This window comes from Triticum urartu, chromosome 1A, assembly GCF_056163025.1.
Source record: "Triticum urartu cultivar PI428250 chromosome 1A, HENAU_Tu73, whole genome shotgun sequence".
Lineage (NCBI taxonomy): Eukaryota > Viridiplantae > Streptophyta > Magnoliopsida > Poales > Poaceae > Triticum > Triticum urartu.
Genome location: NC_141873.1, coordinates 29,519,723 through 29,591,811, shown reverse-complemented (window position 1 = coordinate 29,591,811; position 72,089 = coordinate 29,519,723). Strand labels below are relative to the sequence as shown.

Here is a 72,089-nt window from a genome sequence, read left to right as displayed (position 1 = left end):
CATAGAGTCATAGGCCAGGTGCTATGGTTGCTGCTCTGCTCCCCAAAAGGATTAATGCCATATGCGCTTAGACCAAACCATACGTTCCTTGCATCATCTGCAAAGTCCTTCCCATACGTTCTCTCGATTTTTCTCCACTGTGACCCGTCAGCGGGTACTCTCAACTTTCCATCTTTCTTACGGTCTTCTCTGTGCCATCGCATCGCCTTGGCATGCTCTTTGTTTTGGAACAAACGTTTCAATCGTGGTATTATAGGAGCATACCACATCACCTTGGCAGGAATCTTCTTCCTGGGGCGCTCGCCCTCGACATCACCAGGGTCATCGCGGCTGATCTTATAGCGCAATGCACCGCATACTGGGCAAGCGTTCAAATCCTCATACTCACCGCGGTAGAGGATGCAATCATTAGGGCATGCATGTATCTTCTGCACCTCTAACCCTAGAGGGCAGACAACCTTCTTTGCTTCGTACGTACTCTCGGGCAATTCGTTGTCCTTTGGAAGCATATTCTTTATCATTACCAGCAACTTTCCAAATGCCTTGTCAGATACACCATTCTCAGCCTTCCATTGCAGCAATTCCAGTGTGGTGCCCAACTTTTTCTTGTCAGCTTCGCAATTCGGGTACAACAATTTCTTGTGATCCTCTAACATGCGCTGCAACTTCTTCTTCTCCAAATCACTTGCGCAGTTTCTCTTTGCATCGGCAATGGCCCGACCTAGATTATCAGCGGGCTCATCCAATGCCTCTTCTTCAGCTTCTTCCCGCATTGCCGGCTCAGCTTCTTCCCCCATTGTTGTATCATCGTATTCAGGGAACCCATGGCTAGGATAGCTGTCGTCGTCCTCTTCTTCTTCATTGTCTTCCATCATAACCCCTCTTTCTCCATGCTTGGTCCAAACATTAGAGTGGGGCATGAAACCAGACTTAAAAAGGTGGACGTGAATGGTTCTTCACGTAGAGTAATTGTGATCATTCTTACAGACAACACATGGACAAGGCATAAAACCATCCGCCCGCTTGTTTTCCTCAGCCGCAAGCAGAAAAGTATGCACGCCATTAATGAACTCGGAAGAGCATCGGTCATCATACATCCATTGTCGTTTCATCTTCATTACACAACACTGAAAAGACCAAATTAATACAAGTTCATACATATATATAGTTCATACAACACTTAAATGCAACAAACAAATTAATAACTCTCTAGCTAAAGCATTTAAATGCAACAACAATGCGATCAAGATCGCAACTAAGGTAACAATTGATCCAACGGCATAATGATACAAAGCCTCACCATCAATGGCATATTTTCTAATCTTTCTAATCTTCAAGCACATTTTCTCCATCTTCATCTCGTTATCATCGACGACATCGGCAACATGAAACTCCAATTCCATCTTCTCCCCCTCAATTCTTTTCAATTTTTCTTTCAAATACTCGTTTTCTCTTTCAACTAAATTTAACCTCTCGACAATAGGGTCGGTTGGAATTTCTGGTTCACATACCTCCTAGATAAAAATATCTATGTCAACTTGATGGGCATAATTTGTCATAAACACGAAATGCAACAACTAGTTTTAAAAGAGAATATACCACATCTGAATCATAACAAGGACGGGGGCCGACGGGGACGGATATCAAAACCATGGCACTATGTATAACAAACAACATATGGGTAAGATAATTATATGAGTAACTATATATCCAAATCACACAAACATCAATTTGGTAATGTAAAACATTCATGAACAAGAGGCTCACCGCAAGCTAGGTGGTGCCAGCGACGGGACGGTGCGGGAGATCGACAGAGATTTAGAAGGCACTAAGTAAACCACACCTACATATGCAAACTAAGTGTTATTTTTGATCTCAAATTGCATATAAATCAAATACTAGCACATATAATTCCTCCCAAATTACTAAACTCACAAATTAATCACTATACAAAGCATTGCAAGAGCTAATCTAGCAATGAGAGATGAAAGGACAAAGTTGCTAACCTTTGTGATCATTTGAATGGATGGGGGCCTTCAAATCTTAACAAATTTTGGGCAAAATGTGTGATGAGCTCGAGAGGAAGAGGGGAAGAACAAAGAGGAGAGGGGAAAGGGGAAGAACAGAGCGAGCTTGGGTGGACGAAGGGTTTATGTAGGGCGACCTTTAGCACCGGTTCGTGCCACGAACCGGTACTAAAGGTGCTGGAGGGGCCCCGGACTGACAACATCCTGCCACCACACTCATTAGTATCGGTTCGTGGCACGAACCAGTGCTAAAGGTTCACCACGAACCGGTACTAATGAGAGCGGCCGGCTAGTCGTTGGAACGGGCACTAATGGACACATTAGTGCCGGCTCAAAATCAAACCGGCACTAATGTGCTTCACATTTGACCCTTTTTCTACTAGTGCTCCCACTTTGGGTATAGTCTTACTATAGTATGAGACTACCCACAATGGGAGTAACATAGGTAGTAACATCACACATATCTAGATAAATTAAGTAGATAATATGGCAAGCAATAAATGAAGAAAGAGAGGAAAGTAGTAACATGGCTAGTTAGGCTAGCCACAATGGAGGGTAAAGTACACTAGTAACATACACGTATTCCTAGACTATGTTACTACGTTCATAGTGGGTAGTAATATAAGTGTGGTGTCATGCAAAGCTACATTTATCAGGTTATAGATTCATATTGTATTGGGACATGTGATGTTACAGTAACTAGCTAAGTTACTCAAACTACCTCTCTCCTCGTTAACTCATTGCCACATAAGCAAATTTGCTGAGGTGGACTCGATGTTACTGCTGAAGTTACTCCCACCGTGGCTAGTCTTACTAGTAGTATGGGTAACATCACATGTACATATCAAGGCAAGATGTGTCTATAGCCTAATAAATGAAGTGTTGCATGTTACCACACATATATGTTACTCCCCACTATAGAGGTAGTAACATAGACTAGTAACACATGGGCATGTTACTAGTCTATGTTACTACCCATTGTGGCTAGTCTGAGTAACATCACACATCTCAAGGGAAGATGAGTCTATAGCCTAATAAATGAAGTGTTGCATGTTACTACACATATGTTACTCCCCACTATAGAGGTAGTAACATAGACTAGTAATATTCTATGTTACTACCCATTGTCGCTAGTATTATGTCACTCTATTGTGTACTTACTTGCTCTAATGCATAGTATCATAGAGTAGCTAGTATCATATGTAGTACTTTACTTATATTGTCATGCATGACACATAGTAGCATAACATTTATTATGATATGGTTTCATGATATGATACTTAACCCTCTCTTTCTTCATTTAATTAATTCTATGACAACTCATCAAAATTGCCTAGTTGGCATGCATGATACTAGCTATGATACCCCCTTACTATCAGCCTAGCAAAGGTGTACAGATCATTTGTTCGTCGCTTTGTGAGTTTTCATCCGTTTGTTCGAGAAGCGGGGAGAAGTTTCAAACATTTTGGCCGCGAGGTGCGGCCACTGGCGTAGGCCTAGTTGGTATTTTAATTACAGAATATTCACATGGAGTTCGGACATCATCAAAATCGATGTGTGCCTGTGGCGTGCTCTCACGACCCCGTGGAAAAATTGGTAAAGTTTGGCACAAGTTTTCATAACCGCTCCTTCCAAACTGGAGCATCTCTCGTGAAGGATCATGGTTTTCCAAAAGGAGAGGTGTCAATTCAAACTCCTGTGGTCGGTGACTTCATCTTTTGGCCTCATAAAAATTTCCACGGTAGGCAATCACCATTATACCACGGGTTTGATTTTCTGGCGCATTTCAGGTATCGTTAGCTATATTTAAGACATTTTTAGATTAACGTGCATTTTGTGCATAAAAATAAAATTACAACCGGAACTACATGTGCTGTCAAAAGGGATGAGGATCGCCGTTCGATCTGGGAGCATCCGACGGTGCAGACGTACGATCTGTGGGGTTTGGGTTCTGGCCAATCAGAAAGCATGACTCAGATCGTGGGCGGGTTGGCAGGGTTTGGTTGGCACACGGCTTTCATCAACGAACCGTGTGCTATTCGCAAACCAGATTGCATATTTTTGTTCACACATACTGTAGTGAGATCGATTGAGTGTGCTACCTCTATGATATAATAATAGTAATAATAATAACAAAAAACAGTTCATATTCATTGCCTGAGCTGACATCATATCAAGGTCAACATATTAACGGTTCTTACATCAACAAAAAACTGGGCATAACTCACAAATTCAGTACACGCGACAGTTCTAAATTCAACGAATTAAGTTGCAGGGTAGGCATAAAGACTAGTCTTACGGCTTAATTCCCATGTACATGGGGGAACTGGGATCATTAAGTTGACCCCGAATGAACTTGGGTTTTTTTGATGATTTTACGCTTCTCTATTGCACTGGTGCGCCATCCCTTGGCTGGCAACTCATCGAATTCATCATACTCGTCCTGATCGGCAACATCGTTGACACCCAGTACCTTTCTCTTCCCATCCATCGCTAAATGGCCGTTCTTATGCAAGGGGTCTTCCACAAAGAAAATCTGGGTAGCATCGCTGGCAAGAATGAATGGTTCCGCGTGATATGCCATCGTTGTCCTGTTAACACAGGTCTTCCTGTACTCATCAATCCTTACCTGACCAAGAGGGATCCATGTGCACCTGAATAATGCCACCTTAACTTTCACATAGTCAAGCTCCCAAATCTCTTTGATGGTTCCATAGTATACCCTTTTATCAGCTTCATTTATAGTCATGCATTCTATTCAAACAGAGCTATTCTGATACGAGGTCTTCTTATCACGTTCCTCAGTGTAGAGCGTGTATCCATTTATGTCATATGCTTGGTACGTCAACACCGTAGGTGATGGCTTTTGTGCCAACCACGTAGCAATGTCATCGATGGATCCTTGTGCCAATCAATTCTTCAGCCATTCGGCGTACTTCTTACTGTGCTCCTTCATCTCCAATTCTGATGAAGGCACCATTGGTAAGAAGCTTTGGCGTATCTCCGCCAAGTGTTCTTCAGCATAAGCGATGAGAACTGGGCTGTTAAGCAGTACCGTCAAATGGGCTTTCTCTGCCAATTCTCCGGGTGCAACCATTTGCGTGCCAGCAAGGACCGGCTTACCTTTCAGCCTTCCCTCGTGGCGAGAGAGGGGCAAACCTATAGGTCTTCATTTGTTATTTTTCATGCATTTACTGATTTTTTTGAGCTAAATGACCATGAAATTGAAAAGCACTACAAATGAACTCATATTAGGCTTACATGTCAGCCGCCGAACTCACCTGATTTGAACATTCTTGACTTAGGGTTCTATGTGGCACTTCAGGCTCTTTTTGAGAAGATGTCCCCTGGTAATAACATTGCTGATGATACGTCTCCAACGTATATATAATTTTTGATTGCTCCATGCTATATTATCTATTGTTTTGGACTATATTGGGATTTATTATTCACTTTTATATTACTTTAGGGACTAACCTATTAACCGGAGACCCAGCCAGAATTGCTGTTTTTTGCCAATTTCAGTGTTTCAAAGAAACGGAATATCAAACGGAGTCCAAATGGAATGAAACCTTCGGAAACGTGATTTTCTCACCAAACGTGATCCAGGAGACTTGGACCCTACGCCAAGGAACAGGAGAGGCAGTCACGAGGGTGGGGGGCGCGCCCTCCCTAGGGCGCGCCCCCTGCCTCATGGGCCCCTTGAAGCTCCACCGACGTACTCCTTACTCCTACATATACCTACGTACCCCCAAACTATCAGAACAGGAGCCAAAAACCTAATTCCACCGCCGCAACTTTCTGTATCCGCGAGATCCCATCTTGGGGCCTGTTCCGGAGCTCCGCCGGAAGAGGGCCGTCATCACGGAGGTCTTCTACATCATCATAGCCCCTCCGATGAAGTGTCAGTAGTTTACCTCAGACCTTCAGGTCCATAGTTATTAGCTAGATGGCTTCTTCTCTCTTTTTGGATCTCAATACAATGCTCTCCCCCTCTCTCGTGGAGATCTATTCGATGTAATCTTCTTTTTGCGGTGTGTTTGTTGAGACGATGAATTGTGGGTTTATGATCAAGTCTATCTATGAATAATATTCGAATCTTCTCTGAATTCTTTTATGTATGATTGGTTATCTTTGCAAGTCTATTCTAATTATCTATTTTGTCTGGCCAACGAGATTAGTAGTTCTTGCAATGGGAGAAGTGCTTAGCTTTGGGTTCGATCTTGCGGTGTCCTTTCCCAGTGACAGAAGGGGCAGCAAGGCACGTATTGTATCATTGCCATCGAGGATAACAAGATGGGGCTTATATCATATTGATGAATTTATCTCTCTACATCATGACATCTTGCTTAAGGTGTTACTCTGTTTTTAACTTAATACTCTAGATGCATGCTGGATAGTGGTTGATGAGTGGAGTAATAGTAGTAGATGCAGGCAGGAGTCGGTCTACTTGTCTCGGACGTGATGCCTATATACATGATCATACCTAGATATTCTCATAACTATGCTCAATTCTGTCAATTGCTCAACAGTAATTTGTTCATCCACCTAGAAATACTTATGCTCTTGAGAGAAGCCACTAGTGAAACCTATGGCCCCGGGGTCTATTATCATCATATCAATCTCCATCACTTTATTATTGCTTTGTTTTTACTTTGCCTTTTACTTTTTACTTTACATCTTTATATCAAAAATACCAAAAATATTATCTATCCTATCTATCACATCTCACTTGTCGAGAAGGGATTGACAACCCCTAATCGCGTTGGTTGCGTTGAGCTATTGTTTTGTGTAGGTACGAGGGACTTGTGTGTAGGCTCCTACTGGATTGATTCCTTGGTTCTCAAAAACTGAGGGAAATAGTTACGCTACTCTGCTGCATCATCCTCTCCTCTTCGGGGAAATCCAACGCAAGCTCAAGAGGTAGCAAGAAGAATTTCTGGCGCCGTTGCCGGGGAGGTCTTCGCCAAAGTCAACATACCAAGTACCTATCATAATCCCTATCTCTCGCATTACATTATTTTCCATTTGCCTCTCGTTTTCCTCTCCCCCACTTCACCCTTGCTGTTTTCTTCGCCCTCTCTTTTTCGTTTGCCCTTTTTTTTGCTTGTCTTTTGTTTGCTCGTGTGTTGGATTGCTTGTTTGTCGCGATGGCTCAAGATACTACCAAATTGTGTGACTTTACCAATACCAACAATAATGATTTCCTTAGCACTCCGATTGCTCCTCTTGCCGATACTGAATCTTGTGAAATCAATGCTGCTTTGTTGAATCTTGTTATGAAAGATCAATTCGCCGGCCTTCCTAGTGAAGATGCCGCTACTCATCTAAATAGCTTCGTTGATTTATGTGATATGCAAAAGAAGAAAGATGTCGATAATGATGTCGTTAAATTGAAGCTATTTCCTTTTTCTCTTAGAGATCGTGCTAAAGCTTGGTATTCGTCTTTGCCTAAAAATACTTTTATCTCTAAGTATTTTCCTCCCGCTAAGATCATCTCTCTTAGAAACGACATTATGAATTTTAAGCAACTAGATCATGAACATGTTGCACAAGATTGGGAGAGAATGAAACTAACGATACGTAATTGCCCTACTCATGGTTTAAATTTGTGGATGATTATACAAAATTTTTATGCCGGATTGAATTTTGCTTCTAGAAATCTTTTAGATTCGGCCGCGGGAGGCACTTTTATGGAAATCACTTTAGGAGATGCTACTAAACTCCTAGACAATATTATGGTTAATTATTCTCAATGGCATACTGAAAGATCTACTAATAAAAAAGTGCATGCGATAGAAGAAATCAATGTTTTGAGTGGAAAGATGGATGAACTTATGAAATTATTTGCTACTAAGAGTGTTTCTTCTGATCCTAATGATATGCCTTTGTCTACTTTGATTTAGAATAATAATGAATCTATGGATGTGAATTTTGTTGGTAGGAATAATTTTGGTAACAACGCGTATAGAGGGAATTTTAATCCTAGGCCTTATCCTAGTAATCCTTCTAATAATTATGGAAATTCCTACAACAACTCTTATGGCAATTTTAATAATATGCCCTCTAAATTTGAAAATAGTGTTAAATAGTTTATGATTTCACAAAAGAATTTTAATGCCTTGCTTGAAGAGAAATTGCTTAAAGTTGATGATTTGGCTAGGACGTGGATAGAATTTCTCTTGAGGTTGATTCTTTAAAGCTTAGATCTATTCCTCCTAAGCATGATATCAATTAGTCTCTCAAAGCCATGAGAATTTCCATTTATGAGTGCAAGGAAAGAACCGCTAGGATGCGTGCTACAAAAGATGCCTTTATTAAAGCGTGTTCTTCCAATTCTTATGAAAATCAAGATGAAGATCTAAAAGTTATTGATGTGGCCCCTATTAAATCTTTGTTTTGCAATATGAATCTTGATGAAACTGAATATGATCTTCCTTTACCTAGAAGGCGTTCCAAAAATTCGGAGTATTTAGATCTTGATGATGAAATTGATGAAAGTGGGATTGAAAGAAATAAAACCCTAGATGTGGCTAAACCTACTATATTGGATTTCAAGGAATTTAATTATGAAAATTGCTCTTTAATTGATTGTATTTCCTTGTTGCAATCCGTGCTAAATTCTCCTCATGCTTATAGTCAAAACAAAGCCTTTACCGAACATATTGTTGATGCCTTGATGCAATCTTATGAAGAAAAACTTGAGATGAAAGTTTCTATCCCTAGAAAACTCTATGATGAGTGGGAACCAACTATTAAAATTAAAATTAAAGATCATGAGTTTTATGCTTTGTGTAATTTGGGTGCTAGTGTCTCCACTATTCCCAAAACTTTGTGTGATTTGCTAGATTTCCGTGATTTTGATGATTGCTCTCTAAACTTGCATCTTGCGGATTCCACTATTAAAAAACCTATGGGAAGAATTAATTATGTTCTTATTGTTGCAAATAGGAATTATGTGCCCGTAGATTTTATCGTTCTTGATATTGATTGCAATCCTTCTCGTCCTATTATTCTTGGTAGACCTTTCCTTAGAACGAATTGTGCGATTATTGATATGAAGGAAGGGAATATTAGATTCTAATTCCCATTAAAAAAGGGCATGGAGCACTGCCCTAGAAAGAAAATAAAATTACTATATGAATCTATCATGAGAGCCACTTATGGATTGCCTACCAAAGATGGCAATACCTGATCTATCCTTGCTTTTATGCCTAACTAGGGGCGTTAAACGATAGCGCTTGTTGGGAGGCAACCCAATTTTATTTTAGTTTTTTGCTTTTTTCTTCTGTTTAGGAATAAATATTTGTTCTAGCCTCTGGTTAGATTTGTTTTTGTGTTTTAATTAGTGTTTGTGCCAACTAAACCGGTAGGATAACCTACGGTAATAGTAATTTGATTCTGCTGCAGAAAACAGAAACTTTGCGTGCACGAGAATAATTATGATAAATCACAGGAACGTGATTTTTAGTTGATTCTTTTTGGTGTAGATCAATAAACAAATTATCTAGAACTTCCTATTTTGGTTGAATTTTTCACTTTCCATAAATTGGCATTAGTTACAGATTACTACAGACTGTTCTGTTTTTGACAGATTCTATTTTTCGTGTGTTGTTTGCTTATTTTGATGAATCTATGGTTAGTAAAATAGTTTATAATCCATAGAGAAGTTGGAATACAGTAGGTTTAACACCAATATGAATAAAGAATGAGTTCATTACAGTACCTTGAAGTGGTGTTTTGTTTTCTTTTGCTAACGGAGCTTACGAGATTTCTGTTGAGTTTTGTGTTGTGAAGTTTTCAAGTTTTGGGTGAAATCTTTTGATGGATTATGGAACAAGGAGTGGCAAGAGCCTAAGCTTGGGGATGCCCATGGCACCCCCAAGATAATCCAAGGACACCAAAAAGTCAAAGCTTGGGGATGCCCCGGAAGGCATCCCCTCTTTCTTCTACTTCCATTGGTAATTTTACTTGGAGCTATATTTTTATTCACCACATGATATGTGTTTTGCTTGGAGTGTCTTGTATTATTTGTGTCTTTGTTTGTTAGTGTGCCACAATCATCCTTGCTGTACACACCTTTTGAGAGAGCCATATATGAATTGAAATTTGTTAGAATACTCTATGTGGTTCACTTATATCTTTTGAGCTATGTAGTTTTGCTCTATGTGCTTCACTTATATCTTTCGAGCATTGTAGTTTTTGCTCTAGTGCTTCACTTAGATCTTTTAGAGCACGGTGGTGGATTTGTTTTAAAAAAACTATTGATCTCTCATGCTTCACTTAGATTATTTTGAGAGTTCCTAATAGCATGGTAATTTGTTTAATAATAATATGCTTGGTATTCATGATTTGTAAAATTTTCTTTTGAGTGCGTTGAATACTAAGAAAAGTTTGATGATTGATAATTGTTTTGAGATATGAAGATGGTGATATTAGAGTCATGCTAGTTGAGTAGTTGTGAATTTGAGAAATACTTGTGTTAAAGTTAGTGATTCCCGTAGCATGCACGTATGGTGAACCGTTATGTGATGAAGTCGGAGCATGATTTATTTATTGATTGTCTTCCTTATGAGTGGCGGTCGGGGACGAGCGATGGTATTTTCCTACCAATCTATCCCCCTAGGAGCATGCGCATAATACTTTTCTTTATGACTAATGTTGAGTCCATGGGTTATACACATTTTTTCTTCCTTCCACCATTGCTAGCCTCTCAAATACCGCGCACCTTTTCGCCGATATCTTACACCCGCCGTAAACCTCCCTCAAAACAGCCACCATACCTACCTATCATGGCATTTCCATAGCCATTCCGAGATATATTGCCATGAAACTTTCCACCGTTCCGTTTATTATGACACGCTCCATCATTGTCATATTGCTAGCATGATCATGTAGTTGACATCGTATTTGTGGCAAAGCCACCATTCATAATTCTTTCATACATGTCGCTCATGAATCATTGCATATCCAGGTACACCGTCGGAGGCATTCACATACAGTCATATTTTGTTCTAAGTATTGAGTTGTAATTGTTGAATTGTAAAGTAAATAGAAGTGTGATGATCATCATTTTTAGACCATTGTCCCAAGTGAGGAAAGGATGATGTAGACTATGATTCCCCACAAGTCGGGATGAGACTCCGGACGAAAAAAAAAGAGTCCATAAAAAAGGCCCAAATAAAAAAATAAAAAAATGAGAGAAAAAGAGAAAAGGGACAATGTTACTATCCTTTTACCACACTTGTGCTTCAAAGTAGCACCATGATCTTCATGATAGAGAGTCTCCCATTTTGTCACTTTCATATACTAGTGGGAATTTTTCATTATAGAACTTGGATTGTATATTCCAATGATGGGCTTCGTCAAATTGCCCTAGGTCTTCGTGAGCAAGCAAGTTGGATGCACACCCACCTAGTTTCTTTTGTTGAGCTTTCATATACTTATAGCTCTAGTGCATCCGTTGCATGGCAATCCCTAGTCACTCACATTGATATCTATTGATGGGCATCTCCATAGCCCGTTGATACGCCTAGTTGATGTGAGACTATCTTCCCCTCTTTTTGTCTTCTCCACAACCACCATTCTATTCCACATAGTGCTATATCCATGGCTCACGCTCATGTATTGCGTGAGGATCGAAAAAGTTTGGAAAATGTTAATGTATGAAACAATTGCTTGGCTTGTCATCGGGATTGTGCATGATTTAAATACTTTGTGTGGTGAAGATAGAGCATAGCCAGACTATATGATTTTGTAGGGATAACTTTGTTTGGCCATGTTATTTTGAGAAGACATAATTGCTTTGTTAGTATGCTTGAAGTATTATTGCTTTTATGTCAATATGAGCTTTTGTCTTGAATCTTTCTAATCTGAATATTCATACCATAATTAAGAAGATTTAAATTGAAATTATGCCAAGTAGCATTCCACATCAGAAATTATCTTTTTTATCATTTATCTACTCGAGGACGAGTAGGAATTGAGCTTGGGGATGCTTGATACGTCTCCAACGTATCTATAATTTTTGATTGCTCCATCCTGTAACGGTTGATATCAGATAAATGTAGCAGGAAAAAATGTGAATGACCGTCTACTCAAAAAGATATTTCCGTGTCATAATTTCCAAACTTGTCCATATACTAAAAAAATGCCACCTACACTATTCCAGCCATAGTTATTATAATCCTACACTTTTCTCTGTCATATGCACAATATCACTTCTTGAGTAAAGAGTACAATAATATCCTAGATAATGACAAATGCGAAAGAATAAAATTGCAGGCCTAACAGGGTACAAATTACGTGCTCAAAATCATTTGTAGTTTCAAATCTGCATAAGCAGTGAAGATAAGCATTTTTATATTAAAAATATGATCACAACTTATTTATTGCTGCTTGAAGAATACATACATATATGTTTTTGCAGCATTTAGATTTCAACTACCATTCTTCCATGGTGTTCAGCTCATCCATTTTATTATTATTAGACACATTTCTTGGACCTATCTCTACATCGATGTAACCCATAGAAATTAGGCATTACCTCAAACACATGGTGAGCAAATCTAACAGGTAGGTAGCCAGAGGACGTATGAATGGTATTACGCAAAGGAAAATGGCATGTGGAAAAGTTTATTCTGTTGAATGGGGAGGAGTAATGCTTGCAGCTGAGTATCAATTTCATACTCGTCATGTCGTTGACGACGAACTGAAGCTGGTGCCGCTTGTAAGGTAGACACATGGTGGGTGTCTTGTCGTGGTTGTAGCCATCCTAAGCTTTTGTCCCAATGTCTCGGTCCATCCATGCGAAAAATAGCCTGTATACTAACCATGAACGTACTCAGAAAATGCATGCATGGACCAAATATGGAAGTAGAAAATTGACGACCTTACGGTGACATGTTAACGTTAAATTAGTGCCAGCTAGGAAAACCTAAGAAGTTAAAATCCAACAGATAAATTGGAGACTGAGATTTTTTTTCGAGATTCACCTATAGAGATAAGGATTTGCACATAGCATCTTCTAAAACAATGCACACTCAACCACATCTACTGTAACTGTGAGTATAAAATAATCCATGTGATTCACTTGCAGAAATAAGAATGTGCACACAACATCCTGTAGAAAAAAATATACACACGATAATATTAGCTTTTGTTTTGTGAGAGTACAATATGGCATGCAATGTAACATAAATTCAGTACCTTTGGCATTCCTTCCAAGGATATGCTGTTAGCTCTCACATAGAATTATATCCCGTTTTAAACTTTTCTCCACAATAATCATCGGATAGGAAGTAGCCATTGCCTAGCTCTTTTCGGTAAGCATTACCAAATCTCCACATTCATCTGGAAAAAAAATCATTGGCATGTATACACGGGGAAGGGATGATTGAACTGGGCAGAGGGAAAAGGCATGTTGAGCAACGGAAGCAGCTCGGAATTGATGTCGTACTCCTCGTGTCATCAAGGTCGAAGTGAGGCTCCTGATGCTGCAGCTTGCCAGGCATATACATGTTGTCGTCTTGCCATGGTTGCAGCCACGCTGCTCTGCTCTTTCCTTCGCGACAGTCTCACAACGCCTTGATTAACCTCTATGCATGACACATCTTTGAGACAGCACCCATCCTCATCTGAAATTGGGTCCGTGTCTGCCTATAATCTTTTTCCTATGGATAGGAGAGGGGATGATGATAGATGACAGCAGGCGCACGTGACATGCGATGGAAAGAGGTCGTAAACAGGAGATATAAGCTACTTACATTATAAGGCTGGTGGGCGGTGGCTGCTCGGGAAGAAATCAGCGGCGGACGGAGGGAGCCAAAGTCTGTCCGTGAGATACAACGATGCATGAATTTTTACTGAGCTGGTGAACATTGCGGATCAGGCGTGCAGTCGGGATGCACCAAAAGTTTTGTAAGGCAGTCTGGGACTCACACGGAGGATATTTAGACTACTATATACGTGTGCATCATGTCAACAGAAAAGAGTCCCTCAACTGACCACGACGTGAATAGGAAACCTTATAGAATTCCTTACTTTTTTTACTGCACGTGGCCTCTTTTTATCACAGATTTATTTCTTAATGCACGTTGCCTCTTTCTTTTTAACTTTTTTCAGGCACGCACTTTCAACGTGTCAGTTCAATATACATAACTTTTTAACTTTTTCATGTAACATAATATCATTAAATCTCAGCCGTCAGTTTTGTTTATCAACGTTCTATATTATTTTTGATTATGTGGAAGAACGTGGTGTCTTATTTTACTTGTGTTTTAATTATATAATAGATGAAGGTCATCTTCAATTTCAGCATCCTCTTCAGCCATCTTTTCATCAGCATCCGCTTGATTTGCTGAATGTATTGCATCAAGCTCTTCCACGAGCCTCTTGAGAACATAGAATGATCTGTCATATTGCTGGTCACATCTCATCGCTTTCTTGTTAACCATCAAATTTAGCTGCAGCAAGATGTCTTACTTCGATAGTCTTGAGCAGCCATTCGATGTAGTTGTATTATAGTCCCTTGTATCAAATGTTGGTTGTGATTTTGCAGTCTTTGTGTACCTATTCAGTATATACTTGTTCGGAAATTTGTCAAGCTTCAGGTAGTCCAGTATATTCATGATGTGAAGGCAGAACAGGCTTACATTTTTGTGATGAATGCAGAATACATAGTTTGTAAGCCAGCAATGAGTTTCATATATTCGATATGATACAACTAGTTTAGGTATTTAATGAGTTTGTTTTTCCACTCACCTGTGTGTGTCCAAAGCTTGCATTCACACTCGTATATTTCATTGTCTACGTCGGCTACAACCTGAAATTCATGCTTTGACCAGGCAAATCTTTCTTCATCATCATGGCCAGCCTTGTTGTGGTAGTACACCAGGTACTTAGTGGGATCTGTTGTAGGCTTTGCGCGAAATAGCGTGGCTTTTCTCATCCTAGTCCTCATCTCGTTGTACACGGCTCTCGTGTACTTGATAGCCATGTCTTCCTCGTAGCCGTATGTTGTTTTTGTCAAAGGATTGGTCTGCACATGTCAAAAAATAAGATATTAGTCAAAGCAGAGTCGTGGGTTTCATTTTTTTTAAATACAGTGTGCACATGTTGAAGGAAGTCATAATATGATGCGGGTGTTTTTTTGTCTTAATATCATGCTGGTCATTGTTTGCTCGTTCTCCTTCTGCATCCGAGTTTGTATGCAAGCATTTACCCACCTAGCAAACTTGTGTAGGTTCTGGGTCCCGTTGACAAACCCTCTCTTGAGCACGTGATTCATACTCTTGCTTTGTTGTGTCGAAGTCAATCTAGCACAGGAAATGTTCTTGTAATATGCCGATATCCACATCTTCCTATCATTCCACAACTGCATCATCATCTGGTCGTTCTGCAGGTTGTACATTTGCACGAGGGCAGCCCAGGCAGCTTCAAACTCCGTTGGCATTAGCGGCTAGTTTAAGATTGTTGTGAACTCCTCTTTGAATGTTTCATACTTTTTGTACAACAACGCGAGGTATTCCTTGAACTTCTTCAGGATGTGCCAACGGCATAGCTTGTGGACGGTGTTTGAGAATGACTGTGGTATAGCTTTCGCCATCGACGGGCACTGGTCTGCTAAAATAAAACTTGCTTCTTTTCACTGTTGTTGGACTTATGTTGTACAAATGCTTGAACTTCACAGGTAGCAGTAAGACTAACTAATAATGTCACATATATTTTTCCTTACAGCAGTGTTGTTGAATTTCTGTGCTACAAGTGCTTGAACTTTACAGGTAGACTTATTACTAACTAATAATGTCACATATATTTATAGCAGTGTTGTTGAACTTCTGTGGTACCAGTGCTTGAACTTCACATACATAACTATATTTTTTCTAAACATGTTTCATATATTTTTTCTTACAGTATTGTCCCTGAACTTCTATGATTTCTATATTTGAACTTCACATCCATAACTATTTTTTTCTAAACATGTGACCTATATTTTTTTCTTTCTTGTACTGTTTGTTGGACTTCTGTGCTAACAGTGGTTCAACTGCTTGCTTTACATTATTTTTCAGATAAAACCAATGTACCCAGATACAGATCCCACTACTAGGAAAAAGGCTACTAGCAGCGCGGGTACACGCGCTACTAGTATCGCGCCATAGCTAATAGTTAGTAGTAGCGTGGGTGAAACCCATGCTACTACTAACATTTTAGTAGTAGCGCGGGTGCAATCCACGCTTCTAGTAATGAAATAGTAGTAGCGCCTCAGGTTTTTTCCCATGCTAGTACTAAAAAGTAGTAGTAGCCTGGATGCATACCCACGCTACTACTAGCGAAGTAGTAGTAGCGCGTCTGGTGTTTTCCCACGCTACTACTAACTAATTAGGAAGTAAAAAAATAAAATCCAACAACATTACACATCATTACTAATCCAAGATTTATAATAAACCAGCGGCATTAGAGCACATCCTGTAAGAGCATACATATTGTCATGGCTTTTCATGCCTTCAATTAAAACACCTACACTTCTTGAAGTCACTTACTCCCTGCTAGTGCAAACATAGTTACAAGCAAACAAAAATGCATAAAAACACCAAAAGTGGCATCCTATCTCTCCAAATGATCCGCTCCCTCTGCATCCTTGCAAGCATCTTCACGATAAGCAAATCCACAGGAAAAAAGTCAACTTAGCATGTACTCCCTCTGTCAACTATCCAGAGTAGATTTTATCAATTGCCCTTGCCATGTTCAAGAAACACTAAATTAAGAATATTTCTACTCTAAATACAGGAGGCATCAGACAGAAAACAAAAGATGAGCAATATCATATGAGCAGAATAAAAAGGAGTTTGGACCATAGCATGGTTAACAATAAAATATAGTGCTCTAACAAAAGCAAGAGTGCAACACGTTGCCCTGTTCCCCTTTCAAATATCAACACACTAAAAAAGGCAATAAACACAAACATATAATTTTGGACTACAGCAAAAATCAGTTGCAGAAAGTCACGAAGATTATATTGTTAAAGTATTCCATTTTCAGATGTTAGAACAGGATATTGCAAAAGCAAAATATATGAAGATCAAATACTGAAGCAGCTACAATGCCCGAATTGGTCTTTTACAGCAGGTGAGAAGCACACACTAAAACATTAAAAGCCAAGCACATCATATCTGTTGAAACTACCTAAATGGCACGGCAACAACACTTCCTTTTAAATAGTTTGAGAAGCCATGCATTTAATGGCAGCCACAACAGTATGCATCTAGATGCCCCTTTAACATAACATAATTCTAGATATAGTGCATGCACAAGAAGAGTACGCACCAGTACGACCGCTCCAAACGAGCTGCTGATGATGAAAAGGAGACCACCAAAGGCTTTAAGAAACATGGTATAGGCAATGACAGACTTTGATCTGTAAACAAACAGAACAAAAGCCATAAAAAACAGGAACTAGGTGAATGGATCCTTAAAAAGGAAACAATGATGTACAACGGGGCAAGCGACCAGAAAGTATCCATACATCAATGTGTGGCACTGCCATCCCAAATTCCCAATGCTGGCGGAGACCTGCTTGACAAAGAAGTCCCAACATGATAAATGCATAATCATTTTAACAGGGATTAAATATAATTGGTTCCGTATAATAAGACAGAATATATATTTGGTTTCTTTATATCTAAGAATAAACCGATATGCCCAGTTATCATGGATTGATGCCTCAAAGAACTTGGTGCTGCAATGGTGCTGCAATGGCAACAATACTTCCTTTTTATTAGTTTGAGAACGGGGCAAGCAACTAGAAAATATCCATACATCAATGTGTGGCTCTGCCATCCCAATGCTGGCGGACACCTGCTTGACAAAGAGGTTGAACTTCGGCTTCAGAGACTCGTTAACTATTCCGTGGAGTGAATATGTGTTACTATAATTTGATCAATGTACTATAATTTGAACAGAAGCAGCAACAACACTAATGTAGCAAAATATATAACAGTATATATTCATGGCGCATACAAGAATTAAGATAGCAAAAAATATGATGATTAGAGCATGTTCTCAAGAATTTAGTGCCGCACCCATAAGTGATGTCACTATAATAATTAGAGGCAGATAGCGATTGAGTACTGTAGAGGAATTATAACAAGGGATACACCTCCTTAAGTTACTTTCTCAAACTAAATTATATAGATAGGGAAATATAATGTACAGTAGAACATATTGTACTGTCAAAGCAACCAGAACCTTGTAAAAGTTTCTGTTCAAAAGCTAAATCACTTACACTACCGTGAATATATTTCAAGGAAAACCCTTGATTTGGAAGTTTCAAATAAAAGAAAGGTCCCATTCAATTTGGATACTATTGATTACAGCTTACAGAATGATATATTGGTGGCTAAGAGATCAATCCATTGTTTAAATCCAAGAAAATAAACAGGGACAGAAGTGGGGATAATAATTTGTGTTTTGGATATGATTGATTACAGCTTATGGAATGATATCTTAGTGACTAGTAGGAGACCACTGCATCGCCAACAATCTTAGCCCACTCCATTGCAGCTCCCGGCATCATCTAGACTAATCAGCTGGCATCCACATAAAAATAATCAACTATGCAATCCAACCAAAAAAAGTTCCTTGCAAAAACATCAGCAGTACATACTCTCCCTCAAACTAATCAAACCGGCCAAAGCAGTCCTGAATCAAATACTAATGCTTCATGAACAAATTCAGCAACAGGGAACCCCATAGCTCACTGCCAAGATTTTGTGTGCCTGGGAACCTAACAAATATGGAAATAAACTGCTTCACTGCTACATCCGAATATACTATGACTCGTTCATGAACCCCAACAACAAGATATACCACGCAGGCCCCAATCAACACGTTTCTGTGACTAAGAATGTAAATTTGGTCCAGATATGAGATTGCAGAACAATAGACAAAAAGAAAATAGAGGTTATTGATTTTTACTGACCTGCGCGTCCAGCTGCTGGTGGCTTCAGAGCACACCTCGCCCACCACTGCATCCACAGGCAGCCGTGCACAGCCGGCGGCACAGACCGCGGCATTTGGGACGCTCATGAATCCTGTGACTCCGCTGGGAAGAAGGAACTGCTCCTCGCCCCGGGCGCAACACACATCCTATGAATCGACGGAGCCGGCAAATCAGTCAGAAATCCCTAAAATCTGTGCCAGTTTCTACCAATGGCTGTTTGCCGGAGAGGGGAACAAAACATACCCGTTAATCTCGATGCCATTGGTAGACATCTCGCCGGCGACGGAACAGCACGGCCGTCGCTGTTCGACGAACTGATGCAGATTTGGGACAGCGGCCGCGGGCTCCTCCCCCTCCTCGCGCTCGCGCTTCCGCGCGGGGGACTGGTGCTCCTCCTCGTCCGCGCCCATCGCCGGCCGCTGGGAGGAAGGAGGAGAGAGAAGGGGCGAGCGGAGGAGGAAGGGGAAGGGAGGGGGAGGAGGAGGAGGTGGGGTGTTGCGCGCGGCTGGCGTGGGTGGGGGCGGCGGCGAGGAGATCGTGGGGAGAGGAGCCGGGGTGGGGTGGACCGAGGAGATCGTGTGGAGTTCGTGCGAGAGTTTTTTTGGGATGTGAGAGAGTTTTTTTAGTGGTGGGGTGGGAGTGGATCGGGCCGGGGTAGATGGTGCAGTAGTGGACACGGTTAGTAATAGCGTGGGGGTCTTACCTACACTATAGCTACCTACTTAGTAGTAGCGCGGGTTTTCTACCCCTCGCTACTACTATGCCCTGTTTCAGGGGTATGATGAAGATCATTTAGTAGTAGCGCGGGTTTATACCCTTCGCTGCTACTATCAACTTAGTAGTAGCGCGGTTTTTATACCCCACGCTGCTACTAATTAGCAGTAGAGCCCGTTTTTCGACCGCGCTACTGATAAACTTCTGTGTATAAGGTTTTCCCTAATAGTGCCCATAGACCGAAAAATTGATGAAACTTGTAGAGTTCTTTTTTTGAACTTACCTGTTAGAATGCAAGTTGGGTGTTTGTTGTTCATGCACAGCCGCTTGAATGACTTTGCATCTTCGTCTCTGATCAGGGCAACAGCAAATATCGTTGACTGTAAGTGATGGTTTGTTCCAACAAACACTCGCAAAGGCATATGAAATCTGTTGGTCTTGTAAGTTGTGTCAAATGTTACGCAATCGCCAAACTCTTGATACACTCCTCGGCAACTTGCATTGGACCAGAAAATATTTTTAGCTGATTTGTCATTGTCTACTTGTATGTCATAGAAAAACACATCATTGATTGCATTCATGTCTTTAAAGAAAGATACAAGTTTCAATACATCGTCCAAATCATCTTTCCTTGAATTCATGGCTTTCCTCCAAATTAAATGCAAACATGCATTTGTTATTTTTGCTAGCAAAGGGTTGTGACTTAGGATGCTATGTACATTGCAGTATGTGCATTTTTGAATACTTGCTGGTTAGTAGGTCTCGTCTGGTCATGCTTAGGAAGTAGCTTCCATCTTCATTTTCAGATAGCATAGACATGATTGTTGTGTGCTTGACATCATGGTACTACAGAAGCTTTACATACTCCAAAATAGTGGGGTCATAATTCTTGTGTGAGTGCATGCAAAACCTGACAAAACAAACACATGCTACATCCAAACGAATCACGGAGATTGGATGGAGAGCATCCAGTTGACAATGTCAGCGGTCCATAGCTCAACTATCAGCTAAAGCATGAATCATATGGAGGAAAATATCTATCTCAGCTCTGAGGGAAAAGCCATGCTGCTGGCGTTTTGAGGTCCTTGCATGATCCTGTCGGAAGTGGTATGAAGAAACACTCCCCATCCCTCATGTCATATACCGCACAAGAACTTGGCGCATCCTTCCAGAACCAGTCACAGCTGCCATCATCCATGAAGTAGATGCAATCCCCCTTCAGCTTGTACTGAGACACGTCAACAGATTGGGATGAACTTTGGCTGAGGAACAATGCCTGGTCATCCCCAACACTGCTCACCTTCACCCAACTTCGAGACTCGAAGTCTGACTGACACACATCAAATTCGATCCCTACTGGCTTGATACCACCAATCGTGTCATTATCACATATACCAAGTATTGTTCTCTTTACCAGCGGTAGTGCACCATGAGATTCAACTAGATACGACTCAAAGTAAGAGATGCCACCTTGGATCAACTTAAAGACATAGGGGCAGCATCAAGTAGACGCTCGATCCGAGAAACCCTTAACTTGCCATTATCATTGTCCTGTCTGACATTGATTGCCAAAAGGTCGTTGAACTCGTCAATGACATACAACATACCTTCATAGAACATCATGTCTATGACCGACCCTTTGCTGCCAAGTCCACTCACCAGCCATGTGGTTGAACCCGGTTGGCAGTACGCAACAGTGCAAAGAGGCCCAATGTCAATGATGGCAGCAATAAGGAGTTCCGAGCACCTGATTACCTTGCGCAGAGATATCACAGTATCCATCTGTAGTAGAGGACCAGCCATATCTTCATCCAGGACATTGCCACCATTAATAATTCCAACAGGCTCATCCACAAGACAGAAAGAAGATAGGTTAGGAAGCGTTAAGGTGATCTCGGAGAAGGGGTCCATTAGGAAACAGGTGCCATTGTGTGCGAAGGCAAGCCAGTCACCATAGGAGATGCATTAGTTGGCACTGCTGGGGAGCTTGAAGGATTCTTTTTCCCCTTCTCCATGGGGAAAAACGAAGAAGGTACCATCAGGAAATGCAAGCCATGGCAAAGGTGGGGTCAGGCAATGCTCTTGTCTGGAGAAACGCCAATGGTGACATACAGCAGCGAAGCGCACACGGTCGGCGTGGGAAGGGAGGCGACGAAGGACCTGACCAGCAAGCTCAGATGGCAGCGCGGACCATGATTGTGGATGGTCTGTCTGCAGCTTCTTGGCAAACGACATCTGCTTCACAGAAGAAAAGATCACTTGTCAGGCTTGTATCACAAGATTACCACAACGAGATGAGAGGCAGAGATTTTTTGAAAAGATCAGAGGCTGAGATGGTACGCAATATGTCAATACCACAAATCTGATGTGATCCATATGCTTCTACAATTTCACAGTTTAAGAGGTAATCAACAATAGGATTCTCTTTGTTCATCTCAAGTTTCTTGCCTGATGCGTCCTCCGAAAGTCAAATCTTTTTCACACAATTAGGAATTTCATAACAGCTAATCACAGTGCATAACGTGTTTCCACTCATGAATAGAAAATCAAATCTAGAAATGTTTCAGTTTGTACTGTAAGTGGAAGTAACCCTCCGTTCTGGAAAAACAAAAGATAGCCTCTTCTGAATTAACCTACGGGCGACACTAATCCTTCAGTGAAAATCGAGCAAACCACCTCTAATCAATTCCCAATTTATCACTTCTCAGAAAAAAAATCCCCAATTTATCATCACAAGGTCAGCACGCCACCTCGTACCGATGAATCATGCCGTCACTCGGGGAGGTGAATCAAGAACCCTAACTACATCGGGTCGGAACAAGTAGAGCACAAGGCATCTCCACTCCTAAAGCATGGGCAGTTGGCGTGTGCGGAATCAAGAACACGGCGGCTACGGGGACCAAAACCCTAACCAAAGAAAACATCAAAACCTGGAATCAGGCGAGAGCACAAGCCCCCAGCTCCGCCAAATTAATGCTACTAGAAATCTCGAAGTTTTACCAGGTTTTGAGTTGGCCCCGCGGCGTCGCCGTCGCCGTCGCCGCCAGAGTCGTGGGGATGGGATTGAGCGAAGTCGGAGAACTGTGGAAGGCTTAGGGCACTCTATATGGGCCGCAAATGTCGGTGTCACACGTGGGCTGGCTCCCTTCTACTACTGCTTTACAACGTTTTGTTTTTGTTCTCTCCAGTTTTCCGACGGAAACATATTATTGCACGACCAAAAAATATTCATGAACGAAAATTAATATTTTTAAAAATGTGCACGGATTTCAAAAATCATGAATTAAAAATTTTCTCATGGGGTTTTTTAATTATTGATAAATAATAAAAAATGTTTACAAATTTATTTTTATTTTTGCGTATGAAAAAACACATCTTTTTTAAAATATGTTTACAAATTTTAAAACGTTCATAATTTTTAAAAGTTTTCATGTTTTTATAAATGTTTGTGAATTTTAAAATTCTATGGATCTTAAAAAATTCGGCTGCAAGGAAGAGACGAAGTCAAGTCCTTGTGCTCCAATACACGATGGGTCGGGGGTAGATCACCATGGCAGGGGTGAAGCGGAAGTCCCCGGATACCAAGAGCATGATTGCAATTTTCAAGGTATTATTCACCCGGAGCGATGTTTCGCGGAGGAGTAGTGCCTCTCGAAACCTATAGCCCATCAGCACGCTTGTTCACTACGGAGACCTTGCCTTGAACACTCCCCGATGCCCTCTCTTGCTCGGGATGCACATGTGTCCTCCTCTGCAGCCCACGTGGGGTTCTGCTATGGTGAGAGGGCTTGCTCTTGCTGGAACATCTGATGCCTCTCCTCCTTAATGGTCCTCGCCATGATTCGTGTGACCATCTTCAGCCTTGCTTTCTCAGTTGCATGCTCTGCGGAATCCAGTAACACCTTTAGGTATTAGCCGGGAATCCATCATCGAGGGGAGCGGATCACAGAGTGGGTGTGGAGGATGCCGGAGATCGAAAATCTCCTAGATCTTGGTGAGGTTGCTCTTAGAACTACCCCTAGACTCACTCCTGAGTGAGTTGGGGAGTGACCTCTCGAATGCAGGAATGAGCATGTATGAGTAGGAGTGGAGTGGTAGTGGAGCTCGCCGGTTGGAGGAGAAATGCGGGGAGTGGGTCGGGTGGTCGATGGAGTCACGAGAGTGATATTTTTTTCGTGTATATGAAGGTGGTTAGTTTCCGAGACACTATCTGGTAGACTTGGTATATATCTATTCCCATGGGGTATAACCATCCGATAATATACAATAACTCACAAACAAGTCTCATGTCAGTACATAAAATGATGTTATGATTGTTCAAAAAAAAAGTTTGGTCAATTATGTAGCTTCAGTGATTGGGCATGCGGTTGTGCAGCCTAACGATCCGAGTTCAATTCCTAGAATTGACAGGTGATGCACAGGGGTTTTTCCCCATTTATTGAGGATTAAGTATGATGTGTGGTGACACCACTCATCAAAAAATATCTTGATACTCATTTAAAAATTTCTGAGGACCATGTTTATCTTGGTACTCATACTAAAATGGCCATATGCATCCCTAGTTGGTGCAGAGGCCGGGGAAGTGAAATTTCTCCCCCAATTTTTAGGATCAATCAGTTCCAAGCCCCCTGGCCCTGGTGCCCCCGCGTAACCCCCGCGTCGCTCTCCTAGAAGCGGCTCAGGCGGATCTCCAAGCCGCCGCGGCCGGCTCCCTCCCGCCTCTTCCCTCACCTTGCCGCCGCCATAGGGCGCCGCAGGCAAAGCCCGCACGGCCTCGGCGGTGGCGGGTTTGTCTTCTCTCGCGCGCCTCGACGGATCTCAAGCGGTGGCAACTGATGCGTGTATGTCGGCGGTGCAGGCCTAGGTGCAGGGCGCGGTCCTGTGCCTTACCTCGCGTGCCGGGGTCGCCTTCAACGCTGCTGGAGGCTGGCAGCTCCGGCTAGGGGCGGCGGCCGGTTCTCGCGGTGACCGGATGCTGGGGCGGTGGCCCCAGAGCTTGGCGGTGGTGGCGGGCACTGGGCTTGCGGCTGCGCTCCGACGTGTGTAGGCGGCAGCGGCCCCTATGCGCGGTCGACGGTTCTTCGACCTGGACGGCGCGGGGGGTGGCGGCGGCCCGGCGTGGCCGACGATCTGGATTTGGTTGGGCCGGGGCTCGCTAGTTAGCCGGAGATCTAGGGGCATCATCGTCTCCGACTCGATCTGCTTCGCTTCGTGCTAGTTCCGGTACAGGGAGATAGTCGTCATCTCCCGGTGCTGGCTACATGGATCTAGCGGCGACGGCTGGACCCTTGGTCTAGGCTTCGACAGAGAAGGCGGCGGTCCGTGCACAAGAAGTGGATGGAGTTCTTCGAACAGATTTGGGTGAAAACCTGCTCTTGGCTAGATGCCTAAGCCGGCGATGGCGGTGCTGTACGGTGTCGTTCCCTTCTTGAAGGCATCGCCGTGGAGAAGTTCTAGACTACGATCTGCTGCCTCAGGGGGAAACCCTAGATCGATAGATCAGAACACGGCGGCGCGTTTGTGTCGTTTCCCCTTGGGGGCGTCTTTCTTGGAGGTGTACGCGGGTTCGAGGGACCAGTGCACGATGTGTTTGGTGGAGCGGTGCTGAAGGAAATATGCCCTAGAGGCAATAATAAAGTTATTATTTATTCCCTTATTTCATGATAAATGTTTATTATTCATGCTAGAATTGTATTAACCGGAAACATAATACATGTGTGAATACATAGACAAATAGAGTGTCACTAGTATGCCTCTACTTGACTAGCTCGTTGATCAAAGATGGTTATGTTTCCTAGCCATGGACAAAGAGTTGTCATTTGATTAACGGGATCACATCATTAGGAGAATGATGTAATTGACTTGACCCATTCCGTTAGCTTAGCACACGATCGTTTAGTATGTTACTATTGCTTTCTTCATGACTTATACATGTTCCTATGACTATGAGATTATGCAACTCCCGTTTACCGGAGGAACACTTTATGTGCTACCAAACGTCACAACGTAACTGGGTGATTATAAAGGAGCTCTACAGGTGTCACCAAAGGTACATGTTGGGTTGGCGTATTTCGAGATTAGGATTTGTCACTCCGATTGTCGGAGAGATATCTCTGGGCCCTCTCGGTAATGCACATCACTTAAGCCTTGCAAGCATTGCAACTAAAGAGTTAGTTGCGAGATGATGTATTACAGAACGAGTAAAGAGACTTGCCGGTAACAAGATTGAACTAGGTATTGAGATACCGACGATCGAATCTCGGGCAAGTAACATACCGATGACAAAGGGAACAACGTATGTTGTTATGCGGTCTGACCGATAAAGATCTTCGTAGAATATGTGGGAGCCAATATGAGCATCCAGGTTCCACTATTGGTTATTGACCGGAGACGTGTCTCGGTCATGTCTACATTGTTCTCGAACCCGTAGGGTCCGCACGCTTAAGGTTTCGATGACAGTTATATTATGAGTTTATGAGTTTTGATGTACCGAAGGTTGTTCGGAGTCCCGGATGAGATCAGGGACATGACGAGGAGTCTCGAAATGGTCGAGACGTAAAGATCGATATATTGGACGACTATATTCGGACATCGGAAAGGTTCCGAGTGATTCGGGTATTTTTGAAGGAAATATGCCCTAGAGGCAATAATAAAGTTATTATTTATTTCCTTATAATCATGATAAATGTTTATTATTCATGCTAGAATTGTATTAACCGGAAACATAATACATGTGTTAATACATAGACAAACAAAGTGTCACTAGTATGCCTCTACTTGACTAGCTCGTTAATCAAAGATGGTTATGTTTCCTAACCATGAACAATGAGTTGTTATTTGATTAACGAGGTCACATCATTAGTTGAATGATCTGATTGACATGACCCATTCCATTAGCTTAGCACCCGATCGTTTAGTATGTTGCTATTGCTTTCTTCATGGCTTATACATGTTCCTATAACTATGAGATTATGCAACTCCCGTTTGCCGGAGGAACACTTTGGGTGCTACCAAACATCACAACGTAACTGGGTGATTATAAAGGAGCATTACAGGTGTCTCCAAAGGTAGATGTTGGGTTGGCGTATTTCGAGATTAGGATTTGTCACTCCGATTGTCGGAGAGGTATCTCTGGGCCCTCTCGGTAATGCACATCACATAAGCCTTGCAAGCATTGCAACTAATGAGTTAGTTGCGAGATGATGTATTACAGAACGAGTAAAGAGACTTGCCGGTAACGATATTGCACTAGGTATTGGATACCGACGATCGAATCTCGGGCAAGTAACATACCGATGACAAAGGGAACAACGTATGTTGTTATGCGGTATGACTGATAAAGATCTTCGTAGAATATGTAGGAGCCAATATGGGCATCCAGGTCCCGCTATTGGTTATTGACCGGAGACGTGTCTCGGTCATGTCTACATTGTTCTCGAACCCGTAGGGTCCGCACGCTTAAGGTTACGATGACAGTTATATTATGAGTTTATGCATTTTGATGTACCGAAGGTTGTTCGGAGTCCCGGATGTGATCACGGACATGACGAGGAGTCTTGAAATGGTCGAGACGTAAAGATTGATATATTGGAAGCCTATGTTTGGATATCGGAAGTGTTCCGGGTGAAATCGGGATTTTACCGGAGTACCGGGAGGTTACCGGAACCCCCCGGGAACCATATGGGCCTAGATGGGCTTTAGTGGAAAGGAGAAAGGGGCAGCCCAAGGTGGCCGCGCGCCTCCCCCCTCCCCCTAGTCCTATTAGGACTAGGAGAGGTGGCCGGCCCCCCTTCTCTCTCTTTCCCCCTCGGGGAATCCTAGTCCAACTAGGATTGGGGGGGGGGAGTCCTACTCCCGGAAGGAGAAGGACTCCTCCTGCGCCCTCCTCCTGGCCGGCGCCCCCCTCCCCCTTGGCTCCTTTATATACTGAGGTAGAGGCACCCCAGAAACACACAAGTTGATCCACGTGATCTATTCCTTAGCCGTGTGCGGTGCCCCCAGCCACCATATTCCTCGATAATACTGTAGCGGAGTTTAGGCGAAGCCCTGCTGCTGTAGTGCATCAAGATCGTCACCACGCCGTCGTGCTGAAGGAACTCTTCCCCGACACTTTGCTGGATCGGAGTCCGGGGATCGTCATCGAGCTGAACGTGTGCTCGAACTCGGAGGTGCCGTAGTTTCGGTGCTTGATCGGTCGGATCGGGAAGACGTACGACTACTTCCTCTACGTTGCGTCAATGCTTCCGCAGTCAGTCTGCGTGGGTACGTAGACAACACTCTCTCCTCTCGTTGCTATGCATCACATGATCTTGCGTGTGCGTAGGAATTTTTTTGAAATTACTACGAAACCCAACAATTTTCGGGGGTACCGGGGAGTTACGGGAATACGAGGAAGAAGCAATGGGCCTCATGGGCCAAGTGGTGGAAGAGAGGAGGCAGGGCGCGCGGCCCCCCTAGCCCAAACCGAATTGGACTAGGAGGCCGGCCCCCCTTTCCTCCTTTTCCTCCCTCTCCTTCCTTCTCCTTCTCCTTCCCTTCCTTCCCCTCTCCTACTTGGACTAGGAAAGAAGGGGGAATCCTACTTGGAGTAGGATTGCCCCCCCTTGGGCGCGCCTCCTCCCCTTGGCCGCCTCTCCCCCCTTGCTCCTTTATATACGGGGGCAGGGGGCACCCCATAGACACACAAGTTGATCTTCGTGATCGTTCCTTAGCCGTGTGCGGTGCCCCCCTCCACCATATTCTACCTCGGTCATATCATAGAGGTGCTTAGGCGAAGCCCTGCGATGGTAGAACATCAAGATCGTCACCACGCCGTCGTGCTGACGGAACTCATCCCCGACACTTTGCTGGATCGGAGTCCGGGGGTCGTCATCGAGATGAACGTGTGCAAGAACTCGGAGGTGCCGTAGTTTCGGTGCTTGATCGGTCGGGCCGTGAAGACGTACGACTACATCAACCGCGTTATCATAACGCTTCCGCTGTCGGTCTACGAGGGTACGTAGACAATACTCTCCCCTCTCGTTGCTATACATCACCATGATCTTGCGTGTGTGTAGGAAATTTTTTGAAATTACTACGTTCCCCAACAGTGGCATCCGAGCCAGGTTTTATGCGTTGATGTTATGCATGAGTAGAACACAAGTGAGTTGTGGGCGATATAAGTCATACTGCTTACTAGCATGTCATACTTTGGTTCAGCGGTATTGTTGGATGAAGCGGCCCGGACTGACATTACGCGTACGCTTACGCGAGACTGGTTCTACCGACGTGCTTAGCACACAGGTGGCTGGCGGGTGTCAGTTTCTCCAACTTTAGTTGACCCGAGTGTGGCTACGCCCGGTCCTTGCGAAGGTTAAAACAGCACCAACTTGACAAACTATCATTGTGGTTTTGATGCGTAGGTAAGAACGGTTCTTGCTTAAGCCCGTAGCAGCCACGTAAAACTTGTAACAACAAAGTAGAGGACGTCTAACTTGTTTTTGCCGGGCATGTTGTGATGTGATATGGTCAAGACGTGATGAGATATAAGAGATGATCATGTTTTGTTAAAGCTATCGGCAACTGGCAAAAGCCTTATGGTTGTCTCTTGCATAAGATGCAAGCGCCAAATAATTGCTTTACATTATCGCTATGCGATAGCAATAGTTGCAAGAGCAATAGTTGGCGAGACGACCACGGGACGACACATTGATATAGATCAAGATGATGGAGATCATGGTGTCATGCCGGTGACGATAGAGATCATGACGGTACTTTGGAGATGGAGATCAAAGGCACAAGATGATCATGGCCATATCATATCACATATTTTGATTGCATGTGATGTTTATCTTGTATGCATCTTATCTTGCTTTGTTTGACGGTAGCATTGTAAGATGATCTCTCACTAAATTTCAAGGTATAAGTGTTCTCCCTGAGTATGCACCGTTGCCAAAGTTCGTCGTGCCCAGACACCACGTGATGATCGGGTGTGATAAGCTCTACGTCCATCTACAACGGGTGCAAGCCAGTTTTGCACACGCAGAATACTCAGGTTAAACTTGACGAGCCTAGCATATGCAGATATGGCCTCGGAACACTGAGACCGAAAGGTCGAGCGTGAATCATATAGTAGATATGATCAACATAATGATGTTCACCATTGAAAGCTACTCCATTTCACGTGATGATCGGTTATGGTTTAGTTGATTTGGATCACGTGATCACTTAGAAGATTAGAGGGATGTCTATCTAAGTGGGAGTTCTTAAGTAATATGATTAATTAAACTTTAATTTATCATGCACTTAGTCCTGGTAGTATTAGCATATCTATGTTGTAGATCAATAGCTCGCGTTGTTGCTTCCCTATGTTTTATATGTGTTCCTAGAGAAAACTAAGTTGAAAAATGTTAGTAGCAATGATGCGGATTGGATCCATGATCTGAGGTTTATCCTCATTGCTGCACAGAAGAATTATGTCCTTGATGCACCGCTAGGTGACAGACCTATTGCAGGAGCAGATGCAAACGTTATGAACGTTTGGCTAGCTCAATATGATGACTACTTGATAGTTTAGTGCACCATGCTTAACGGCTTAGAATCGGGACTTCAAAGACGTTTTGAACGTCATGGACCATATGAGATGTTTCAGGAGTTGAAGTTAATATTTCAAGCAAATACCCGAGTTGAGAGACATAAAGTCTCCAACAAGTTCTATAGCTAAAAGATGGAGGAGAATCGCTCAAACAGTGAGCATGTGCTCAGATTGTCTGGGTACTACAATCGCTTGAATCAAGTGGGAGTTAATCTTCCAGATAAAATAGTGATTGATAGAATTCTCTAGTCACCATCACCAAGTTAGTTGAACTTCGTGATGAACTATAATATGCAAGGGATAACGGAAACGATTCCCAAGCTCTTCGTGATGCTGAAATCGACGAAGGTAGAAATCAAGAAAAACATCAAGTGTTGATGGTTAACAAGACCACTAGTTTCAAGAAAAGGGCAAAGGGAAGAAAGGGGAACTTCAAGAAGAACAGCAAGCAAGTTGCTGCTCAAGTGAAGAAGCCCAAGTCTGGACCTAAGCCTGAGACTAAGTGCTTCTACTGCAAAGGGACTGGTCGCTAGAAGCGGAACTACCCCAAGTATTTGGTGAGCAGAAGGATGGCAAAGTATTTGATATATACAGGTTATTGATGTGTACCTTACTAGTGTTTATAGTAGCCCCTGGGTATTTCATACTTGTTCGGTTGCTAAAGAGTAGTAACTCGAAACGGGAGTTGCAAAATAAACAAAAACTAGTTAAGGGTGAAGTGACGATGTGTGTTGGAAGTGGTTCCAAGATTGATATGATCATCGTCGCACACTCCCTATACTTTCGGGATTAATGTTAAAACTAGATAAATGTTATTTGGTGTTTGCGTTGAGCATGAATATGATTTGATCATGTTTATTGCAATATGGTTATTCATTTAAGTTAGAGAACAATTGTTGTTCTGTTTAGATGAATAAAACCTTCTATGGTCATACACACCAACGAAAATGGTTTGTTGGATCTCGATCGTTGTGATACACATATTCATAATATTGAAGCCAAAAGATGCAAAGTTAATAATGATAGTGCAACTTATTTGTGGCACTGCCGTTTAAAGTCATATTGGTGTAAAGCGCATGAAGAAACTCCATGCTGATGGGATTTTGGAATCACTTGATTATGAATCACTTGATGCTTGTGAACCATGCCTCATGGGCAAGATGACTAAAACGCCGTTCTCCGGGACAATGGAGCAAGCAACTGATTTATTGGAAATGATACATACTGATGTATGAGGTCCGATAAGTGTTAAGGCTTGCGGCAAGTATCGTTATTTTCTGACCTTCACAGATGATTTGAGCAGATATGGGTATATCTTCTTAATGGAACATAAGTCTGAAACGTTTGAAAAGTTCAAAGAATTTCAGAGTGAAGTGAAAAAACATCGTGACAAGAAAATAATGTTTCTACGATCTGATCGCGGAGACAAATATTTGAGTTACGAGTTTGGTCTTCAATTAAAACAATGTGGAATAGTTTCACAAACTCATGCCACCTGGAACACCACAGCGTAATGGTGTGTCCGAATGTCATAACTGTACTTTATTGGATATAGTACAATCTATGATGTCTCTTACCGATTTACCACTATCGTTTTGGGGTTATGCATTAGAGACAGCTGCATTCACGTTAAAAAGGGAACCATCTAAATTCGTTGAGACGACACCATATGAACTGTGGTTTGGCAAGAAACCAAAGTTGTTGTTTCTTAAAATTTGGGGTTGCGATGCTTATGTGAAAAAACTTCAACCTGATAAGCTCGAACCCAAATCGGAGAAATATGTCTTCATAGGATACCCAAAGGAGACTATTGGGTACACCTTCTATCACAGATCCGAAGGCAAGGCTTTTGTTGCAAAGTTCGGAAACTTTCTAGAGAAGGAGTTTCTCTCGAAAGAAGTGAGTGGGAGGAAAGTAGAACTTGATGAGGTAACTGTACCTCCTCCCTTATTGGAAAGTAGTTCATCACAGAAATCTGTTCCTGTGACTACTACACCAATTAGTGAGGAAGCTAATGATGATGATCATGTAACTTCAGATCAAGTTACTACCGAACCTCGTAGGTAAACTAGAGTGAGATCCGCACCAGAGTGGTACGGTAATCCTGTTCTGGAGGTCATGTTACTTGACCATGACGAACCTGCGAACTATGAGGAAGCGATGATGAGCCCAGATTCCGCAAAATGGCTTGAGGCCATGAAATCTGAGATGAGATCCATGTATGAGAACAAAGTATGGACTTTGATTGACTTGCCCGATGATCGGCGAGCCATTGAGATTAAATGGATCTTCAAGAGGAAGACGGACGCTGATAGTAGTGTTACTATCTACAAAGCTAGAATTGTCGCAAAAAGGTTTTTGACAAGTTCAAAGTGTTGACTACGATGAGAGTTTCTCACTCGTATCTATGCTTAAGTCTATCCGAATCATGTTAGCAATTGCCGCATTTTATGAAATCTGTCAAATGGATAGACAAAACTGCATTCCCTAATGGATTTATTAAAGAAGAGTTGTATATGATGCAACTAGAAGGTTTTGTCAATCCTAAAGGCGCTAACAAAATACACAAGCTCCAGCGATCCATCTATGGACTGGTGCAAGCATCTCGGAGTTGGAATATACGCTTTGATAAGTTGATCAAAGCATATAGTTTTATACAGACTTGCCGTGAAGCATGTATTTACAAGAAAGTGAGTGGGAGCACTACAGCATTTCTGATAAGTATATGTGAATGACATATTGTTGATCGGAAATAATGTAGAATTATTCTGCAAAGCATAAAGGAGTATTTGAAAGGAGTTTTTCAAAGAAAGACCTCAGTGAAGCTGCTTACATATTGAGCATCAAGATCTATAGAGATAGATCAAGACGCTTGATAAGTTTTCAATGAGTACATACCTTGACAAGATTTTGAAGTAGTTCAAAATGGAACAGTCAAAGAAAGAGTTTTTGCCTGTGTTACAAGGTTTGAAATTGAGTAAGACTCAAAGCCCGACCACGGCAGAAGATAGAAAGAGAATGAAAGTCATTCCCTATGCCTCAGCCATAGGTTCTATAAAGTATGCCATGCTGTATACCAGATCTATTGCATACCCTATCACTGAGTTTGGCAAGGGAGTACAATAGTGATCTGGGAGTAGATCACTGGACAGCGGTCAAAATTATCCTTAGTAGAATAAGGATATGTTTCTCGATTATGGAGGTGACAAAAGGTTCGTCGTAAAAGGGTTACGTCGATACAAGTTTTAGCACTGATCCAGATAACTCTAAGTCTCAAACTGGATACATATTGAAAGTGGGAGCTATTAGCTAGAGTAGCTCCGTACAGAGCATTGTAGACATAGAATTTGCAAAATACTTACGGATCTGAATGTGACAGACCCGTTGACTGAAATTATCTCACAAGCAAAACATGATCACACCTTAGTACTCTTTGGGTGTTAATCACATAGCGATGTGAACTATTACTGACTCTAGTAAACCCTTTGGGTGTTGGTCACATGATAATGTGAACTATGGGTGTTAATCATATGATGATGTGAACTATTAATGTTAAATCACATGGCGATGTGATCTAGATTATTGACTCTAGTGCAAGTGGGAGACTGAAGGAAATATGCCCTAGAGGCAATAATAAAGTTATTATTTATTTCCTTATTTCATGATAAATGTTTATTATTCATGCTAGAATTGTATTAACCGGAAACATAATACATGTGTGAATACATAGACAAATAGAGTGTCACTAGTATGCCTCTACTTGACTAGCTCGTTGATCAAAGATGGCTATGTTTCCTAGCCATGGACAAAGAGTTGTCATTTGATTAACGGGATCACATCATTAGGAGAATGATGTGATTGACTTGACCCATTCCGTTAGCTTAGCACACGATCGTTTAGTATGTTGCTATTGCTTTCTTCATGACTTATACATGTTCCTATGACTATGATATTATGCAACTCCCGTTTACCGGAGGAACACTTTATGTGCTACCAAATGTCACAACGTAACTGGGTGATTACAAAGGAGCTCTACAGGTGTCACCAAAGGTACATGTTGGGTTGGCATATTTCGAGATTAGGATTTGTCACTCCGATTGTCGGAGAGGTATCTCTGGGCCCTCTCGGTAATGCACATCACTTAAGCCTTGCAAGCATTGCAACTAATGAGTTAGTTGCGAGATGATGTATTACAGAACGAGTAAAGAGACTTGCCGGTAACGAGATTGAACTAGGTATTGAGATACCGACGAGCGAATCTCGGGCAAGTAATATACCGATGACAAAGGGAACAACGTATGTTGTTATGCGGTCTGACCGATAAAGATCTTCATAGAATATGTGGGAGCCAATATGAGCATCCAGGTTCCGCTATTGGTTATTGACCGGAGACATGTCTCGGTCATGTCTACATTGTTCTCGAACCCGTAGGGTCCGCACGCTTAAGGTTTCGATGACAGTTATATTATGAGTTTATGAGTTTTGATGTACCGAAGGAGTTCGGAGTCCCGGATGAGATCAGGGACATGACGAGGAGTCTCGAAATGGTCGAGACTTAAAGATCGATATATTGGACGACTATATTCGGACATCGGAAAGGTTCCGAGTGATTCGGGTATTTTCGGAGATACCGGGGAGTTACGGGAATACGAGGAAGGAGCAATGGGCCTCATGGGCCAAGTGGTGGAAGAGAGGAGGCAGGGCGCGCGCCCCCCTAGCCCAAACCGAATTGGACTAGGAGGCCGGCCCCCCTTTCCTCCTTTTCCTCCCTCTCCTTCCTTCTCCTTCTCCTTCCCTTCCTTCCCCTCTCCTACTTGGACTAGGAAAGAAGGGGGAATCCTACTTGGAGTAGGATTGCCCCCCCTTGGGCGCGCCTCCTCCCCTTGGCCACCTCACGCCCCTTGCTCCTTTATATACGGGGGAAGGGGGGCACCCCATAGACACACAAGTTGATCTTCGTGATCGTTCCTTAGCCGTGTGCGGTGCCCCCCTCCACCATATTCCACCTCAGTCATATCGTAGCGGTGCTTAGGCGAAGCCCTGCGACGGTAGAACATCAAGATCGTCACCACGCCGTCGTGCTGACGGAACTCATCCCCGACACTTTGCTGGATCGGAGTCCGGGGGTCGTCATCGAGCTGAACGTGTGCAAGAACTCGGAGGTGCCGTAGTTTTGGTGCTTGATCGGTCGGGCCGTGAAGACGTACGACTACATCAACCGCGTTATCATAACGCTTCCGCTGTCGGTCTATGAGGGTACGTAGACAACACTCTCCCCTCTCGTTGCTATACATCACCATGATCTTGCGTGTGCGTAGGAAATTTTTTGAAATTACTACGTTCTCCAACAGGTGCTTCATCATGCACATTGATGGTGACAGATCTAGATGGCTTGGCGCTCTGGAGATTAGGCGTCTGATGTGCAACGATGGACTCGCGCGGGAGGGTGACGCTGTCTGGCGTCGTGGTGGCGTTGATGGCAGCTAGACCGGGCAAGGTAGATGCAGCAGTACATCACTGAAAATGGATTGGTGGCAGGTGGCTGTAGCGGCCTCATACCCGGCAGGCGTCCTGGTTGAGGAGTGCGCCGGACTGGTGGGTGTCCCATACCCGGCAGGCGTCCTGGTTGGGACCTCAGGTCTTAGATATTAGGTTTGGCTGCGAGGTCTGTTTGGTATTAGGCCCAGACTATCGGCATCCCTTCATCAACTGGATAGGAGTAGCGACAGATGTTGCCTAGTAGGTGGCTTTAGTATTATTGTTGTATGAATTTGTAAGGTCTTGTGTGATTAATTAATAAAGTGGATGCATGCATCATCTAGATGCAGAGGCCGGGGATCTCCCTCCATTTTTTTTAAAAAAATTATGTAGCTTCAGCCGTATCTTCTTTCAAACCTTTCGAGCTATCGTACGATGGATGGAAGCGTCAACTCAACTTAGGGTATTTCCCTCGGTGACATGAGACATGCCCCAAGTCACTTTGTGATAATGCTCGCTTTGGTAACATGCCCAGAGGGAGATGTCCGAAGTCAAAAATTTGAATCATCACCGTTCCTTTCGTGAGGAAGATATAAGCAGCCCACAATCTTTTTGCGGCGACCGTGTACTCTGGGTGGAGGCGTAGTTTTAGATGTAGGCCGTGGCCACCACAGACGCCTCATGAAAATAAGGACATTACACTTCATGAAAATACTATGACTGACCGCACAGAAATGTGGGTGCATGCTAAAACAATGTTAATAGAGTGTAAATTTTTGTTAATGTAATTTGAAAAAAAAAACTGGTAGCATTTAAAATGTTGGTGATATTCAAAAATATTCACATGTTTCAAAAAATGTATGCATCATTTAAAAAAATATACAATGTAAAAAATTGTGGGTGACATTTCATAAAAATAGTTCATATCATTAAAAAATTAATCATACAATTTAAAAAATGCTCACGCATTTCAAAAATATTTTTGTGACATTTTTAGAAAATATCTATACAACATAAGAAAATGTTCACATAGTTTTCAAACATGTTTAATATCATTCAAAAAAATCCACATGTAAATGAAAAATGTTTAATACATATTGAAAAAATGTTAAGCATGTATTTGACATTTTTGAAACATGTGTAAAAATGTTTAATATGTATACAAAGGTACACAATGTGTATATAAAGCAGACACCAAAACAGTTATTTAAAAAATATGAATCAAATATTTGAAAAATCTTAAATGTGTATAAAAAATATTATGATGTATACAGAAAATGAATGTACAATGTTTATTAAAAATATAGACATATGTCGGAGAGAAATAAAGGACCGGTACATACTGAGAAAAAAATAAAAAAAATAAAAACGGGAAAAAGAGAAGAAAAACTGAAGAAACCAGGAGAAAATCAAAGAAAATCGCTGCAAAGAGTGAAAACCCAATTAAAACCCACACAGAAAAAAAAAACTTGCGACACTGTAGAGTAATGGAACGGCCCAGTAACGCGCTTTCACGCTTTTTTTTTTAATACTGAATCTACGTATGCGTGGTCCGTTCGAGCGCACACGCATGGCGCGTCTTTGTCTTGCCTTAAGCGCACACAGACATACATACATCAGCCACACACACTACGCATTCCTTTTCTTGCTTATATTTTGAAATATTCAAAATACATATACTTCAAAACAAATAATTCACTTACATTTATCGGCATACCTGATCGCTGCCCTAATTGTAGCGGCCAGTCGGTGTCGCCGGTGACTCGTCCCCTGCTGCACTTCTGCAATTCCTCCCACATGTACCTTCCTCACATTAGCGCTGCCCAAGGTGTTGTGCTGCCTGCCCATCACATGTCGGGTTTGCTTCCGATCGTCATCACCACGAGGTCGAGCAGGTCGTGATTGGAAGCAATGAAAGGAAGAAGGGCGATGCAATCTTCTGCGTTTTTTTAGGGGAAAGCCACTTGGCGCACTTTATTAACTCAAATCAAAGTTACATCATTCACAATGTCCGAAAATAAAAACCCGGGGGGATCACCATCCCAAACAAAAGTAGAGTTCGAATCAAAACTATGTCTAGCTAGATTATGCGCCAATCTATTAGCCTTCCTAGGACAATGTATGAAAGAAACATCACCTATACGGAGAGCCTTTTGAAAGCAATCCGCCAAAATAGCAGAGTAAGGGCTCCATATTTCAATCACACCATTGCAAGCTTGAATAATTTCCAGTGAATCTGATTCAACAATCACCGGTTGACAGCCAAGGTCTTCCAACAGTTCCAGCCCTCGCTGAAGTGCGATCGCCTCCGCCATTGTTGCATCATGGAGATGAGTTAGCAGCCACGAAGCCTCCGCCACAGCCCACAGCCTCACCATGACTGTTTCGGAGAACAGCAGCTGCGGCACCCGTACCATTCTCAAAGTAAGTTGCATCGACGTTTAGCTTGTACGAGTTACCTGGAGGTTTCATCCACAACACCTTCTCTGGTTCCTTCAGATTAGTGGCTCGACTGAAATTACTTGTGATTGCTAGGATAGCGAATGCAGTACTTGTAGGATTAAGAACTTTTTCTCCCTTCACAAACTCCTTCGCTGCCACCAAATATACCATGCGCCAACAATCAAAGACTCCTGAGGTTGTATCGCTAGTTTTTTTTTTCCTTTTTTGAGAAGAGGTTGTATCGCTAGATGGACAACGGGCACATGTGGGAGTTAAATTGGGCCTCTACGGGAGAGTCAAAGAGGCCTGCTGAGGTTGGCTCGGGCTGTAGAAGGCATATGCATGGCGAATCTATACCTAAAATAATTGGCTGTTGACTAGATAAATCACAACCGTAATAACTCGGTCCCACGGAATTAACGACTCCTAATTACTCATTAACGTGGAAATTTATAGGGAGTCTGTAATTAGTATAGGTATAGATAGATAGATATAGATAGATAGATAGATAGATAGATAGACAGATAGATAGATAAGATACTAGTCGTCAATCCGTGTGAACGCATGGGCTAGCCCTTGTTGGATAGATGTATGTAAGTTGCACTGCTATTAATACGAATGGAGGAATAGCCGGAAATTAGGAGTTGATTGTTAGTAATAACATGTGACAACATATATTGGTTACAGTGTGGCCGAAAGGATCTATTTGTTCCTTATATTCATGATAAGATAGTTTAGATTTGTGCATACTGTGTAAATTACGTTAGACTAATACTCTATTGTCTTGTTATTTTTTTTTGGGACTGGTTTTGTAGGTCTATACTCGCAATATCAAATAAAGGAAATGTTAGTACATAACTACATGAATGATATTTTCATGTTCCTTTGTCTATTTACTAACCAAGTCTCCAAGATCTCCAATTTATTAAAGGAAAGAATAATTAGGTAACATAATTTGAGCTCTTAATAATACTATCTATACCTTTAAATAATAGTGTGATTAAATCGTGTGTGCTTGCTAAATCCACTATCCAATACCTAGTGACCGTACTATTTTATGATAATATGTAGAAAACGTCTTCCCAAGGTCTGTGCTGTTTGGGAACTAAGCAAGGCTCTTACAACCTTCTTGACTATATTCACTAGTGCAGAACTGGGCTGTATCACCGGTTCGTAAGGGCCTTTAGTGCCGGTTCTGCAACCGGCACTAAAGGGTGGGGACTAAAGCCCCCCCCTTTAGTACCGGTTCGGCACGAACCACCACTAAAGTGCCACCACTTGGCACGAGCCAGGCCCGGTGCGGGGAAACCATTAGTACCGGTTGGTAACACCAATCGGTACTAAATGTTGGGGGGGGGGAGGGGGTTGGTTTTATTTGAAATTTTTCCTTTAGTTTTGTGTTTTCAATTTAATCTAGAGATTGTTTTTATATTATAATAAGTTGTTAAATCATTAGGCGAAAGGACCGCAGATTCGTTTCGACTGGATGCATGGATCCTAGCTAAGTGATCAAGTATATGCTATATCCATATTACTTGAAACTAATCTGTGGTTTCTTTCATAAATGATATAATAACTGATCATCATCATCATCATATTAATATAAAAACTCTTGCATCATATCATCACCAACAACAGTATACTAGCTAGCTAAAAATCATCATAGTCATCATTACCACTATTTAATCATCATATAGTCATTACCGCTATCTAATCACCACCAACACTAGCTTAAAGAAGAAACATTCACTTATACCAGAAGCAAAGATATCATCGAGTTCAACATGGTCATGAGATTATAAGCATTCATAAGACCACAAAAGCCAAACCACTCTTTGAGATTAAGTTCAGGACGAAGAACACAGACATGAGAGGACAAGTACTAATTAATTAAGAGCATGAACTAGCTTATAATCATTCCTGCTGCTCTCTCTCAGGTAAAATAGCATAGAACATGTATAGCTCTCCTGACTCATCATATTGGAGCATGCAGATGAACCTGTCTCCTAATCGTGGGTTGCTCTTCTGTTTGCTGCCCCCTAGTACTTCTCTACGATCGTTAACAATTTTGCTCCAATCTTACACTATTAAGCATTCCTCGCTTTTAGAAATCCTGTATGCACTCATGTGCATTGTAGGATGTCTTGGCCGTAAGCTAACCATTGACATGCGACCTTTAGTACCGATCCACTGAGGCACAACTGTGACCCGGAATCCCTGTTTAAGAACATCGTATAGTAACATTACTTAGCAATGAAGTTTAGCTTGAAAAATAATGTATGCAAAAGATGCACTGAGGATAAATAGTAAAAATCTTACCATCTTTCCTAAATACATGTGACTGTAGTTCAATACGATCACTATTGGTCGCACGTTTTGAGTACTAAGATTTTCAAATTCAGGAAAATAATTTGTCTTGACAGCATCAAGATCCTCAAGCCATGAAACATACACTAGTGCAGAACCGGGCAATAGCATCGGTTCGTAAGGCCCTTTAGTGCCGGTTCGGTAACCGGCACTAAAGTGTGGGCACTAAAGCCCCCCCCCCCTTTAGTACCGGTTTAGCACCAACCGGTGCTAAAGGGCAACCATGTGGCACGAGCCAGACCACGGGTGCGGTAGATTATTAGTACCGGTTGGTAACACCAACCGGTACTAAATGTTTGTGGGTTTTGGTTTTATTTTTTATTTTTCCTTTAAATTTGTGTTATCAATTTAATTTAGGATTATTTTACGTTATAATGAGCTGTTATACTTGATATGGATATGGATATGGCATATATATATACTTGATCACTTAGCTAGGATCCATCTAGTTCAAACTAATTTGCAGTTTCTTTCATAAATGATATATATATATATATATATATAATAACTCATCATCATCATCATCATCATCATCATTACATATTAATATAGAAATAGACTCTTGCATCATATCATAACCAACAACAGTATATATATACTAGCTAGCTAAAAATCATCATAGTCGTCATTACCACTGTTTATCATCATAGTTATTACCGCTATCTAATCACCACCAACACTAGCTTAAAAAAGAAACATTCACTTGTAACAGAAGCAAAGATATCATCGAGTTCAACATGGTCATGATATTATAAGCGTTCACAAGCAAATCACTATTTGAGATTAATTAAGTTCAGGACGAGAATACGAACATGAGAGGACAAGTATTAAGAGCATGAACTAAATAGCATAGAACATGTATAGCTCTCCTGATTCATCATACTGGAGCATGCAGATGAATTTGTCTCCTAATCGTGGGTTGCGCTTCTCCTTGCTGCCCCTAGTACTTCTCTGCGATCGTTAATAATTTTGCTCCAATCTTTCACTATTAAGCATTCATCGCTTTCAGAAATTCTGAATGCACTCATGTGCAATGTAGGATATCTTGGTCGTAAGCTAACCATTGGCATGCGACCTTTTGTCTCGATCCACTGAGGCACAACTGTCATCGGGAGTCCCTATTGAAGAACATCATATAATAATTAATATACTTAGCAATGAAAGTTTAGCTTCAAAAATAATGTATGCAAAAGATGCACTGAGGACAAATAGTAAAAATCTTACCATCTATCCATTATAGATGTGACCGTAGTTCAATACGATCACTATTGGTCGCACGTTTTGAGTACTAACATTTCTAAGCGCATGAAGAAAATTTGTCTTGACAGTATGAAGATTCTCAAGCCATGAAATATAATGACTTATCTCCTCGCAGTTTAGTTCAGCCCCGGGACAGTAGTAGGTCCTGTCTACCAAGCACCGGACATGTTTGCTTGAACCGAAGTAAGCTGACAATAGAAATTAGTTGTCAACTATTTTTGAATAAACAATATCAAAGACATAAACATGGTTGAGAAAAACTCACATAATGGTAGAACTGGAGGCATCTGCACATCGACCCATATGTCTCTATTACCTTCAGTATCATCTTCCGGACGAATATCAAAGGTGATAACCATATCAGGCTCAAATTCATAAGTCTTGCATAGTGCTTGCTAAGTTTTGCATTCAAAATGGGTGTATGTGTCTGCATTGTATAATTTGACGTTGAAAGTATACCCATGCTCGGTCTTCAAGTAAACTCTCTTTACCTCCATATCATTCATCGCACTGAAACCTATCTTATCCAAGACAAAAATTCGAGCATGGCAGGGGATGCGCTAGTAGAATAGTGAAAATTTAAAATTATAAGTTCAAGCAAATGAAGCATAAGTCATGCTTTATTACGAAAAAATACTTGCCGTTGTGACTTACTGTATCCACTTCGAATGTCTCATCCAGCTTGATGCCGAAGCGCCTATTATCAATAAGGAAATTTCTGTCGCACAGGCCGCGTTGGTCTTCATAGTGTTCGCACATAATGAAATCTTTTTCATCGTCAGACGACATTTCCTATGTTAATATAGGTGAAACATTAAACACTTACTATCTAACATTAATTAATATCTAACTAATTCTAATATTCATCTAACATTTGACATTAATATCTAACATATATTTCTATCTAATTCATCTAACATTTGACATTAATCTAACATTTATATAAACTAAAAATATATATAAAAAATTAAAAAAACAGAAAAAATAAACTAGTTAAGTTCTATATATAGGTGAAACATTACTAGTTCTATTATTTCAACTAATTCAACTAGTTCTATTAATTCAACAAGTTCTATTAATTAATTCAACTAATTAATTCAACTAAGCATTTACTAAAAATAAATTAGTTATATTAATTCAACTAGTTCAAATCTCATATACCTAATTAATATTTAACTTTTCTATCTAATTCATATCTAACATTTGACATTCATCTAATTAACAATTTGACATGCATTAATCTAAAAAACAGAAAATAGAAAATAAGTAAAAAAAATTGTGTGTGTGTATGTGTGTGTGTGTGTACGTACGAGCGGGGGCGGCGGCGTACGGGCGGCCGGCGTACGGGCGGCGGCGCGACGGGGGTGACGACGGGGACGGTGCAACGGGGGCGGGGACGGCCGGGGCGCCGCGCGCGACGACGGGGACAGGGACGGCCGGGCGCGCGCGACGACGGGGGCGGGGACGGCCGGGGCGCGCGCGACGTCGGGGACGGCCGGGGCGCGACGACGGCGATGGGGACGGGGGGCGCGGCGACGAAGACGGAACAAGAACTAACTGAAATTTTTAAGTGTTGTATATATAGAAGAGGCCTTTAGTACCGGTTGGAGCCACCAACCGGTACTAAAGGTGGTGCCCTGCCGGCACAAAGTTTAGTCCTACCTCGCCGGGCGAAGGGCAGCCGCACTGGTTTATAAACCCAGCCGCGGCTGCCCTTTCGAACTCCTCTATAAGCAGGCTTCTGGGCCTAACTACGGCGCGCTGCCCTGTGAGTCTGTTGGCCTCGTGGGCCTGAAATTGCACGCCCGTGTTCTAGCAGGCCCACAGGGCAGCGCCCCAAATTTTTTGATATAGTTTTTTTCTTTTCTGCTTTATTTTTTCTTCTATTTATTTTTGAGTAGTTTTTTCTTTTCTGCTATATTTATTTTCTTTTATTTATTTCTGAGTAGTTTTTTATATAGTTTTTTTCTTTTCTACTATAGTTTTTTTTCTTTTCTGTTATTTTTTCTTTTCTGCTTTATTTATTTTCTTCTATTCATTTATTTTTATATACCATGCCTTTCGGTGTAACAGATGAGTTTTCGTCTGAAACCGGCCCTGATACTTTGAAAGAGATTGTCCAGTTTGTACACGAAGTGCATCTGGTTTTTGCCATAACAGAAGAAGTCCGGAGTTGTAATAAGTTATTAAAAATAAAAAATAGGTGCAATGCTCGTTAATTAGCTTCAAGCCTTTCGGAATAGTGTAAACTGCACTGCACATAGCTTCATGCAGTCTACCATATTCCTCAAGGCTTGAAGCTAAGCAACGTGAGCATTGAGCCTCTTCTTCATCGTCTCTGCACTCAGGGCTTATAAACCGCTCCTAGTCCCTCTCTCTTGGCGAGGTGGGACTAAAAAATAGCTTACTAAGAAACTGTAGTACTGGTCACCCTTTAGTACCGGTTGGAGTCACCAACCGGTACTAAAGGTGGTGCGCTGCCTGCACAAAGTTTAGTGTCATTTAGCTCAAAATAAATCATTAGATGCATGAAAAATATCAAATGAAGGCATAAATGGTTGAAAATTGATGGCGTCGCTTTGAATGGTGCATACTGAATGCACAAAAAGTCTGGAGTTGTAATAAGTTTAAAAAAATGAAATGACTTTGTAACAGATGAGTTTAATTTCGTCAGAAACCCGAATACTTCGAAAGAGATTGTCCAGTTTATAAACGAAGTATATCCAGTTTTTGCCGTAACTCTCTCTACTTTTTTGAACAATCTATGTGGGTGAAATGATGATACCATGCCAAGTTTCAACTTTTTCAGAGTTCATTTCTAGTGCTTTTCAATTTCCAGGTCATTTAGTTCTCAAAACAAATCATTAAATGCACGAAAAATAGCAAATGAAGGCAAAAATGGTTGAAAGTTGATGGCGTCGCTTTGAATGGTGCATATTGAACGCAAAAAATATAAGATCATTTAGATCATGATCTTATATTTCTTTACAGTTTGAATTGTCAATATTATCTTATACATCAAAAATACTTTGATCATCAATGATCTTTTTGTGTACAATCTGAATTGTCAATATGAGTCCTCAACGATTTATAAACCGGTGAAGACTCATATTGCGGCCACAAATTCTACACATAGAGTTCAATGAAGACCAAGTGCTTGTGATAGTTTGAGAATAAACATATTTAAGGTGGTAAAAGCCTTGTTAGGGGAGCGAGGTGGGACTAAAAACAGCTTGCTATAACCTCATTAGTACCGGTTCGTGGTACGAACCGGCACTAAATGGTGATGGTGGGGCCATAGCCTGACCGCAGGCTGCCACAGCCTCTTTAGTACCAGTTTGTGGCATGAACCGGTACTAAAGGTTCGCCACGAACCGGTAATATTGATCGCCGCCATGAACCGGTACTATTGATCGCATTAGTGCTGGTTTTTTTACAAACCGGCACTAATGTGCTTCACATTTGACCCTTTTTCTGCTAGTGATAATGACTTATCTCCTCGCAATTAAGTTCAGCCCCGGGACAGTGGACGGTCATGTCTACCAAGCGCCGGACATGTTTGCCTGAATGGAAATAAGCTGTCAATAGAAATTAGTTGTCAACTATTTTTGAATAAACAATATCAAATACATAAATATGGTTGAGAAACTCACATAGTGGTAGAACTGGAGGCGTCTGCACATCGATCCAAATGTCTCTATTACCTTCAATATCATCTTCGGGACGAATATCAAACGTGATAAACATATCAGGCTCAAATGCATAAGTCTTGCATAATGCTTGCGAAGTTTTGCATTCAAAATAGGTGTAGGTGTCTGCATTGTATAATTTGACGTTGAAGGTATAGTCATGCTCGGTCTTCAAGTAAACTCTCCTTACCTCCATAGTTTTTTTAGGACTGAAACCTATCTTATCTAAGACAAAAATTCTTGCATGGCAGGGGATACGCTAGTAGAATAGTGAAAATTTAAAATTATAAGTTGAAGCAAATGAAGCATAAGTCATGCTTAATTACAAAAGAAGACTTGTCGTTGTGACTTACTGTATCCACTTTAAGGGTCTCATCCAGCTTGATGCTGAAGCGCCTATCATCAACTAGGAAATTTCTGTCGCACATGCCGCGCTCGTCTTCGCAGTATTCGCACATACCAAAATCCTTTTCGTCGTCAGACGACATTTCCTATGTTCATAGTTGAAACATTAATTGATAAACACTTATATTAGTAGCTAGCTAGTTCTATATTAATTCAACTAGCTAGTTCTATTAATTCAACTAGTTCAATTCAACTAATTCAACTAAGCACTTACTAAAAATAAACTAGTTCAATTCAATTAAGCACTTACTAAAAATAAACTAGTTCAATTCTATTAATTCAACTAGTTCGATTCAACTAATTCAACTAAGCACTTACTAATTATAAACTAGTTCAGTTCTATTAATCCAACTAGTTCCATTCAACTAATTCAACTAAGCACTTACTAAAAATAAACTAGTTCAATTCTATTAATTCAACTAGTTCAATTCAACTAATTCACCTAAGCACTTACTAAAAATAAACTAGTTCAATTAATTTTCTTACTAAAAATAAAGTAGCTATTTTTATATATAGTAAATTTAATATATCTAACATTTGACATTAATATATCTAATTCATCTATAACTATAAAAGTATTAAAAACTAACTCATCTAACATTAATATCTAGCTAATTCTAATATTCATCTAACATTTGACATTAATATCTGACATATATCTCTATCTAATTCATATAACATTTGAAATTAATCTAACATTTATATAAACTAAAAGTATATATAAAAAAGTAAAAAACTAAAAATAGAAAAAATCATTGACAAAAAATAGAAAAAATCGTGTGTGTGTGTGTGTGAGGCCGCCGACGCGCGACAGTGCCAGGGCGCGGTCGATCTCTTACAGCGGGGCGACTACGGGGACGGGCTGGGGCGCGACGACGGGGGCGGCAACGTCGGCGGAGGCCGGTGACGACGGCGGAGGGCGCGCGGCGACGACGGTGGAGGCGGCGACAAGGGCGGGGGCGGCGACGTCGATGGAGGGCGGCGACGACGGCGGAGGCGGCGACAAGGGCGGGGGCGGCGACGTCGGCGGAGGACGGCGATGACGGCGCGGCGGGGCGGGGCGTCTGCTGACGATGGCGGAGGGCGCGCGGCGACGGGGGCGGGCTGGTGCAGCGATGGGGCGGCGACGACGGTGACGGGGACGGGCTGGGGCACGACGCGGGCGGCGACGGGCTCGGCGACGGGGCGTGCGCGACGGGGGCGAGAAGAACAGATGAACTGAAACCAACCGAAATTTTCGTAAGTGCAGTATATATAGGAGAGGCCATTAGTACCGGTTGGAGCCACCAACCGGTACTAAAAGCCTATTTTGGCCAGGCCTAGCGGCGGGAAGAGCAGACCTTTAGTACCGGGTCTTGGCAGCAACCGGTACTAAAGACAGATCTTTAGTACCGGTTGGTGCCACGAACCGGTACTAAAGTGTGTCGCTCCGATCCCACGGTGCAGAAAGTTTAGTCCCACCTCGTCGGGCGAAGGGCGGCTGCACTGGTTTATAAACTCAGCCACAGCTGCTCCTTCAAACTACTCTGTAAAGCAGGCTTCTGGGCCTAACTATGGCGCGCTGCCCTGTGAGCCTGCTGGCCCTTGTGGGCCTGAATTTCCACGCCCGAGGCCTAGCAGGCCCACAGGGCAGTGCCTCGACAATTTTTTATATAGTTTTTTTCTTTTCTGCATTATTTATTTTCTTGTATTTATTTGTGAGTAGTTTTTATATAGTATTTTTCTTTTCTGCATTATTTATTTTCTTCTATTTATTTCTGAGTAGTTCTTTTATATAGTTTTTTTTCTTTTCTGCTTTATTTATTTTCTTCTATTTATTTCTGAGTAGTTTTTTTATATAGTTTTTTCTTTTCTGCTTTATTTATTTTCCTCTATTTATTTCTGAGTAGTTTTTTAATATAGTTCTTTCCTTTATTTATTTTCTTCTGCTTTAAAATTTTGAATTGCCGGTGTAACAGATGAGTTTTCGTCCGAAACCCTGATACTTCGAAAGAGATTGTCCAGTTTGTACACGAAGTGCATCCAGTTTTTGCCGTGACCCTCTCTACATTTTTGCACATGCTATGTGGGTGAAATGATGATACCATGCCAAGTTTCAACATTTTCAGAGTTCATTTGTAGTGCTTTTCAATTTCAGGGCCATTTAGCTCAAAACAAATCAGTAAATGCATTAAAAATAGCAAATTATGTCAGAAATGGTTGAAAGTTGATGACGTGGCTTTGAATGGCGCCTGCTGAACGTAAAAAAAGTCCGGAGTTGTAATAAGTTATTAAAATTTTGAATTGCCGGTGTAACAGATGAGTTCTCGTCTGAAACCCTGATACTTCGAAAGAGATTGTCCAGTTTGTACACGAAGTGCATCCAGTTTTTGCCGTGACCCTTTCTACTTTTTTGCACATGCTATGCAGGTGAAATGATGATACCCTGCCAAGTTTCAACATTTTCAGAGTTCAGTTGTAGTGTTTTTCAATTTCAGGGTCCACTAGTAGAAAACCGGCCTTTTGTCCCGGTTCATAAGGGCCTTTAGTCCCGGTTCCTGAACCGGGACTAAAGGGTTGTTACTAATACCCTCACCCTTTAGTCCCGGTTCAAACCAGAACTGGGACAGATGGGCCTCCACGTGGCCTGTGCGCCGAGCCCAGGCAGGAGGGCCTTTGGTCCCGGTTGGTGGCACCAACCGGGACCAATAGACCTCCACGCGTCAGCATTTCTGTGGCTGGGGTTTTTGGTTTTTTTTGAAAGGGGGGGGGTTTGGGGGGTTAATTTAGGTATTTCATATATTGTGTTAGATAGCTAATTAATAGAGAGAAGTGTCCTCTCTTATGTCCGTGCTTGGTCGATGCTACGTACTATACATACGTATAGAGAGGACTAGGCACGCTTACTAGCTAGTAAGCAAACGAAGGAAACAGAAGATCGTCATGAACATATATGCATACAGAGAGAAGTGATATCGACCACCTCTCCTTCTCCGAGAGATTGGTCGAACAACAAGTTCTCGTATATCTATCGTCCGACACTACCGGCTACATATATACAATAATTATCTTTTACAAATATAATCTCTTAAATTATGGACGCATGGTCCACATAGTATTCTCCGTCTTCAGCGATCACGTGGTCAAGAAAGAATGCCGCCAATTCCTCTTGAATTGCTCGCATGCGATCTGGTTCTAGGAGTTCATCCCGCTGCCGAAACATCTAATTTGAAGAAGGGGGTCAATACATATATATATATATATATATATATATATATGAATGAATGAAACTCAACACAAATGATGGTAATAAACGAAAATTGTGAATATTATTTCTTACGCACTTCATATTGTTTGTTAGAGTAGCCCCGCTCACAGGTCGTGTGGCGGATGGACTCGCAGACGTAGTATCCACAGAAATCATTCCCTTGTTCCTGCCACAACCACTTTACAAGAAACAGAGGTCAATCAAACAGATAAGCAAGAATGCCAAATGGTATTGATGAAACTAGCGCTTGAATCAATAGCTAGGAGACGCGCGGAACATGGTACTATAGTACTTACTTTCGGGTATCTAAATTCTAGCTCCTCCGGGAGTCCCGGGGATTTTGTGCTGAATTTTGTCCAAACCCTGCCAGACAAAAGAAAACAATTACTTGATATCAGGAAATGAACAAATTTGATGATATGGTGGATAATGATCGATTTAACTTACTTCTTGAGGATTTCAGTCATGTCCGCATACTCCTGGGGATCTTTTCGTCTCGAGTCCAAGACAGTTACTACTCCCTGCTCAAGCCTAATCTCCAGGAGAATATAGTGGAAACTGCGCACGCATGCATAACTCATCAATTACATCACTATAACCTGGACTAATATATAAGGGAAACCGAATATGCACAAGACAACACTCACTTGAAGTTGTAAGGAAAGAGTATTATATCTTTGTGTTCATTTATTTTGAATGATCGTAGCAAGTTGGCCTCGATTTCTGCGGCATGATCTTTAACCTGAACTGCATCTATGAGATTTGTGTTAATGAACCCAGTATCACCGATTTGTCTTTTCTTCAATTCGGCGATCTTCAATCTGCATTATATAGTGAGGATAATTATAAATACATGCAATGAAAGAGATGAGCTATATAGAGAGACTTAATGATAGAAGTAGTAGTACTTACAGACAGTAGCAGGTGACCGTTGCTTTATCGAGGACCAATTGATTGAAAAACTGAAAGAACTCCTCAAATGGAACATGCAACAGTTCAATTCCAACGAGGTCATGCTCCTTTTTAACTCTCATATACAAAGTATTCCTCCCCCCAGACTCTCTGCAGGTTTTCATGTATCAATCATGCAATCTTCGCATCATCGTTGATAGAGATCTTTCATCTTTGACGAGAGGCTTCCTGTACTCGTATCTGTGTATCTGCACATCCAGGAAATCATAATGTACATCGTCGGGCAGGTAATCGTCAAGATTGTTATAACCGGGTACCATCCTCGGATCGACGCTAGGCACCTTGAGCGGGGGGCACGATTGCTTTGCTTGTTCACCGAGCTGGGCAATTTGTTTCCCAACTCGTCGTTCTTTCATCCTTTGATCACTGACAGTACTACCCAACCGCTCCGCTTCGGCAAATGCCTTTCCAATAATGCGCTCATAGTTGCCTTTCGGCGGAGACTTGGGTGGTTTTGCCAGGGCAGCCAGAGTGCGCTTCACTTTCACCGGATCTACCTTCTCCTTCGGAGGTGGATGTCTCTGTGCTTTCAACCCTTGAAACCAGTCATCCTTCTCGGTTCGCGCGATCCTCGCATTCTCCTCCGGGGTCCTCTCGTATGGTAACTTCTCTGGAGTCTTCAGAGAAGGACCGAATCTGTATTTCCTCCCGCCTCTGGCTGTACTGCTAGACACCGGCAGAGCAGACGGAGCGGCAGTCTTCTTGACTTGCTTATGAGGCGGAGGAGAAGGACTACGACGCGGTGGAGCAGCTGCTGGAGCGGCGGCGGGTCTCTTCCGCCCTTGCTGACGAGGCGGAGAAGGAGTAGGCTGGCTGCTCGGGCGCGCCGGCGCAGGCGGAGAAGGAGGCGGAGTGCCGCCACGCGCCGAAGAAGGAGCCGGCCGAGGGCCCTGATCGTCACTCGCCGGAGGAGGAGGCGGTGGAGGAGGCGGAGTGTCCTGACTCGTCGGAGGAGGAGGAGGCGGAGGCGTCCAGTTTGGAAGGTTGATGAGCTCCTTCCGCCATAGGCATGGAGTCTTCAGAGCAAAACCCAGCCGAGTTTCCCCTTCTCCGGTAGGGTGGTCAAGCGGGAGGTCCTCAAATCCCTCCGTTATTTCATCCACCATCACCTTAGCATATCCTTCTGGAATCGGCTCGCAGTGAAAAGTTGCATCGGGTTCATTAGGAAAAACAGAGCCAACAGCCGCCTTGACCTTCATATTCATCCATTGCGTCATAAGGTGGCAAATTTGAGCCTCCGTGATAGCATCCACGGGATAGCTGGCAGGAGCCGTCAAGACAAGCTCCGACTGAAGCAGCTCGGTGGAAGCCACGCTGCTTCTCTACTGAGATGGCGGGGTAGCTTCAGGGGAAGCTTCGGCAGTTCGTTTGTTGCGATTTGCTTCTCGTTCCTCTATCCCGAGTACCCTTGCTTTAAGCGCCTGCAGTTCGGACTGCTGCACTTTCTTCCTCCTCTCCTGGCTTTTGTAACCGCCTGCGTCCGGAAACCCAGCCCTCCACAGAATGGAGCCTGGCGTGCCTCGTGTCGGTCCAGGGTGCTCAGGATTCCCGAGGGCCGATGTGAGCTTGTCGTTCTCTCTGTCTGGAAGGAACGTCCCTTTCTGCGCTGCAGCGATATAGTACCGAAGCTTCTTCAAGGGTATGTCAAGTTGCTTGTCCGTCCAAATGCACTTCCCTGTTACAGGGTCCAAGGTTCCGCCAGCCCCGAAGAACCAAGTCCGGCAACGGTCTGGCCAGCTCATTGTCTCTGGTTCGATCCCTTTTGCAACCAGATCATTCTCAGCCTTGGCCCACTTAGGCCGGGCTACGAGGTAGCCACCTGACCCCGTGCGATGGTGAAGCTTCTTCTTCGCAGCATTTTTCTTGTTTGTCGCCGACATCTTCTGACTCTTTTCCGATGTCTTGTGGGCCACAAATGCAGGCCAGTCATCTCTGATCTTCTCATATATGCCCTTGAATTCTGGTGTCTCTTTTTTCTCGACAAACCTATTCAGGTCTTTCTTCCACCTCCTGAATAGGTCTGCCATCCTCTTAAGAGCAAAATACTTGATTAATTGCTCTTTAACTGGCTTCTCCGGATCATCCTCTGGCGGTAGGGTGAAATTTGTCTTCAGCTCATTCCAAAGATCATTTTTCTGCATATCATTGACGTAAGACACCTTAGGGTCTTCAGTAGCCGGCTTCAACCATTGTTGGATGCTGATCGGGATCTTGTCCCTAACCAGAACCCCGCACTGAGCAACAAATGCCTTCTTTGTTCGGATGGGTTCAATAGGTTGGCCGTCAGGCGCGATTGCTATGATCTCAAACCTTTCATCCGAGCTCAACTTTTTCTTCGGGCCTCGTCTCTTTACCTCAGTTGTGCTCGATCCGGAGGGCTAGAAAAAAGAACAAAGACTTAATTAATATGTGTACATACCAAAACAATGAATGCATCAATTAGCTAGTCAGCACAGGCTTAACTAATATATATACCTGGCCGGACTCGGTTCGGTCACCGGAGCCGTCATCACGGTCTCCTTCTTGCACCGGCATTGGGTCACCGGAGCCGTCCTCATGTTCTTCTTCTTGCACAGGCATTAGGTCACCGGAGCCAGCTTCACCCTCTCCTTCCAGATCATCGGTGTCATTGAGATACAACGAGACGGCATCACCTCCTTCTGCGATTATGTCCCTCAACAACACCTCTTTTGCTTCGTTGTCTCGGGCGGTGTCCATAGTTTCTACAAATATTTACAACATGGCAATTATTATTCAAACATGACAGATGGATATATTAGTGGCAAACGTAGAACTAGCTAGCTAATCATAGTAAGGAATCATATATATTAATTAGTGGCCTCGACGCTGCTTCTCTAGGGTTTGGGGTGGCCTCGACAACGCTTCAAGGGTTTGGGGTGGCATCGAGAACGCTTCAAGGAGGGGGTAATATCGACCCCCCCCACGTGTTGAAGCTATCGGGAGGGGGTATATCGACAACGACGACACTACATCTATGTCCCTCGACGACCCTCGTTCCCGATAAAAAAATAGGAAGAAGAAGAAAAAAAAGAGGAGAAGAAAGAATAGAGGAGAAGAACTCCTTTATTCTTTCTTCTCCTCTTTTTTTCTTCTTCCTCTTCTTTTTTTATCCTCTTCGTCCTTTCATGTTCGAGAGGATCGCCGAGGGGTCGGGAGGTTGCCTAGTGCCGAGCGATCCTCGACCCCTCGAACCCTCGACCCTAGTTCCCGACCCTCGACCCCTCGGCGATCCTCGACACCCTCGTTCCTGATAAAAATTAAGAAGAAGAAGAAGAAAAAAAAGAAGAAAAAAAGAGGAGAAGATCGAAGAAAAAAAAGAAGAAAAAAAAGAGGAGAAGAAGAAAAGAATAGTGGAGAGGAAGAGAAAATAGAATATTCTATTTTCTCTTCCTCTCCACTATTCCTTTCTTCTTCTCCTCTTCTTTTTCTTCTTTTTTCTTCTTCTTATTTATTTCTCCTCTTCTTTTCCTCTCCTCTTCTTCTTTCTTTCCTCTTCTTATTTTCTTCTTTCCTATCCTTCTTTTTCTAAAATTGTAACTTTTGCATATATAAAATTTTTCTAAAATTGTAACTTTCTATATATAAAACATTTTTAACATATATATTTAGCAAATTCTAGCCACATACATCACATACACATATACATTATAGCCACATACACATATACATCACATATGAACAAAAAAATAAACTAATAAAAAAACATATTGCAACATATGAACAGAAACATATAGCCACATACATACACATACATTATATATATATGAAAAAAAAATTAAACTAATAAAAAAATTGTTGGCGCCGGCGGGGCAGAGGGGCATGGCGGTGGCGGTGGCGCCGGCGAGGCAGGGCAGGGGCGGCTGGGCGGCGCACGGCAGCCGCCCAGGGCAGGGGCGGCGGCGCGGCGGCCGCGCAGGAGAGGGGCGCAGGGGCGCGGGACGGGAGGGGGCTGTGCTCACAGGGGGCGGCGGCGACGGCGAAGGCGATCAGCCTGACAGCGTCGGTGGCGGCAGCGACGGCGAAGGCGAGCAGCCTGACGGCGTCGGGCGGCGACGGCGACGAGGAGGAGCAGGGGCGTCGGGCGGCGACGGCGACGAGGAGGAGCAGGGGGCGTCGGGGGAGAAGTGCGTGATTTGGTCGAAAACTGCTAAGTGTTTGCTTATATAGAAAAGGCTTTGGTCCCAGTTCATGGCACCAACCGGGACCAATGCCCCCCTTTAGTCCCGGTTGGTGCCACCAACCGGGACCAAAGGTCCCTTTTTAGAAGCCCAAAGGGCGGGAAGCGGCGGCCTTTGGTCCCGGTTGGTGGCACCAACCGGGACTAAAGGGTGGCATTAGTCCCGGGTCGTAGCACCAACCGGGACTAAAGCCCCCCTTTAGCCCCGGTTGGAGCCAACAACCGGGACCAAAGGCCTATGCTGCCCCGAGCCCAAATATTTAGTCCCACCTCGCTAGTTGAGAGGGAGGCGCACCTGTTTATAAGGTGCGGTGCGCCATCCCTCTCGAGCTCCTCTCTAAAGCAGGCTTTCGGGCCTAACACTGCAATCTGTGCCTGTGGGCCTACTGGGCCTCCCGCGGGCCTGAATCCTGGCCCATGGTAGGGTTTCTAGTCGTATTCAGGCCGTGGGGGCCCAGTAGGTGGCATTTTTTTTATTTTTTTGTTTTTTTGTTTCTACTTAGAACTAAATACTTATTGTTGCTATATTTAAATTTTTTTTCCAATTTTTTTGTTTTGTTTTCTGCATTATTTATTTTCTTTTGTTTCTTGCTTTATTTTTTAATTCTTTTAGCTTTTAGTTTTAGAAAAATTATAAACTTTCTGTTAGTGCCATTAGTTTTCAAATTTGAAAACACTTTTTAAGTTTTTTTGTTTTCTTTGTTGCTTTATTTATTTTATTTTGTTTCTTGCTTTATTTTTTAATTCTTTTTGCTTTTAGGTCAGCAAAATTATAAACTTTCTGTTAGTGCCATTAGTTTTGGAAAAAATATAAACTTTCTGTTAGTGCCATTAGTTTTCAAATTTGAATAGTTAAAATTTGAACATAGATGCACCTATAGAGAAAATTCGACCTAAATTCATAGTTTTCAAATGAACTCTGAAAAAGTTGGCATAGCATACTCGTCTGTTACAAATTTGGCATGGTATCATCATAATAGTTGTGGGAGAAAGTCTTCACTTTTTCTTCGCTTGTGTCATTTGCTTATTGCGTCGTAACCATGGATAATCTTCATCGTTTATCAGGATGCTTGGGTCAGCCTTGACATTGAAGGGAGGAATTTCATTAAACCTTTCATAATCTTCAGACATGTCTGTCTTGCCCTCCACTCCCAGGATGTCCCTTTTTCCTGAAAGAACTATGTGGCGCTTTGGCTCATCGTATGATGTATTCGTTTCCTTATCTTTTCTTTTTCTCGGTCTGGTAGACATGTCCTTCACATAGATAACCTGTGCCACATCATTGGCTAGGACGAACGGTTCGTTAGTGTACCCAAGATTTTTCAGATCGACTGTTGTCATTCCGTACTGTGGGTCTACATGTACCCCGCCTCCTGACAGATTGACCCATTTGCACTTAAACAAAGGGACCTTGAAATCTTGTCCGTAGTCAAGTTCCCATATGTCCACTATGTAACCATAATATGTGTCCTTTCCCTTCTCGGTTGTTGCATCAAAGCGGACACCGCTGTTTTGGTTGGTGCTCTTTTGATCTTGGTCAATCGTGTAAAATGTATTTCCATTTATATCGTATCCTTTGTAAATCAATACAGTCAAAGATGGTCCCCTGGACAACAAGTACAACTCATCACAAACAGTGTTGTCACCTCTAAGACGTGCTTCCAACCAACTGCTGAAAGTCCAAATGTGTTCACATGTAATCCAGTCGTCGCACTGCTCCGGGTGTTTGGAGCGCAGACTGTTCTTGTGTTCTTCGACATACGGGGTCACCAAGGTAGAGTTCTGTAGAACTGTGTAGTGTGCTTGAGACCAAGAATGCCCGTCCCTGCATATTATTGAGTCCGCTCCTAGCGTGCCTTTTCCAGTCAGTCTCCCCTCATACCACGATTTAGGGAGACCTATCTTCTTAAGGCCAGGAATGAAGTCAACACAAAACCCGATGACATCCTCTGTTTGATGGCCCATGGAGATGCTTCCTTCTGGCCTAGCGCGGTTATGGACATATTTCTTTAGGACTCCCATGAACCTCTCAAAGGGGAACATATGGTGTAGAAATACGGGCCCCAGAACGACAATCTCGTCAACTAGATGAACTAGGACATGCGTCATGATATTGAAGAAGGATGGTGGGAACACCAGCTCTAAACTGACAAGACATTGCGCCACATCACTCCTTAGCCTTGGTACCATTTCTGGATCGATCACCTTCTGAGAGATTGCATTGAGAAATGCACATAGCTTCACAATGGCTAATCGGACATTTTCCGGTAGAAGCCCCCTCAATGCAACCGGAAGCAGTTGCGTCATAAGCACGTGGTAGTCATGAGACTTTAGGTTCTGGAACTTTTTCTCTGGGATATTTATTATTCCCTTTATATTCGACGAGAAGCCAGTCGGGACCTTCATAATGAGCATGCATTCAAAGAAGATTTCTTTCTCATCTTTCGTAAGAGCGTAGCTGGCAGGACCTTCATACTGCTTCTGAGGCATGCCGTCTTTTTCGTGCAAACGTTGCAGGTCCTCTTGTGCCTCAGGTGTATCTTTTGTCTTTCCATACACGCCCAAGAAGCCTAGCAGGTTCACGCAAAGGTTCTTCGTCACGTGCATCACGTCGATTGAAGAGCGGACCTCTAGGTCTTTCCAGTAGGGTAGGTCCCAAAATATAGATTTCTTCTTCCACATGGGTGCGTGTCCCTCAGCGTCATTCGGAACAGCTACTGCGCCGGGACCCTTTCCAAAGATTACGTGTAAATCATTGACCATAGCAAGTACGTGATCACCGGTACGCATGGCGGGCTTCTTCCGGTGATCTGCCTTGCCTTTGAAATGCTTGCCTTTCTTTTGACATTGATGGTTGGTCGGAAGAAATCGACGATGGCCCAAGTACACATTCTTCCTGCATTTGTCCAGGTATATACTTTCAGTGTCATCTAAACAGTGTGTGCATGCGTGGTATCCTTTGTTTGTCTGTCCTGAAAGGTTACTGAGAGCGGGCCAATCGTTGATGGTCACGAACAGCAACGCCTTTAGGTTAAATTCCTCCTGTCCGTGCTCATCCCACGTACGTACACCGTTTCCATTCCACAGCTATAAAAGTTCTTCAACTAATGGCCTTAGGTACACATCAATGTCGTTGCCGGGTTGCTTAGGGCCTTGGATGAGAATTGGCATCATAATGAACTTCCGCTTCATGCATATCCAAGGAGGAAGGTTATACATACATAGAGTGACCGGCCAGGTGTTGTGATTGCTGCTCTGCTCCCCGAAAGGATTAATGCCATCCGCGCTTAAAGCAAACCATACGTTCCTTGGGTCCTTTGCAAACTCATCCCAGTACTTTCTCACGATTTTTCTCCACTGCGACCCGTCAGGGGTGCTCTCAACTTCCCGTCTTTCTTACGGTCCTCACTGTGCCATCGCATCGACTTGGCATGCTTTCCGTTTCTAAACAGACATTTCAACCATGGTATTATAGGAGCATACCACATCACCTTTGCAGGAACCCTCTTCCTGTGGGGCTCGCCGTGAACATCACCAGGGTCATCTCGTCTGATCTTATACCGCAATGCACCGCATACGGGGCATGCGTTCAGATCCTTGTATGCACCGCGGTATAGGATGCAGTCATTAGGGCATGCATGTATCTTCTCCACCTCCAATCCTAGAGGGCATACGACCTTCTTTGCTGCGTATGTACTGTCGGGCAATTCGTTATCCTTTGGAAGCTTCTTCTTCAATATTTTCAGTAGCTTCTCAAATCCTTTGTCAGGCACAGCATTCTCTGCCTTCCACTGCAGCAATTCCAGTACGGTACCGAGCTTTGTGTTGCCATTTTCGCAATTGGGGTACAACCCTTTTTTGTGATCCTCTAACATGCGATCGAACTTCAGCTTCTCCTTTTGACTTTCGCATTGCGTCCTTCCATCGACAATGACCCGGCGGAGATCATCATCATCGGGCACATCGTCTGGTTCCTCTTGATCTTCAGCACCTTCACCCGTTGCAGCATCATTGGGCACATCGTCTGGTTCCTCTTAATCTTCACCAGCTCCCCCCGTTGCAGCATCACGGTATTCAGGGGGCACGTAGTTGTCATCGTACTCTTCTTCTTTGTCGTCTTCCATCATAACCCCTATTTCTCCGTGCCTCGTCCAAACATTATAGTGTGGCATAAAACCCTTGTAAAGCAGGTGGGTGTGAAGGATTTTCCGGTCAGAGTAAGACTTTGTATTCCCACAATCAGGGTATGGACAACACATAAAACCATTCTGCTTGTTTGCCTCAGCCGCATCGAGAAACTCATGCACGCCCTTAATGTACTCGGAGGTGTGTCTGTCACCGCACATCCATTGCCGGTTCATCTGCATGCATTATATATAATTAAGTGTCCAAATTAATAGAAGTTCATCATCACATTAAAAGCAAAGTAAATACATAGTTCTCATCTAACAACATATAGCTCTTCAGAACATCTAATTAATTAAACCATACATTGAAACTATGTAAAACAGTTTAATGCGAAAACAAAGGCGATCATAATCGCAACCAAGGTAACAATTGATCCAACGGCATAATGATACCAAGCCTCGGTATGAATGGCATATTTTCTAATCTTTCTAATCTTCAAGCGCATTGCATCCATCTTGATCTTGTGATCATCGACGACATCCGCAACATGCAACCCCAATATCATCTTCTCCTCCTCAATTTTTTTATTTTTTCCTTCAAGAAATTGTTTTCTTCTTCAACTAAATTTAACCTCTCGACAATAGGGTCGGTTGGAATTTCCGGTTCACATACATCCTAGATAAATAAAATCTATGTCACGTTGGTCCGCATAATTTTCATAAACAATAAATGAACCAATAGTTATAAAGATTAATATATATACCACATCCGAATCATAGACAGGACGAGGGCCGATGGGGGCGGATACCAAAACCATCGCACTATATAAGATGCAATAATAAAAGTAAGAAAATGATACAAGTATCTATCTAAACATACAAGTAACAATATTTTTCCTTTCAGAAAGAAGATAAGAACAAGAGGATCACCACGGTGGTGTCGTGATGAGATCGGCGCGGGTGATCGACGGCGGTGAAGACAGGGGTGGGGCGTGACGGACCGCTAAATCTAGACAAATCTCGAGGAAAATGGAGCTTTGAGGTCGAGCTTCGAGAGGAGAAAGCTTAACTAGTGTGGCTCGGGCATTTCATCGAACACCTCATGTGCATAGGAGGTGAGCTAGAGCACCACAAACCCCTCCCCTCGCCGGCCAAGAAAAACAGAGCACTGGAGTGCTCTGCTCGCGGGCGAGGGTATATATAGGCAGCACTATTGGTCCCGGTTCGTGGCATAAACCGGGACTAAAGGGGAACATTTGGTCCCGGTTCAGGCCACCAACCGGGACCAATGGTGGTGGGCCAGGAGCCAGGCCCATTGGTCCTGGTTCGTCCCACCAACCGGGACCAAAAGGTCCTGATGAACCGGGACCAATGGCCCACGTGGCCCGGCCGGCCCCCTGGGCTCACGAACCGGGTCCAATGCCCCCATTGGTCCCGGTTCTAGATTGAACCGGGACTAATGGGCTGACCCGGCCTGGACCGTTGCCCCCTTTTCTACTAGTGGTCATTTAGCTTAAAACAAATCAGTAAATGCATTAAAAATAGCAAGTTATGTCAGAAAGGGTTAAAAGTTGATGACGTGGCTTTGAATGGCACCTGCTGAACGCAAAAAAAGTCCGGAGTTGTAATAAGTTATTAAAATTTTGAATTGCCAGTGTAACAGATGAGTTTTCGTGTGAAACCATGATACTTCAAAAGAGATTGTCCTATTTGTACACGAAGTGCTTCCAGTTTTTGCCGTGACCCTCTCTACTTTTTTGCACATGCTATGCTGGTGAAATGATGATATCATGCCAAGTTTCAACATTTTTAGAGTTCATTTGTAGTGCTTTTCAATTTCAGGGCCATTTAGCTCAAAACAAATCAGTAAATGCATTAAAAATAGCAAATTATGTCAGAAAGGGTTGAAAGTTGATGACGTGGCTTTGAATGGCGCCTGCTGAACGCAAAAAAAGTCCGGAGTTGTAATAAGTTATTAAAATTTTGAAATGCCGGTGCAACGGATGAGTTTTCGTCCGAAACCCTGATAATTCGAAAGAGATTGTCCAGCTTGTACACGAAGTGCATCCAGTTTTTGTCGTGACCCTCTCTACTTTTTTGCACATGCTATGCGGGTGAAATGATGATAACATGCCAAGTTTCAACCTTTCCAGAGCTCATTTGTAGTGCTTTTCAATTTAAGTGCCATTTAGCTCAAAACAAATCAGTAAATGCATTAAAAATAGAAAATTATGTCAGAAATGGTTGAAAGTTGATGACGTGGCTTTGAATGGCGCCTACTGAACGTAAAAAAAGTCCGGAGTTGTAATAAGTTATTAAAATTTTGAATTGCCGGTGTACCAGATGAGTTTTCGTCCGAAACCTTGATACTTCGAAAGAGTCCAGTTTGTACACGAAGTGCATCCAGTTTTTGCTGTGACCCTCTCTACTTTTTGCACATGCTATGCAGGTGAAATGATGATACCATGCCAAGTTTCAACCTTTTTAGAGTTCATTTGTAGTGTTTTTCAATTTCAGGGCCATTTAGCTCAAAACAAATCAGTAAATGCATTAAAAATAGAAAATTATGTCAGAAAGGGTTGAAAGTTGATGACGTGGCTTTGAATGGCGCCTGGTGAACGCAAAAATAGTCCGGAGTTGTAATAAGTTATTAAAATTTTGAAAGTTGATGACGTGGCTTTGAATGGCGCCTGCTGAACACAAAAAAAGTCTGGAGTTTGAGAGGAGAGAGTGAGGGTGTAAACATGTAAAAATATACATCAAAAATAGATTGATCATCAATGATCTTTTTGTGTACAATATGAATTGTCAATATGAGTCCTCAATGGTTTAGAAACCGGTGAAGACTCATATTACGGCCACAAATTCTACACATAGAGTTCAATGAAGACCAAGTGCTTGTGATAGTTTGAGAAGTAACATATTTCAGGTGGTAAAAACCCTGTTAGCCGAGCGAGGTGGGACTAAAAAACAGCTGCAACTACAAACCTCTAGTACCGGTTGGTGTTATGAACCGGTACTAAAGGCGTTGGTGGGGCCCTAGCCGGACCAGGCGTGCCACAGCCTCTTTAGTACCGGTTCGTGCCACGAACCGGTACTAAAGGTTCGCGACGAACCGGTACTAATTAGCTCCGTCCACCTAGCCGTTCGATCTGGCACTAATGGACACATTAGTGCCGGTTTTGTTACAAACCGGTACTAATGTGCTTCACATTAGGCCGTTTTTCTAATAGTGATTTGAGTCTTTCTGATACTTTAAGATCCATACTGAAGGTTTGTGTTTGTGGGATAAGGTAAATATAGTAGGACGGAGGACTTATGGCGATGCCCGCAAAAGAATTTACTATCTCAGCTCATGAAAAGAATGAATGTGCACTTCGTTTCAGGAATATGTATATTTGGCTAGCTTGAGGAGAATACAGAAACTTCAAATTTATAATAACAATGGAACGTGTCTATTTATTTTTCATAAACTGGGACATAAGACGATCCATAAATATATATTGTTTTGAAAGATTACCTTTCAGAGCATAATAGTTTGCAATGTAATTGATAGTGTTTAAATTCATATATTTCTTCTATTAATTTCCAATTGGAGTATTAGTATTTGTGATCTTCAATGGTTAGTAACATTATTACTTATAGTGGTGTTGTCATTGGACAACTTAACATGTGAGCATCATTACTATTTTAATATAATTCTTTTCGAAATAAAATCAATATCTCTAGCAACCAAGCACAAACCATAAATTATCACACGTAATGTAAGAATATGTATTAATTAGGGCTAGATGGTACAGGTATGAACACTCTTGAAAATGGTCCAAGCAGGACATTATCACAATGATATAATAATAAAAGTTCTAAAAAAATTATATATACATGAACTGTTGATATCTCACTCTATATTCCATGCAATTATTCTTCCACTACTCTATGGGACGATAGAATCATGTTACTTAGCTCTTATTGAAGATAATAACTATTAACAATATGGCGTAAAGGTAAACAGAAACCTTACCTCTTGCAAAATTGGGAAGATAGTCAGAAGACAAACTCAGCAAATAGATTTGTTTGTTTAATCAAAAGTACAGGAAATATGAAGGAATAAATTGTTCGGCTTAGATCTCAAAATTTCATATAGAGTACATTATAATAGAGGACATAATGTGTGTATGTGTTATATACTCCCTCCGTTTCAAAATATATGTCTTTTAAGAGATTTCAATATAAATACATATGGACTCGTATGTAGTAGATATTGAAATCTCTAAAAATAATTATATTTAGGTACAGAGGGATTACATTAAAAGTCTACATGCGCTCAGAGCATCCATGCTTGCCTCAGTTCTAGAGGTTAATAGTAGAATAATGCTTCCGGGCCCGTCAAGTGGGCATAACCTAGATGGAAAACTATAACTATTTATCACACTGTACCATGTTTATTCTGGTTCATTATATCCAAATTCTGTCCCAAAACTGAACATATAGGATAAAACTGGACATCAAGAAATCCATTCAATCTAAAAAAATCTGGAGTCGAAGGCACATACAAAGCTTATGATTGAATGACTATTAAATAAATCCAAATATCATGATGAGAATTAAATTTGTCGGTGAAATTCCACTACGTACTATTATCTTTTGCACAATGAAGTAATGACAAAGGAGGTAAGGACTCCCTGCCAGCAGATCCTGAGAATATCAGAAGCATAGGTAATACTTTGATTAATATTAATCACTATCATTGCGTGCCCAAATGGCATGCCATCCTTCCAACTCTGATAGTGCACGCGCATATAGGACTAACTCCAGCAATGTGATGCCACTTTAGCTAAATGCAAACATGTTAAAAGGAAACACCACTGAACATGAATTCATGAATGACAAAAGATATAAAATCTAGACCAAGAAGGTAATACATAGTGACATTAGCAGCAATAAAATTAAAATTTGTCCCATTTTCAGGCCAAAATATGAACGGACAGATGATTATCAGAACGTGACTACTAACAAAATGTACAAAAATAGATGATACCAGTTGTGACGTCGACGTACACCATGTGATGCTACTGTTAGACATGTCACGCGTTGTGGGCGTGTATGTATAATGTTAAGCACCACACTGATTGTAGGAGGACTCGAGGACGGCTGCAATGATGGTGGCCGTTATATCTTGTTCAGACTGCAAGTTCTCCTCGATACATGCATTAATCAACCTGAAATTCATTGGCTTAAGAGATACAGTACGTCAAAAAAACCAAGATATGCAGCAAAGTGGGAGGCTCCGCCTTAACTGCTAGGATAGATCGAAGTCAGTATCTTTGTGCCCGGTCACTTACCCGGCATCGTCGATCTAACTCTAGCCACAGCACTACCCTGGCCACGTCCTCCAGCTTCAGCACCATCCAGCCTGCTCGATCGGTACAACCCCTGTCTTCCACTCGCCTCAGTGCGTCCTTGCCTGTCCCAGGGGCACCTCTTGGACATTTATCTCGCCGTCGGCATCTTCCTGGTGGCATTCACACGCAAGACGGAGGGCGTATGGCAGCACAAACTCCACAGGGCATAGGGCAGCACATACCACGGTAATGGTGGGGGCGGCCTTTGTGATTGTATACGTAGGATCGGTTTAACAAAGTTGAGCACGCCCATGCTCTGAGCTGAGGCAGGCCTTTGTTATTGTATACTCGAGGATGGGTTTGCTGAAGCTGAGTACGCCTATGTGCTGGCCATGCAGCAGCTGAAGCTGGGGCACGCGACGGCCTGGTTCGACATCCTGCTTTGGCTCACATTTACAATCAAGAACATATAGATTAATCTGCTCGCATGCGAGGGCAAGGAAGGTTGTGCCTTGCAATATTTTAGAAGATAAGCAAAGCATCATTATTTTAAAGAAAAAGATATAGGAATAGTTAGTTTCGTAAAATAAAAACTGAGATCATCCTGCCCAAGAGAAATCGGTAAACTATCTTGAGAAACTAGAGGATCACCACAGTTCGAGTCTTTGACCACCCTATACTTCGTTGGTAGTGCTCTTCGTTGGTGATCAGTGGGATTCCGCCCCTTTCAGCTCTATTTCCAGGGTGCACTCATGACTCATGAGCATAAATATAGCTAGCTGAAATTCCCCTATTACCAAACTTAGTCTGCAACTCTTCATGTAATTTATTGTGTGAATATATAATTATCTTTTGATATCCAGTCAACAGTGGTCTAGCGCTACAGGTTAGGCATGAGTAGAAAAACTTGGGCATATTTATCCAAAGCAGCCGATGGTATTACCTCTTGGTCGCCATTTGCCAAGGCATATGCAGGACAGGAGATGAAGCCAGCATGCATGAGTTGTTAAGTAATGGTGACCTCGTGATAATCTCTGACGGTGTTGGTGATCCATCGGCCTGGCCTGCCATGGCCACCAAGAATAATGTCTCTGCTAGAAATATAAGACAAAAACCAAACCAAGCTATGTAGATGGCTGCCATGATTTATTTCAGTCCAAAAAACTACGAAGTGATCCTGTAACTTTCTGATTATATATCAATCCAAGGCTATCCCTATGGAAAAATTCTGTAACTACCATTAAAGGATCACAATTGCTGGGTCAAACAAACATATAGTCTCAATTTTGGTGCCACAGGACCACACGTGAGTAAAAATATCTAACTTGAAGGTGCTCTTTCATACCAGGCCAATAGTGAAGGCGGCAGCTGCAATCTCGAGCAATCAGGATGGGTTGGCGAAACCACAAGAAGGTGAGACTTTGATCATTAGCTATGGCAAGCAGGTCTAGGTCGATGCGAGGCCGAGAAAACCATAAACGTACTCCTGCAAGTAATTTCCGGAGTGGGTTAGTCGAACGGATCTACAATATCAAACCTGCAGGGAGGAGGAGCATATGCTTGAGACCGAGGCGATCTCAGATTGAAAGACCACATCATTGAGGAGCGTGTGGAGGAGATGAATATGGAGAGGTAGGGTGGTTGTTTTCTGGTAGGAGCGGTGGAATTTTGCATCTGGGGATGAAGAGAAACATGAGAGAGGAAGAGGGGCATGAGAGATCGAGAGAGATACGTGAGAAAGAGGGACATTGTTTTTTTTCTTTGATGGAAAGATGGAGTAGAATTGCAGCCCCATGGTTTTTTTTTTCTTTGAAAGAAAGAGAGACCACGATCGCTACAACTGACGTGAGAAAGACATAATATGTTTTTCTTCTTTGAAGGAAAGATAGACTACGATTGTGGTCCCATGGTTTGTTTTTTTTTGAAGAAAAAAATCGATAGATCTACACCGTAATAAGTTGGTCCCACCAAATAAATGGCTCGTAAATTCTGATTAACGTGGTAATTACTTGAGAGTCGCTAATTAGTATAGGTATAGATAGATAGATAGATTACTAATGAACTCCCACTTAAATAAACATCCCTCAAGTTATCTAAGTGATACATGATCCAAATCAACTAACCCATGTCCGATCATCACGTGAGATGGGGTAGTCATCAATGGTGAACATCTCTATGTTGATCATATCTACTATATGACTCATGTTCCACCTTTCAGTCTCTAATGTTCCGAGACCATGTCTGTACATGCTAGGCTAGTCAAGTTTAACCCAAATATTCTGCATGTGCAAAAATGTCATACACCCGTCATATGCTTACGTAGAGTCTATCACACCCGATCATCACGAGGTGCTTCGAAACGATGAACTTAGGCAATGGTGCATACTCAGGGAGAACAATTTTATCCTGAAATTTAGTGAAGGGATCATCTTATAATGCTACCGCAGTTCTAAGAAAAATAAGATGCATAAAGGATAAACATAACATGCAATCAAAATATATGTCATGATATGGCCATCATCATCTTGTGCTTTTGATCTTCATCTTCAAAGCATCGTCATGATCTCCAACGTCACCGGCTCGATGCCTTGATCACCATCATTGCGTCGACGTCGTCTCACCAACTATTGTTAATGCATAGCGATAAAGTAATTAAAGCAATTACATGGCGCTTTCATTTCATACAATAATTAAGAGACAACCATAAGGCTCTTGCCGGTTGTCGATATTAGAAAACAGGATCATCTCATACAACAACGTATATCACATCACGTCTTGACCATATCACATCACAACATGTCCTACAAAAACAAGAGACGTCCTTTACTTTGTTGTTGCAAGTTTTACATGGCTGCTACGGGCTGCTAGCAAGAACCGTTCTCAACTACGCAAGAACCACAACGGTGATTATCAAGTTTGTTGTTTTCACCTTCTTTAAGGACCGGGCTTAGTCAAATTTGATTCAACTAAAGTAGAAAAAATAGACACCCGCCAGCCACCTTTATGCAAAACAAGTTGCATGTTAATCGGTGGAACCGGTCTCATGTTCATGGACATGTAAGGTTGGTCCAGGCCGCTTCATCCCACAATGTCGCCGAATCAAAATAAGATGTTAGTGGTAAGCAGTATGGCTATCACCACCCACAACTTCATTGTGTTCTACTCGTACACATCATCTACGCATAGACCTGGCTCGGATGCCACTATTGGGAAACGTTGCATGGAAGACAAAACAAATACTGCGCACACGCAAGATCTATCCAAGGAGATGCATAACTATGAGAGGGGAGAGTGTGTCTACGTACCCTCGTAGACCGTAAGCGGAAGTGTTTATTAACATGGTTGATGTAGTCGAACTTCTTCACAATCCAACCGATCAAGTACCGAACGTACGACACCTCTGCGTTCAGCACACGTTTAGCTCGGTGACGTCCCCGCCTTCCTGATCCAGCAAGACGGGCGAAGTAGTAGATGAGTTCCGGCAGCACGATGTCTGGTGACAGTAGTGGTGATGCTATCTCCGTAGGGCTTCGCCTAAGCACTCCGAAAATATGACCGAGGGACGACACTGTGGAGAGGGGCGCCACACACGGCTAAGAGATTGTCGTGCCCTTGTGTGGCGCCCCATCCCACATATATATAGTTGGGGGGAGAGGGGAGGCTGCAATGAGGCACCCCAAGGGAGGCCGAATCCCCCTTGGGCTCCTGCCCTTTGCCGCGCCCCCTTCCTTATTGGCGCACGGGAGGAAGGCAGGGGGAGGTGGTGCCCCCCTTTCCTTTCTCTCATGAGGAGGGAAAGGAAGGAGGGGCCAACCGTCCCTCTTTCCTTCTCCTAGGGCCGGCGGCCAGGGAGAGGGCGCGCCATCCCCTTGTGGGCTGGTTTGTGCCTCCCCTTGGCCCATTAGGCCCATAGACCTCCTGGGGCCTCCCGGAACCCCTTCCGGTGATCCGATATGGTTACCTGCACTAGTAGAAAAATGGTCAAACATGAAGCACATTAGTGCCGGTTTGTATTTGAGCCGGCACTAATGTATACATTAGTGCCGGTTCCAACGGATAGCCGGGCCGCTTTCATTAGTACCGGTTCGTGGCGAACCTTTAGCACCGGTTCGTGCCACGAACCGGTACTAATGAGAGTGGTGGCAGGATGTTGTCAGAGTGGGGCCCCTCCAGCACCTTTAGTACCGGTTCGTGCCACGAACCGGTACTAAAGGTCGTCCTATATAAACCCTTCGTCCACCAGCACTTTGTTCTTCCCCCTTTCCCCTCTCCGACCCTCTCCTCTGTTCTTCCCTTCTTCCTCTCGAGTTCATCACAAAATTTGCCCAAAATTTGTCAAGATTTGAAGGCCCTCATCCATTCAAATGATCACAAAGGTTAGAAACTTTGTCCTTTCATCTCTCATTGCTAGATTAGCTCTTGCATTGGTTTATATAGTGATTAATTTGTGAGTTTAGTAATTTGGGAGGATATATATATATGTGCTAGTATTTGATTTATATGCAATTTGAGGTCAAAAATAACACTTAGTTTGCATATGTAGGTGTGGTTTACTTAGTGCCTTCTAAATCTCCATCGTAGCCACCGTCGATCGCCCGCACCGTCCCGTCGCCGGCACCACCTTGTGGTGAGCCTCTTGTTCATGAAATTTTATATAAAAATTGATGTTTGTGTGATTTGGATATATAGTTACTCGTATAATTATCTTACCCGTACATTGTTTGTTATACATATAGTGCCATGGTTTTGATATCCGTCCCCGTCGGCCCTAGTCCTTGTTATGATTCGGATGTGGTATGTATATTCTCTTTTAAAACTAGTTGCATTTCGTGTTTATGACAAATTATGCCCATCAAGTTGACATAGAAATTTTTTCTAGGAGGTATCTGAACCGGAAATTCCAACCGACCCTATTGCCGAGAGGTTAAATTTAGTTGAAAGAGAAAACGAGTACTTGAAAGAAAAATTGAAAAGAATTGAGGGGGAGAAGATGGAATTGGAGTTGCATGTTGCCGATGTCGTCGATGATCACAAGATCAAGATGGAGAAAATGCGCTTGAAGATTAGAAAGATTAGAAAATATGCCATCGATAGTGAGGCTTGGTATCATTATGCTGTTGGATCCATTGTTACCTTAGTTGCGATCTTGATCGTATTTGTTGTTGCATTTAAATGCTTTAGCTAGAGAGTTATTTGTTTGTTGCATTTAAGTGTTGTATGAACTTTATGTATGAACTTGTATTAATTTGGTCTATTCGGTGTTGTGTAATGAAGATGAGCCGGCAATGGATGTACGATGACCGATGCTCTCCCCAGTTCGTTGAGGGCGTGCGTACTTTTCTGCTTGCGGCTGAGGCAAACAAGCGGGCGGATGGTTTTATGCCTTGTCCATGTGCTCGCTGTAAGAATGGTCACAATTACTCTACGTTAAGAACCATTCACGTCCCCCTGTTTAAGACCGGTTTCATGCCCCATTATAATGTTTGGACCAAGCACGGAGAAAGAGGGGTTATGATGGAAGGCAATGAAGAAGAAGAGGACGACGACAGCTATCCTGGCCATGGGTTCCCTGAATACGGTGATACAACAATGGGGGAAGAAGCTGAGCCGGTAATGTAGGAAGAAGCTGAGCTGGCAATGCAGGAAGAAGCTGAAGAAGAGGCATCAGATGAGCCCGTTGATGATCTAGGTCGGGCCATTGCCGATGCAAAGAGAAACTGCGCAAGTGATTTGGAGAAGAAGAAGTTGCAGCGCATGTTAGAGGATCACAAAAAATTGTTGTACCCGAATTGCGTAGGTGACAAGAAAAAGCTGGGCACCACACTGGAATTGCTGCAATGGAAGGCAGAGAATGGTGTATCTGACAAGGGATTTGGAAAGTTGCTGGTAATGATAAAGGATATGCTTCCAAAGGACAACGAATTGCCCGAGAGTACGTACGAAGCAAAGAAGGTTGTCTGCCCTCTAGGGTTAGAGGTGCAGAAGATACATGCATGCCCTAATGATTGCATCCTCTACCGCGGTGAGTACGAGGATTTGAACGCTTGCCCGGTATGTGGTGCATTGCACTATAAGATCTGCCGCGATGACCCTGGTGATGTCGAGGGCCGGCGCCCCAGGAAGAAGATTCTTGCCAAGGTGATGTGGTATGCTCCTATAATACCACGGTTGAAACGTTTGTTCCAAAACAAAGAGCATGCCAAGGCGATGCGATGGCACAGAGAAGACCGTAAGAAAGACGGAAAGTTGAGAGTACCCGCTGACGGGTCGCAGTGGAGAAAAATCGAAAGAAAGTACAGGAAGGAGTTTGCAGATGACGCAAGGAGCGCATGGTTTGGTCTAAGCGCAGATGGCATTAATCCTTTTGGGGAGCAGAGCAGCAACCATAGCACCTGGCCTGTGACTCTATGTTTGTATAACCTTCCTCCTTGGTTGTGCATGAAGCGGAAGTTCATTATGATGCCAGTGCTCATCCAAGGCCCTAAGCAACCCGGCAACGATATTGATGTGTACCTAAGGCCATTAGTTGAAGAACTCTTACAACTGTGGAATGGAACAGGTGTACGTGCATGGGATGAGCACATGGGGGAAGAATTTGACCTAAAGGCGTTGCTGTTCGTGACCATCAATGATTGGCCTGCTCTCAGTAACCTTTCAGGATAGACAAACAAGGGATACCGCGCATGCACGCACTATTTGGACAATACTGACAGTATATATTTGGCTAATAAGAATGTGTACCTGGGACATCGTCGATTTCTTCCGAGCAGGGATCCCGTAAAAAAGAAAGGCAAGCATTTCAAAGGTGAGGCGGATCACCGGACGAAGCCTCGCCACCGTACTGGTGCTGATGTACATGATATGGTCAAGGATTTGAAGGTGGTCTTTGGAAAGGGTCCTGGTGGACAACCTGTTCCGAATGACGCTGACGGACGCGCACCCATGTCGAAGAAGAAATCTATATTTTGGGACCTGCCCTATTGGAAAGACCTCGAGGTCCGCTCCGCAATCGACGTGATGCACGTGACGAAGAATCTTTGTGTGACCCTGCTTGGCTTCTTGGGCGTGTATGGGAAGACAAAAGATACACCTGAGGCACGGGAGGACCAGCAATGTATGCACGGAAAAGACGGCATACATCAGGGTCATGCAAGCTACGCTCTTACCAAAGAAGAGAAGGAAATCTTCTTTGAATGCCTGCTCAGTATTAAGGTACCATCTGGCTTCTCGTCGAATATAAAGGGAATAATAAACATGGCAGAGAAAAAGTTCCAGAACCTAAAGTCTCATGACTGCCATGTGATTATGATGCAACTGCTTCCGGTTGCATTGAGGGGGCTTCTACCGGAAAACGTTCGATTAGCCATTGTGAAGCCATGTGCATTTCTCAATGCAATCTCTCAGAAGGTAATCGATCCAGAAATCATACCAAGGTTACAGAATGATTTGGTGCAATGTCTTGTCAGTTTCGAGTTGGTGTTCCCACCATCCTTCTTCAACATCATGACGCATGTCCTAGTTCACCTATGCGAAGAGATTAACGTTTTGGGTCCTGTATTTCTACACAATATGTTCCCCTTTGAGAGGTTCATGGGAGTCTTAAAGAAATATGTTCATAACCGTGCTAGGCCAGAAGGAAGCATCTCCAAGGGCCGTCAAAATGAGGAGGTAATTGAGTTTTGTATTGACTTTATTCCTGACCTTAAGCCGATTGGTGTTCCTGAATCGCGGCATAAGGGCAGACTGGATGGAAAAGGCACGCTAGGAGGGGAACAAATAATATGTATGGACGGACATTCTCTCACTGAAGCACACTACACAGTTCTACAGAATTCCGCCTTGGTGGCTCCGTATATGGATGAACACAAGAATTTGCTACGCTCCAAACACCCGGAGCGGTCTGATGACTGGATTACACGTGAACAAACCAGGAGTTTCGCCAGCTGGTTGCAAGCACGTACCATGCATGACACCTCTATTGAAGATGACCTGTACTTGCTGTCCCAGTTACCATCTTCGAATATAATGACTTTCAAAGGGTACGAGATAAATGGTAATACATTTTACACGATCTCCCAAGATAAGAAGAGCACCAACCAAAACAGTGGTGTCCGCTTTGATGCAGAAACCAAGACGGGAAAGGAAACATATTATGGTTATATACAGGACATATGGGAACTTGACTATCGACGTAGTTTGAAGGTCCCTTTATTTCGGTGCAAATGGGTCAATATGACACGAGGCGGGGT

The 72,089-nt window shown here is 42.7% G+C and overlaps 1 pseudogene across 1 annotated transcript; it reads right to left on the bottom strand.

Moving 5' to 3' along the window:
- Positions 1 to 20,123: 20,123 nt before the first annotated feature.
- On the bottom strand, positions 20,124 to 47,222 carry LOC147988717 (uncharacterized; annotated as a pseudogene). The gene is made up of 4 exons (XR_015610927.1): positions 46,844 to 47,222; positions 43,206 to 43,417; positions 22,741 to 22,821; positions 20,124 to 21,975 (listed from the first exon to the last, which is right to left on the bottom strand). The product of XR_015610927.1 is annotated as an uncharacterized LOC147988717 (transcript).
- Between the last annotated feature and the right edge of the window lie 24,867 nt (positions 47,223 to 72,089).